The sequence below is a fragment of the Mytilus edulis genome, chromosome 13 (genome assembly GCF_963676685.1).
Source record: "Mytilus edulis chromosome 13, xbMytEdul2.2, whole genome shotgun sequence".
NCBI lineage: Eukaryota > Metazoa > Mollusca > Bivalvia > Mytilida > Mytilidae > Mytilus > Mytilus edulis.
Window position 1 is genome coordinate 11,509,068 of NC_092356.1, and position 72,089 is coordinate 11,581,156.

The 72,089-nt window shown below is 31.9% G+C and overlaps 1 protein-coding gene across 1 annotated transcript; it reads left to right on the forward strand.

Annotated features, from left to right (window-relative positions):
- Nucleotides 1-4,667: 4,667 nt before the first annotated feature.
- On the forward strand, nucleotides 4,668-46,269 carry LOC139500102 (uncharacterized). The gene is made up of 18 exons (XM_071288839.1): nucleotides 4,668-4,771; nucleotides 12,365-13,065; nucleotides 13,475-13,586; nucleotides 14,362-14,463; nucleotides 14,665-14,973; nucleotides 16,370-16,468; nucleotides 17,182-17,274; nucleotides 18,477-18,575; nucleotides 21,012-21,113; nucleotides 21,840-21,956; nucleotides 23,485-23,583; nucleotides 24,915-25,013; nucleotides 25,725-25,820; nucleotides 27,454-27,555; nucleotides 29,701-29,793; nucleotides 29,893-29,958; nucleotides 32,563-33,362; nucleotides 45,724-46,269. Exons 2-18 carry the CDS (start codon nucleotides 12,367-12,369, stop codon nucleotides 46,267-46,269), a joined length of 3,633 nt encoding a protein of 1,210 aa, XP_071144940.1. The 5' UTR covers nucleotides 4,668-4,771; nucleotides 12,365-12,366.
- Nucleotides 46,270-72,089: the final 25,820 nt, after the last annotated feature.

The following is a 72,089-nucleotide window of genomic DNA, read 5'->3' on the forward strand; positions in this document are numbered from 1 at the left end:
ACTGTTGGAAGAATTAACAATCATACTAAATCTCCTTTTTTATGAACTTACACTGATTTTATATACGGTAGGAATATACATGTTTCCATAGCTATACATACAGTTTTAATGTTAAAATTAACCACGAAGCCTATGCTATTAGCTTTTTTCAAATATATTTTGTATTTGTCATTGATACTTTTTATTGGGTAACTATTACATTTCCTTTATAGATGTTATATCAGAGATCTGGGGTGAGAGGAATTATTTATTTAAAATCTTGAATAAACGCCATTCTTACTGTAAATTCAGAAATTAATGCGAGGTTTTTATTATTGCGAAAAATGCGACAGAGTTGTAAACGCAATAATTTAAACTCGCATTTTGAAATGTTTTATATATGAATAAAACAGGATTTTTCTCAAAATCGTAAAAATAAAAATCGCATTTAAGTCTAATATGACAAGATCACAATAATAAATGCACGCAATAATTTCTGAATTTACAGTATACCAAATTGTTGAAACTATCATTAAGGTTCAAGATACATGGTTTTAACTGTGAAAGAAGAAAGCAGAGTTAACATTTTAGCCCTCTTTTTCAGTTATCATGAGGGTGTTATACTTTTTAAGACTTTGTTGAAGTCCCTTTTATTTTTAAAGCTCTAAGCCCAGAATGTTACAAGGATCATAGTATAAAATAGGTGCTGCATGATCAAACAGATGAAAGACTGTTATCATTAAAAAAGCACTATCAAATTACATTAAACTGTACGCTTTTATATTATGTATAAGGCAGAGGTCAACAGGGCTTGCTTTGCTCAAAAGTAATTTTCTTAGGAGAGGTCAAGAGGGCTTGCTCTACATTCTAGCAGTAAAGTAAGGTTTTTAGAATCCAGAAAATAGATCTTTTTTATGTGTCTATAGGTAGAGGTCAACCGAGCTTGCTCTATCACTTTATTAATTTGTTTTGAATAGTAACAACTTATTGTTTTGTTCTTTATACATCAATTTTGCTTATCTTTTATCTGCATGTATAAACATGTATGCATATGTATTTTGTCTTCAATTATTGTTTTTGATTTACATTCTGCATTTCGTACTAAAATACATTACATTAAGGTATTTTAATTTGTTTTAATTTTTTTTCTCAATATAATTTTCCTCGGAATTCTGTATTTTTGTGATTTTGATTTTTTCGAAACACAAATCTGATATACTTAACATATACTTTCACAGCATTTATCTAAGAGAACATCACGGATAATCTGGTATATCGAATTCCTAAATTTACATCTGTTGGTTTTTTTCAAATATTTTCAATTACATTAGTGTCAATAAAAATAACTTTATATTGATGGGTCTTTCAATTGCACCACTTAGACAATTTTTTAATTATCAACAATCTAAGACATTGTTAAACTTATGTGGCGTGAAACAAATGCCACAATTTTTAAAGTAAAAGACACTTTAATCGTGTTATGTTATCAAAACATTTAACTTTCCTACACTTTACACAAATATTCCCCGATTCAACTTTAAAGGCAAATTGAACGAGTATGTCTTGCTCTGTTTAATAAAAAAAAAAGCCAACTTACAAACAAGTACGTTGTCTAAGGAACATTGTCTTTTACTTTGAAAAAAATCATTCTCATTCAAACAAAAATTCCCTGAATTTATGACAAATAAGATGATTGATTTCTTAAATGTCAACATATTTGTTACGTTTGGAAGACGTGTTTTTTAATAAACAATCGGCATTCCCATGGGAATCATTTGTGATCCTCGTCTTACTGACTTGGTGCTCTTTTCATATAAAACTGATTTTATACAGGAGCTTTTGAAATAGAACGAACATGATCTGGCATTATGCCATAATTTCACTTTCCTCTATATAGATGATGTCTTCTCACTAAACAATTCAATGTTTGTTTAATATGTTGAACGCATCTTTCCAATCAAAATTGAAATAAAGTATACACAAGACACAGTTAATAGGTACTTAAATGTTATATAAGTTATGTTTTTACATAGTTTGATTTCTATTACGCAAAGTTACATCAGGATGGTTTATTTGTCAGGTCAAACAAATTTGCCAGAAAGTATGAGGTTGGATGTTTACTCAGGTGTTAACACACATTTCCCTATTACATAACAGATATTACCAAAGAAAAGATACAGTGTAAACAACAGTCAATTAAATTAAGAACAGAACAATATCACATCAAACATAAACAAGTTTACCATAAAAATATTGAAAAAGAATCAGAACACAATGCAAACCTGGAACACATGATAACTAAACATATTCAGGATCTTTTCTGAAAATTTTGTATACACTCTGCATTAAATGCTGCATTTAATACTAAATCTTGATTTACATACACCGGTAGAAATTGGCAATTGGTTGATTGAGAACAAAATCAACATCCAAAAAGATGATTTTAGCTTCCCAATTTTGAACTTTACATTTCTATGTAGCAACAGTCCAGGAGTGGCTGCGTACTAAGCATTTATCTCGTCTCCCTTACATTTCTATATGAATATGATTGGTTAAAAGCAACTGCAAAAAGACTGTGTATATTCCATAATAGGCTAGTTGGGTTCCATATTAGGTTAGTAGGCAGGGCTTATTTCAATTTACGGTAATTACATGTTCAGGTAGTCGGTAAGAGAAATTCGATACATAGTGTGCTAATGAATATACGATATATTGGTGAGTATATTCCATATGGGATGAAAACGAAGCACACTATTTTAATAATAGTATTCCCCAATTCATACACTATTCCCTGGATTGAGTATCTTAATATCACTTCTTTGATAGAGCGTTGCAGCACACAACAAAGCTATGCATCTTAGAGCTTAAAATGCGGAAGTTAAAGCAAGCCTTTGAAATTGTACGAACACCAGCACGAGTTGGTAGAATGACATGGAATAGCTGTTTCATGGATATGCTCTTCAACAAGTTTTAATCAAACACTTTTTGCATAAGGAAATATCTGAATCAAGTCAGGAAGACAGTTGTTTTCCATTTGTTTGATGTTTTGGAGCTTTTGGTTTAGCCATTTGACAAGTAAACTTCCGATTTTAATTTTCCTCGCCATTCGCTTTTTGTTTATTTTACTCTTAACGCCAGGTAAGCTTTTCACATCACTTGGTGTTAAAGTGATGCATATAGATAAAGTTTCTCAAACAACACCTCTTGAATGTTTTATCTAGATCACTGCTTAGATTAAATCCCAAAGATTGTATCTTGTATCTAAAACATCGATCCACAGTCATTATTTTATAGTAGATATTCCGTGAACCTTATTGAAAGTCATCTAATATACTGGTACTTACTTTTGAACAAAATGTTGATCACATATTATTTAGAAATATAAATAATTTAAATATACAGACATATTACAATACTATCAAAATTTAATAATAAAACGTGGTCATAAACGTGACTAGAGAAATCTAATTTTAAATAAAACAAAATCTGTTTAATGTAATTCAAAACCCATTGAACGATTTTAGGTCATTATTTATTTAAAAATATATGCAGCTGTTTATGCTTCATAAGGAATAGTAAATACTTCAGATACATGCAGTCGTCACATGTCTTTTGATATAATTAGCATTTACCGGAACTGTGTGTATGAAAGTTAAACATGTTGAAGACAGAAACATATCAATTATTAGGTTTTCTGAATATTGATATCGTTAAAAACCAGCTGCGAGCCACAGTATAAAACCTTTGACAATTGATCAAAACTAACGAGTTCAAAAATGCTTTATAATATTACAGATGATATTTTTCAACAGAAATATTCAGACAACTAGATGGTTGTTTTTTGCGCATTATGCTAATAGAAACGAGTGTTTTTTATGTCTTACCAGCAAACCGAAAAAATGACTTGATAATTTCTGGTCAGCCTTATCTAAAACGGTTTATATACGAAAATTGCTATGATATGTCCGGGTCAACGGAATTAAGCTCGGGTCAACCTATTTGACGTTACACAGCCGTGATATATATTTTCATAAATATCAAAGTAGAGTGATAAAGACAATGTTGTGTGTGCTGTATTTAGACCGCTCTACCAAGAAAATTTTGTTAGCAAGCACACGTATACAAATTGCGATTTTTATGCAACGCAATCATAGGTTTGAACGTTGTTTTCATTTTAGACTTGTTTATAGTTTTACGTTCCGGCTGGTGTTTTATTTTTATCGGTTTTATATGATCCGTTCATTCTATTTAGACTGTTTACAATTCAATGTCTATCCTGAATCAAGGTAAATTTTATGGACTTCTAAATACCTTTTCGATTCCTAACATCACCGAAGAGAAATTATATATTTGAAATCCGGATATGGTGTACCAATTTTGGCAACTCATGTTTGTGGTTGACCATCTTTTCAATAAGTTTATTGTTTTCTCATTTATTATTAATGACGATACAGAAAATTGTTACATTTGGTAATCGAGCAGTGTTTAAGAACCTCCGTTGTTCGACCTGCTAGTCAAATGTACAGTTTAGATCTTCACACATGTTTGGGAATCCATTTTATCATTATATTTACAGTGGTATCATTATCATACATGCAAAAATCATCAAAAAAACACGTGTTCAATAGTTTAATTTTTCTGCTTTTGTATACACATTTTTACCTGTTCCTTTTCATTTTAAGGTAGGAGGATGATACTACTATTCAATTGAATAGCAAAGACATGTTACTATGTTGACCTAAATGCAAGAATAGTCTTTATAATTTACCTTACACGCTTTCTTAGATCAAAGGTATGTGATTTCTTTTCTTTTTCTATGTCATGAATAAACAAGCAATCAGTTTAATCGTTATACGGAACGTGAACCAAATAATTTCTTCCATAACCTCAATGTAATTTAATCCAAATTATGGGTGTAGATTTTGTATTCTTTTACTTCTGTTACTCTCTCATACTATTAGCCCCTATATGGTTTCTTTGATACTTTTTACAAGGTCATGAACGGCATTTAAGAAAGCAATAGATTATTATAAATTTATAATTAATTTGATTATAAATAGGGTACTTTTATTCACTTCCTGGTTAAAATCAAAAATTAAGTTTGGACCATTTACTCAGACAAACATCCACCCTATACAGTAAAGAACCACTTCAAATTTAGTACAGTAGTTGGAAGTTTAATGAATACCCTTTAAATTTATTTAAGCATCTTTTCATAATTATCATCTCAGTATAATAAAGGCTGGTGGATTTATCAAGGGACTTCATTTTTGGCTCCTGGATTGGAAGCTTACAATTGGTGCAATTGGGATCCTATGTTTATGTCAATGAATGGTTCGTTTAATGTATGTTGAAGGGCATAGTATACAGTTTTGATCCTACGATTATTTATCAACGAAATGTGCTGAATTCGTTTTTTTTTCTAAAGTCTAGTCAAAATAAGTAAGTAAAATATATCTTAATATACTATTTTTAGATGAAAATGATGCCGAAATTTTAGACATATAATACAATTTCCAAGACATTTTTATTCAATGGACAGCCAAAAAGTTTGAAAAGAGTAAAAACTCGGGTGTTACAATTCGTTTCAAATAATTCTTTATCAAATTTCCAAACCTTTAAAGCAAAACTAAAGGCATCTTTATCTCACTTGAAGTTAAACAAAATATGTATCGGGGTAGTTTTGTTTATAAAACATCTACAAGTAAACTTCGTACATAATCAAGCCGAATGTCATTTTCAAAAAAGAACGGTCGATAGATTTGTTTCCAATCTCATGTTTAAATCATTTGATAATTGCTCAATTTGTTGCAATCAATTAAACAAACACCCATATGTAATACTTAGTATTCGTTTTGCTCTATTTCACAAGATAGCTTAGCTCATGTGTTCTGTTTATTTTGATAAACCGCTTAACAAAGGTGTTTCCCCCGTCTTAGCAAATATACGTTAATACGACATTATAATTATTGTAGTGTGTATTGGATTTCATTTTTAAATGCCTTTTTAGATTTAAAGATTAACTTCAAGTGTATTAAGTTTTTTTCTCAATATAAAATCTTGAGATAGGTATCCACAGTATAATAACACCTTGTGTTGATATAATATTCAGTCGAAATCACGCCTAGATTATGTGCATTATGGAAATGTTTAAGAATCGCCCATATCCCTTAGTTTTGAACACTTGAAATAAAAAATTTACACAATAAAATTAAAACATAAACTGTTATCGCAGAGATATGTCTCGCTTTTTTGTAATTTCGATAATGCAAATGTTGAAATTAGAATAGCAACACTTTAACATGTACGTTTTGCAAATATTCAAAGTCAATGAAACATGACTGAAGGTTCATGTCTAAACAATCTTTATGGATATCAGGTGTGCTAATGCTAATACAACTGCATTTCAAATACATGTACCATTGACTTATCATAAGTAGTTCCCTTTAAAAAAAACTAAACACAAACGTATACATGTCGACTAAGCAAAATTTCAAAGTAAATAACCCATAACTGAGGGAGCGGGGTAAAATTATCTCCATGGAAATGAGATGTGCCAATGTTAATACAACTGCATATCAAATACCATTGACCTTCCACTACTGGTTCCCCAGAAACCAACCTAATCACAAACTAATGCTTGATAACTTTATCAAAAGTTTCAAAGTCAATAAATCATCGGTGAGGGGGGGGGGGGGGGGGGGGGGGGCGCCAAATAATCTCTATGGAAATGACATATGCCAATGCTTAGACAACTGCATACCAATTATTATTTACTTATCACTAGTATTTCCCCATAAAATAACATAATCACAAACTAATACATGAAAACTGAGCAAAAGTTTCAAAGTCAAAAGACCATGTCCGAGGAGTTGGGGCCACATGATTTCATTTGAAATTAGATATGCCAATGCTTATACAACTGCATAACAATTATCATTAACTTGCTGAAAGCTTAGCAAAAGTTTCAAAGTCAAGAGACTATAACTGAGGTGGCGGGCCCAATTAAACTTTATAGTAATGAGAAGTGTCAATACTTATACAACTACATACCAAATATCTTTGATGTACCACTTGTAGTTCATGTCAACTACTGTTTATTTAGAGAACTACTATAATTCATCCTTAACCTGGCATGTAATACTTGACCCATTGTTGTACCTGTGTAGTAAAAATTAGGGCATTTATTATTTTGGTTTTTATACGACTTTTAAAAATGCTTAAAGACGTAGAATTTCTCGTTTGGTCTGGTAACTTATTCCACAATTTAATAGACGAAGGAAGGAAATAATCGGAGTGAAGATTATTTCTCGTACGAATTTCCGAAGTATTTTGAGTCTGACGGTTATATAAATTAACTATTTGATTTGGTACCAAGTTTTGTAAATAATCTGGAGTTCCCTTATTTACCATTTTATAATACATAGTGAGCTTGTGTTTTCCCTTCTTTCTGAAAGTGTTTCCCAACCCGTTTCCTCATAAAGCTTCTGTATCGATTCTCATAGCTTCAATTTGAACATTCTGTATCAATTCTCATAGCTTCAATTTGAACATTTTCCACTTTATTAATCAAGTATTGTGTTTGATTATCCCAAATGACATCCCCGTACTCTAATATTGGTCGAAAATATGAAAAATACATTTTTTCTAAAGTGAACCTATTCAGTATAAAACGCATCTTCCTTAGGATATTTATTCTATTATATGCACGTTTACTATATATTCAATATGAATATTCCATAACTCATTATTTGAAAAAATAATACCTAAATGTTTATGAGTAGAAACTTCTTGAAGATCAGTATCATTCATTTTTAAGATCGGATGACTTGGTTTTATTGATTTTCTTTAAACAATCACGGTTTCTGTTTTTTGTCAGTTAAAGTTTACAAGCCACTTAGAGGACCACATATGGATTTTATTTAGATCTCCATTAAGAATTTCAGCAGTATTATCAGGGGTGTCTACTGTCAAATAAATACTAGTGTCGTCTGCAAATAATTTGATAGTAGCTTTAATATCAGTTACTATATCGTTAATAACGATAAGAAAAAGTAGCTGACCAAAAATTGAGCCCTGTGGAACACCTGCATTTATCTGTCTCCATGTTGAATTTCTTCCATTTAAGACCACCCGTTGACTCCTCTCAGATATATAATCGCAAAACCAATTTAGTAAATTTCCAGAAATTCCATATTGTTTAAGTTTTGATAATAGCCCTTTATTCCAAACCCGATCAAAATCTCTTTTGCATTATCTAAAGCCTTACCAAAGTAGTTAGAAATATCAATAAGTTGATTTATGTCAGAGTCGCCTTTTTTAAAACCCGATTGATTAGGGGTGATTATCATATTTTCAATTAGAAAGTTGTGTACATGTTTATAGACACATCGCTCCATGCACTTTCATAATATACTTAACAACGAGATTGGTCTGTAATTTTTTACCTCATTACAATTGTTAAAAAAACATCATACATGTAGGTCAAGGTAGGTCTTCAACAAGGAACCTTGGGTCACACCGAACAACTAGCTATAAAAAGGGCATATACATAACTAGTGTCAAACCATTCAAATGGGAAAACCATCGATCTCATCTACATGTATATGAAATACGAGAGACGAGAAACACTTAAGAACCACATCAATAAACGATAACTATTGAACATCAGATTCCTGACTAAGTCTGCCTCATATTTTGACTTACATCTAGGAAATGACAAAGAGAATCGACTGAAAACAAAACTTTAAGAAATAAGACATGATTTCAGCTTCCCTATTGTGAACTTTCCATTTATGTGTAGCAACATTCCAGCATCGCCTGTAGACGGAATATATTAATCACAGTTAATACTATATTTCAAGGATTTGTATTTCTTATTATGATTTCTTTGAAAGAGGGTTGCAATTACAAGGAAGCTATAAAACCAAGATTTTCAAGTGGTGAAGTTTAAAGCATTCCTTTGTTACTTTAACAGGCGTCATCACGAGTTGGTTGACAGTTATGACTTTGCCGTATCACAGATGAAAGCGGATTATGTTCCATATCATGTAGCTACAACCCTGTCCCCCAAATGAGACCTACCGAATTAGACTTATTACCCGGTGTATACTAAGACAGATAAAAATGATGTCACATGTAAATAAACTCACCATAGATACCAGGATTAAAATTTTTGTATTTGCGCCAGACGCGCGTTTCATCTACAAAAGACTCATTAGTGAAGCTTGAATGATAAAAGACATTCCAACACTTCCTTGGCACCTGAGGTCATTATTGGAATTGATTTTGGTTTTCATCAATGTTTTTAAACACCCACAATTCATTTAGGTATATTGGTACACTTCGATGATAGTACATTTGTACATGTTGAAAAAGTTTAATAGTTAGATTATTCATCTTCCACACACTCCTTATTTGCATTTAACGCTTTTGTATGTGGTGTTGTCAATTTTCTTAGACATATGATCTAGAATGTCTCATTGGTATATTCCGCCATTTTATAGGAAATCACATTTCTATTTTTATTGTGTGATCAAAAGTTAGTTTAACAAGAAACCTTGCTCAATATATCTGTTATCAATGTGCATTATTGTTTAAAAACATGTAAGGTAAGATCATAGGACATTCGAAAGCTGTTATTGTTATTTCTAGGTCAGTACTTAAAAAAAATCGTCGTCCTTTCAGTAGATAAGGATATAGCGTTATGTTTAAACAATACAAGACTTCTATCAAAAGTATTAAAGAACATTTAAATAAAAGAAAACAATTTAGATTATAGTGCCTAACAAGAATTTGTGAGGCTGATCGAACATATTTTGACTTTATTTAATGACTACTTTAATTTGGGATTTATTGTAATTAATGTATTCAAATGAGACTGAAAAATGTTTTTTTTTGTTCAAATAAACAATATTTTACCTGGCAAAGCCGTGCATAAAATGTATGTCGGCATTTCTTTTCGAAAAACCTGTTTAATGAAATAAAACGTTTTAATTGTAAACTTTCTCGTTTTTCTCCGAAGTAGGCTTTTAAAAAATTATTTATCACCTGTGTATTAGGAAAATTTTGTGAAAATAGCTATAGAAGAAGTGGATATTTTTACCTTTCATACCTTTACTTTCATTGACAAAAAATAAAATTGACTCGTCCAGTGTCAAGTTTGAAGGTCATTTAAGTTACTGTACACATTCATGCAAGTTTCAATTTAATCAATAGTCATATTTTTTTGAAAGTTTGAAGTTTAAAACTAATGATAACTTAAACTAATCAAATTGCATAAAATTCAATAACAATGACCGTTCCACACCATAACATATGAAAGGGGTAAATTGGGTAGGGAGAAAATGTCAGATATTTTAGTTCTTATTTAACAATTATGAATACAAATTTGTCAACCAAACTTTTTGCTATAATTTCGTTAGGAAAAAAGAGATGATTTCTCAGTTCCTATCGTTAATTATCCATTTTTAGTTCCCTTGTCACCATCTTATGGTGTTTATATATCTCAACTTGTACGATTCGCTCGTGTATGTAACAATGTTTTCGATTTTATCGAGAGAAATTTATGTATTACTGAAAAATTATTACATCAGGGTTTTCGATATCACAAACTAGTCAAAACATTTACTAAATTTTATCATCGGTATAAGGACATCATTCGTAAATATAGCTCAACATGCAGACTTCTTATACGTTCAGGTATTTCACATCCAATATTATATGGAAATATTCTTTATAAAGCACAAAAATGTCAGTATTCACATCAGAAGCTTACAAAACCTTTGAATAGACTTATTAAAGAAGGGACATAGTTACGATACTGTTGTCAGGTCATTAAAGATTGCATATTTTGGCGTTAATATTGATTCACTTATAGGGTCTTTGCATCGGAACTAAACACATTTATTATTATTAAACCAGTTGTTGGCAGGACACGGGTTATGCTCTTCTCATATATGTTTTGATGGTATGATACTAAACCCCTCACGGGGAGGATAGTGTCTGATATTCATATGATGAAGACATAATTTTTCAACCAGTTTGATTGAAGTTCGGAGCTGGCTTGTCAGTTAATTTCTAGTAGTCTGATGTTATTTATGTATTATTGTCATTTATTTTATTTTATTTGGTTATATCTTCTGACATCGGACTCGGACTTCTCTTGAACTGAATTTTAATGTGCGTATTGTTATGCGTGTACTTTTCTGCATTGGCTAGAGGTATAGGGGGAGGGTTGAAATCTCACAAACATGTTTAACCCCGCCGCTTTTTTTGCGCCTGTCCCAAGTCAGGAGCCTCTGGCTTTTGTTAGTCTTGTATTATTTTAACTTTTAGTTTCTTGTGTACAATTTGGAGTTTAGTATGGTGTTCATTATCACTGAACCAGTATATATTTGTTTAGGGGCCAACTGAGGGACGCCTCCGGGTGCGAGAATTTCTCGTTGCATTGAAGACCTGTTGATGACCTTCTGCTGTTGTCTGCTCTATGGTCGAGTTGTTGTCTCTTTGGCACATTCCCCATTTCCATTCTCAATTTCATTCTCTATTGATATAGTTTTTGGAACTTTCATTTGCGTATTCAAGGCATTAGAAAGTTTGGGCTTCAAAAGTCTACATAATTATTCACTTTATCCAGAAATTCAGCCTTTTCAACATGTAAAGTTTCATAAATAATACATGAATTCAAAGTAACATCATATCTTAAAACACTGCAAAAACAAATCATGCTGATTGGTATAGTGGTATTCTCATAAAGTGCACTGGAATGAACAGTGGCATAGTAAACATTGAATTCCCTCACAAACTTTTATCACACACTATAGACCGTTGGTTATCCTGTTTGAATGGTTTTACACTGGTAGTTTTGGCCCTTTACAGATTGCTGTTCAGTGTAAGCCAAAGCTCAGTGTTGAACACCGTTCTTTGACCTATAATGGTTTAGTCCTTCAAAGTTTGATTTGGATAGGGAGCTGTCTCATTGGCTTTAAACCACATCTTCTTATATCTATATAGATGAGTTTGAAATTCTTTCACATAAACGATTTTTTTGTTTGAAATAATAAAAGTTTTAATTGAATAGTAAACTGTTTTAACTAGTGAGAGTTGGGACTATATTGTACAAAAGAGATGTTTGACTAGGTTCTTAATTATGTTAAGATCTTGCCAATCTTGGTCATATGTGCTTAATGTTTTGATTGCGTGTTTTTTTAATTAAATACTGTGGGCAAGCGTTTGTGTCAATTTCAAATAAATGGAAGAATAGATAAGATCATATTTATTTTAAACATGTATGAATTAATGAATTTGTTCGACTTGTGTGAATATTTTTTTTAAAAGGGAGGTTTTAAGATTGTAGAAAAACATATGTTGCATTTCATTATAGATATGGCACCTCCAGAAAGAACGAATTACTTTAAGCTAGTTGCACTCCTTGTCGATATTGCATGCCATGTTCTCTACAGATATATTAGAGAAAACATACTTGGTACGTCGTTTAGTTTAGAGTCATTTCTAAATCTTGAACAGGAAAAACACAAACTAGTTCACATGTACGAAACGACGAAATGCTGTAAATGTACTTGTTTACCAGAAACGACAAAAGGAAAAACATTATTATCAAGAAAACAGCTGCTGCTTTTGTATAAGTCAGACGAAACTCAACAAATTAAAAAACATAAAAAATATGATGGCAAGAAAGTGACTCAAATATGTATCTGTAAATATACTGCAGTAGAAAACATAGATGTCAAAATTCTTGATATAACACTTGCATACTATATAATAAATAAATGTGGAAAACAGGAATTAGGACTAAATAACTGGACGTTCCAGATAAGGGAAGAGCGAAACAAAATATTTCATATATCGGATATACAGAAAATGACAGATGACAAATTTGAAAGGAAATGGGAAAAATTAAATGGATCCATCATGGGAATAGCTAATCTCATTAACCGTACATTTGCTGAGGAAACTGAGAAACAAATTTTTCAAACTAGAAAGCTTACAGTTATACCTTCTTATATGGATAAATATGAAAAACTTTGTCGGGACTACTGGAAGAATAAATGTGCTGAGTTTGAGGTTAGATTTTATGTGTCCTGTCTTAGTTAGATACAAAGATCAATCTGGATTTATAATCAGTCTGCGATAAGTTGTATATAATCTATTATAAAGTTTATGGTATTTTAGTAACATGTTCAAACTTGATACATATTGCAATAAGCAAACATTCAAAAGAGATTGCCTGCATTAAAACAATATGTTAGTAGCTTTAAAAGTTTACATTTTCTTATAATAGGTCATATTTAATTCTAATCTATCTCTTTTGTTTTAATAACACGTTAAAGCATCAATACATTTTTTTTAAGAAGTTGTAGTAATGTTGCCACTATTTGAATGACTTGAATTAAATTCCCATTCTAAAACGATATCCAAGTTTTTTTTCAATGTGTTATATACAGTTGTGATAAATATATTATATATTTTCAAGAGAGCTCAAGTTGAAGAATTCGAAAAGAAAGCAACGGCTTTTAACATGCAATTTTCGGAGGATTGTAGTGAATCCATGGGAAGTGATTGCCAAAAACAAATTAGGAAAATACGTAAATATATACAATGAAACAGTAGTTAAACTTCTTACGTAAACCACTCGGCCACAAACGACAGGAAACAAGACACAAAAACAATGAAAAATATCAATAAAAAACATTTTACATAAATTATATATAAAACATAAGCATAGGGCTAAAGTTGGTATACTTTCTTAATCTGCACTGGGGTCATATTATTTTATAACATGACGTCAACCGTTACAATAGGATTATAGATGACCCTAAACAGAAATATATCTATGCCAATTCCTAACTCGAGTCAATTTGTTCGCATTTATATATATACATATAATTTTACGTTATTTTGGCCTCTTGTCTGCTTTGACATTTATCGGCCATTTCAGATTGATATTAAAAAAGAGGGACGAAAAATACCAGAGGGACAGTCAAACTCATAAATCTTAAAAAAACCGACAAAGCCATGGCTAAAAATAAAAAAGGCAAATAGACAAACAATAGTACACATGATACAACATAGAAAACTAAAGAATAAGCAACACGAACCCCACCAAAAACTACAGGGTGCGTGGCCGAAGTATAATTCCCATATATAGTTATGAAAATCTTTAAAAAAAGTAAGATTCTAAAAAAAAATACGGAAACAAGAAAGAAATTTTCATGATTTGATCTCGTTTTGCTGTTGGCCAATTTGAGCTATAAAACATATCTGTTGTGTATTCGACTGTTTCAGTACAAAGTCTATGTGTGGCTTGCAATTTTTTTCGTGGTATTATAATTGTATCTGTCTTTTCTTATATTTGGACAGAAAATATTAAAACTAGGATTGACAATATAGATATACTGATCAAAGTTTTTGGAGAGCATGAGTATATGAAAACGTCGAACAATACAGAATCAGTGGGAAATGGTAAAGTATTTCACTGAAAATTACCTGCTTTTATCTAAATTGAAAAATGCGAAGCAAATACTTTAAGCTTGCAATCAGTTTAATGTTTTGATGTCTAATTTGGTGTATAATTTATGTATATAAAAAAAGTTGTTTTCTAAACTGAAATTAATGAATGGGAGTATAATTCATACCAAACCACAGTATACTCTGATTTTTCAGACTGCCAGAGAGTTCATGTACCTGTTTTCTTACAACTTGACGTACCGGCTTTATGGAACAGAACAAACATTTTAGAATATCTCGACGAATTGAGGTTGAACAGAAAGTCTGATATGAATATAAAAATCATGGCAATTTCACCTGACGACCTAAACATTTATTCAGAGATCGCAAAGACAGTTCTTGGACAAATTGATTTACTGCAAAACGAAGTCCAAATGATCATGTCTGAAATGGTTGCAAGAGCGTCAATTGACACAAAGCAAAGTGCTGAAGTTGTTGTTAGTTTAACAGTACCAGATACGACAGGTGGTTATTTTCTTTCTGCTTGACTTTAGCTTTATTAATTCCTGTTAACATCGTCCTACCAGAAAAAAGTCTGAAACGTATTGTTCAATATCATTTACACTTCTTCAAGACCTTAAAAAAACAAGCGATAATGCAATGTTTTATATCAAAAAGAAGGCTATACAAATCCCAAAGATTAACGACTATTTTTCTAACATATCTTTATCGGGTTAACTAAATTCCTAAAACGCTAATCAAATGTACACCAGCCAGTTTGATCTTGATAATCATACAATGATCTGCTAGTGTTCTATTCTTTTTTTTCAAATTATGTCTTAAACGGAACATTTACTGTTGATGTTTGAATCTGTCAACAGAACACATTTACATTTAAAGAATTACAGTTAAAGTCAAACATTGAACAGTATCTTCTAAATTATTAATATAAAGGTCCCCAATAAAGAAATATTGATCAGAATATGTGGACAAATCTTAGCCTAGTCAAGAACACAGTTCGAAAAATATATCGTCGCGAAACTTTGCAGACGTTTAAAATAACATCTAAATTTAGTTTGATTGACTTGTTGTTTGGCGTTAAACTCCACTTTCAATACTATTGTGTTTTTGTGGCATTAAACATATAAAAGGCCTTTTAATGACTGCATTTTTTTTTTCACTATTCGTGACTGCTGTTACTATAACGGGTCTGTATAGCCCCTGTATTGATTTTTTTCTCCAAGAAAGATAAGATGTTGAAATTCTATTGCAATTTTTTGAAGAATTTCTGATCGCAATTTAATCAATTGCATCTGTATAATTATCGCAAAACTTATACTTGTTTTTTCTTAAACAAATATTAATGACTTGTTTTTCAATTTTACTCTCGATTTGTAATAAAACATGAAGTCAGTGTCATTAGAAAAGACAAGTTCATTTTATATCTGAGAAGACTAAGCAAGATTTGTTTTATATGTACACTAAAAGAGAGAGATAGAGATGAACGAATCAAACATTTAGATAAAGCTAGAGAAATGCAACATATCCGATTGTTACATTTTGCAAACGTTTTTCAACTTTTATCTTCTCAGGGAATTAAACAAACGTTCCTTTGTTTTATATTTTGTTTGCTGTCATGTGCTGATTGTTTGTCATAGATTGATACCTCATATCCCCTTTTTTTTAAATTATATAAGTATGTTGATCAATTAAATTGAATTTGTGTGTAATCATTCTTTTTCACAATAAAACTGTGAATCGTGTCCCCAAATGAATTTGATTTAGTGATAAACGGAACACTAATATACAAATTCTATGTGTATCAATCTTCAACTAAAAACTAAAATAAGCATGACAAGTTTCTTTTATTTTAACAATCAACTACTTCATGGCAGCTAATGCTAGTGATTTTTGTGTTTAGAAAATAATTGTTCGATGAAGAATAAGGATACAGAAGAAACGACTGACAATCTTTTATCTATTGCTGTTGATCAGACGAGATCAAACACCGAATTTGATGGTAAGTAGAACACACACACATCTAATTCGTTACAGAATCCCCCAGAGTCATTGTATGAACGTACAACTACTTGTATAGGGTTATACTGGTACATGTATATATATCAGAGTAATACCACAGAAATTTTCTGTATCTATTTATAATATAGCACTGTGTATTCAAAGATATCCGACAGCTGTGTCTAAGTGTAGCTTATTACCAAATACATTCGAGCTATTTACGAAATTGACTTGTAAGTATAACTTTATGTTTGTATGTTGATCATTCGAATTGTATATGAGTGTAATTAATTTTTTTTTCACAATAAAACTGTGAATCGTGCCCCCATTGAATTCTATTTAGTGGTAAACGGAACACTTATAAGCTATTGCTGAACATTGCTGAATGTATCTATAAGTTGAGATTATAAACAAAGCTGCATTTATCTTCAAGCGCATCAACTTTTGAATAATTTTTACTAATGAAATCTCTAAACTAAAATTTAAAAAGAAAAGATAATCTGTATGAATAACTAATATCCAAATGTTATGTGTACCAATCTTCAACTAGAAACTAAAATTAGCATGAAGATTTTCTCTTATTTTAACAATCAACAACTTCATTGCAGCTTATGCTATACAATTTGAGAAACTGAAGTAGGACATAAATAAAATTTAAAAGTATTTGCCTAAACAGTTTTACCTTAGTACGATAGTTATTTTTTTTGTGTTTAGATGAAGTGATGAAGAATAAAGATGCAGAAGAAATGACTGACAATCTTTTATCTATTGATGATTATCAGACGAGATCAAACACCGAATTTGATGGTAAGTAGAACACACACAGCTGATTCGTTACAGAATCCTACACCAATTGAACACAATATTTCCAAAATATGACAGTGAGTCCTACATTTGGTCATTGCATGTACGTACAACTACTTGTATAGGTTTATACTGGTACATGTATTATATCAGAGTAATACCACAGACATTTTCTGTATTAATTGATAATATAGGTTGCACTTTGTAAATACAGCTGTTTCTCAAAACACGCCTCTTTTGGGGAGTAATTGAATATTCATAGAAAATAAATTTTGTTTACATACTGGTTCCCAGTTATGCTCTCTGTGTTCCATATCGCAGAGACAGAACTTGGGAATGTTACCAGTAAATAAACACGTGCATGTTGTTTACATTGAAATCTGTGGTAACCTTTCATTCGAGGTAGGGGTAGTTAAGAAAATTAGTGTAAGTTTAAACTCTGAGAAGTTCAAGGCATATAAACGTTGCAAATATGCCGCACAGCCCTATATTTTGACCTTTGAAAAAAATTGTGGTGCATATGAACTTTCAATTCTAGGATAAGATTTTTTTCAAAACTTCATAGTAAAAGTGGTACAGTTTTAGCCGTAAAAGGAGTTCCTATGGGAAATTGCATTGTCAATATTTACAGAAATGCAACCTCTAGCACTGTGTATTCAAAGATATTCGACAGCTGTGTCTAAGTGTACCTTATTACCAAATACATTCGAGCTATTTTCGAAATTTACTTGTATGTATAAATTTATGTTTGTATGTTTATCAATCGAATTGAATTTGAGTGTAATTATTCTTTCTCACAATAAAACTGTGAATCGTGTCCCCAATGAATTTGATTTAGTGGTAAACGGAACACATATAAGCTATTGTTGAATGTACCAAAAAAATTAAGATGATAAACAAAGCTGTATTTATCTTCATGCGCATTTATTTTATAATAATTTTACTAATGAAATCTCTGAAAAAAACTAAAAATTAACAAGAAACGATAATCTGTATAAATAACTAATATACAAATGTTATGTGTATCAATCTTCATTTAAAAACTAAAATAAGCATAACAAGTTTCTCTTATTTTAACAATACCACTTCATGGCAGCTAATGCTATACAATTTTAGAAGATGAAGTACATGTAGGAAATAAATATAATTTAAAAGTATTTGCCTAAACAGTTTTACCTTAAAACGATAGTGATTTTTGTGTTTAGAAAAAAATAGTTCGATAAAGAATAAGGATGAAGAAGAAACGACTAACAATCTTTTATCTGTTGCTGATGATCAGACGAGATCAAACACCGAATTTGATGGTAAGTAGAACACACACACACAGCTAATTCGTTACAGAATCCTACACCAATTGAACACAATATTTCCAAAATATAACAGTGAGCCCTACATTTGGGTCATTGTTTGTACGTACAACTACTTGTATATGGTTATACTGGTACATGTATTCCTATCAGAGTAATACCACAGACATTTTTTGTATCTATTTATAACATAGCACTGTATATTCAAAATATCCGACAGTTGTGTCTAATTGTAGCTTATTACCAAATACGTTTACTTGTAGGTATAAATAAAGACGTGAAATTTAAGGTGAAATAGGTAGTAAGACAAGTTAGCAATGACTGACTATGTTCGAAAAACTAAGGATTTTCTTAGATTACCTTAGCAGTATTTGGCACAACTTTTTGGAATTTTGGGTCCTCAATGCTCTTCAACTTTGTACTTGTTTGGCTTTATAAATATTTTGATATGAGCGTCACTGATGAGTCTTATGTAGACGAAACACGCGTCTGGCGTACTAAATTATAATCCTGGTACTGTTGATAACTATTTACACCACTTGGTCGATGCCACTACTGGTGGACGTTTCATCCCCGAGGGTATCGCCTGCCCAGTAGTCAACACTCCGGTGTTGACATGAATATCAATAATGTGGTCATTTGTATAAATTTCCTGTTAACAAAACTTTGAATTTTTCGAAAAACTATGGATTTTCTTATCCAAGGCATAAATTACCTTAGCCGTATTTGGCACAACGTTTTGGAATCGTGTGTCCTCAATGCTCTTCAACTTTGTACTTGTTTGGCTTTATAAATATTTTGATATGAGCGTCAATGATGAGTCTTATGAAGAGGAAACGCGCGTCTATCGTACTAAATTGTAATCCTGGTACTTTTGATAACTATTTACACCACTGGGTCGATGCCACTGCTGGTGGTCGTTTCGTCCACTCAGGTATCACCATCCCAGTAGTCAATACTCCGGTGTTGACATGAATATCAATAATGTGGTCATTTTTATAAATTTCCTGTTAACAAAACTTTGAATTTTACGAAAAACTAAGGATTTTCTTATCCAAGGTATAGACTACCTAAGCATTATTTGGCACAACATTTTGGAATATTTTTTTGGTCCTCAATGCTTTTCAACTTTGTTCTTGTTTGGCTTTATAAATATTTTGATATGAACGTCACTGATGAATCTTATGTAGACGAAACGCGCGTCCGGCGTACTAAATTATAATCCTGGTACTTTTGATAACTATGTTAGTATGTTTTTATTAGTTTTTCTGCAGCTATGATACAGAACAAGTTTACTGAAAGAAAATGTTTTAAATAATGATAACGAAACTACTAAGACTACTGACCATGCATTACCGTAAATTGGGAAATTTTGGTGTCGATATTTTCTCTTAAAAGAAAAGTGTTTATTTTGGTGGGTGTAATTTTGGTGCTTTATCCAATTGGTGTGTTTAATTTTGGTTCAATAGACGTCAGTAAGTGCATTCGAAAATGCCGTTATTTAACAGTTTATTGACAACTCATACAAGTCATGATCAATGACCTACGGAAACCAGGAACCCGAGACATCCAAGTTAATGACAAAGTGACAATGACAGGATTAAAAACATAAAAACGACAATTAGTATACATATGCTGTTCGGTGTGAGCCAAGGCTCCGTGTTGACCTATAATTGTTTACTTTTTACAAATTACAATTTGGATAGTGAGATGTCTCATTGGCAGTCATACCACGTCTTATAGAATAGATGAAACAAATGTGAAAGTTGTGTTACGAGTATAATTAATTGTTATTGAGCATAGTTATGTGTAATTTAGGAGCAAACATTTTTTGTTTCCTTATCAGGTTAACTGACAATTTTCTTTAATTTGAGTTCTAGCTATATCATGCATCATGTATTCACCTGTATAGATGTAGATAACTACTAAGTTCTGAATTATATGGAAATGTAAAGCTCGCCGTTTACATTAAAAAATACAATCAATGACCTTTTTAATCTTTGCTTTGATATTTTAACCAAACAGAACTAGTCGCTTTAGTAATAATCACATGACAGACAATTAAAACTTATATCTGAGATGGGCAGACGAGAATCAAAGACTATACCTTTTCTAATGTTAATAATGTTTGTTATGTGAGAGTATTATTTATTTGGCAGTTTGAGACTAACGCTTATTATTGTAAATTGCAGACATTTTCTAATAATGCTAGTGATTATTATTTTCAATCTCTAAAAAACTATTTATTTTATAGAATATAAGTGCTGTATATTTATTTGTAGCAACTTCATTGATCGGATATTGCAAGATCAATACACAAAAAAAAAACAATTTCTGTTAATCATAATGATTAAGCTATAACGATTACAAATATCAGTATATATATTTATCTGTAATTATTTAAGAACGAAATTGAACTTCTTATAATTACAGAAGTGTTACCTACATCTCCAGTAAAAGAGATAGTTAAGGAATGGAACAAACGAGGACACAGTCATGTCGGTCAGTCGAGTATTCCACGACATACACCTGACTGTAAGAACTGTTATTCCATTTACCTCATTGATATCTTTTTTTGTAATTTTCAAAAGTACTTGTAAATAGTTTTATCACTGGATTTTGATTATCTGGTAATAGGAGTTCACGAAAGTTAATTGATGAATTTATCTTTAAATTAAAAGGGATAGAGATTAAATATCCTACCCTATATTCATTCATATATTACTAACAGAGATACACAATTCGTCAAGCGCATTAGTTCTGTAATAGTATTTACTAATGATAGTTTTTAATTTAAAAAAAAAAGTCATGTACATTGTAAGCAGATGTAGTTTTTTATTCGACTGTCGTTTGGGAGGTTTACCTAGCTTTTAAACCAGGGTTGAGACATTTTTTGATATATATATAAGAACATGCATGCACAAGTTAGGAATATGACAGTTGTTATCCATTTGTTTGATGTGTTTGAATTTTTGATTTTACTGTTTGTTTAGGGACTCTTCGTTTTGCATTTTCCTTGAAGTTCGGTATTTATGTGGTTTTACTGTTTATATATTTATTATTCTTAACCTTTATGTGTACTTAATACTCATTTGAGACAAGTGAGAATCGATATAAGCATGGTACGTTGCTCGTATTCCAACAAAGAAACAAGGTTATTGTAGCTTATGCCATACAGTGTGTTAAGATAAATTGAGACACATGCATAATGTTATAAATGTTTGTCTTATAAGTGTAGAGAAATATACATGTTTATTTTAGTGTGTTTAGATGTGGATAGTGCGATGAAGGGCGAGAAGGTAAAACAAACGGTTCACAACCCTTTATCTGTTCATGATCATGATGATGTCCAAATCAAACCAAAAACTAAATGCAATGGTAAGTAAAACCCACAAAAAGTAAGTTTAACAGAATAATTTAGAATGAATTAAACGCAATACTTCGACATGCACTTGCTTGCTTAAATTAACCAACGAGTAATTCAGATTAAAATACATAGAAAGCTTAGTTAGCAATGATTGAAGTTTAATTGATGATTTTTCTCGGATTTCTATTGATTTATTATACAAAACAACCTCAATTAAAGATTTTGTTTCAAATAAAGACGACGAACCTAGAAAATACTCTCATTATGATTGGACAAAAACCAAGACAAATTGACAATTTCATTACACAAAATGCAAAACGATTAAAAGTATGGAGAGATAGTTATAAAGAGAAATATGAAAGAAATATATCATGTCAATTAGCCTAGTATTTTGTTCATAAAAAGAAAAGCATATATTTGTACTTTACCTAAACCTGACGGTAATAATTGATTTTTAAAAATACCTTTGAGATACTCCTTTGTATTCCAAAACAAATTGTAAATCGTTTTTCTACTAGGTTTTTTTATTAATAGGTACTAGAATTTAGAGCATGCATAATTTATAAGGAGATTTTTTTTTCTAAATTGAAAATACAATTTTCGTGTTATGTTCAACGTTCTAAACAAATATCAATGTTTACAAAGACAGGTCATTTAAACAATTCATATATATAGTTAATATATCGATTCTGAACCAAAAAAAAAACCATCAACATGCATGAATGCATGAAAAAAAATTGGGTCAAGTCAAGTCTCGCTTATCAACATGTCATTGTCATCACACATGAACACAATCATATGAGTCACATGGAACCGCTTATTTTTTTAAAGTAGGAGATCAAACTTAGATATTGTTTATGTTGTTGTTATTTCTCATTCAAAAGAGTGTAGTTTACTTATGAAGATGGCATAGAATAAGTATGTATTCTTCAGATTATCGTGATGGTTCGATTGGAATTATTCCTGCATTTAAGTATTATTAGATTTGATTAACCTAAAAATAAGCCACAACATAAGACAGGTAAATTGAAATAGAATGTATTTGCATTCTTAATTCCTAATTATAGAAACGCATTCATATCTTCCAGTCCCCCCTCCACATTAGTAACAATATACCAACTTTATCAGCATATTGGATATACATTTCTCAAATTATTCGGTATTCAAGACCTTGCAGCTGCTACTCAGACTTTGCAAAACGTCACTTGTGTCTGATCAGAACGTTGATAAACCAGTTGTATGTCAAAGTGCGTCTCGTGTTGTTTTTTTTTTATTAACAGAAAGTCGATCAGAAGTAACCAATACCTAGTTGATAAAAAATCCGTATCATCTTAATAACGTGTTAAAGTATCTTTTTATTTGTCTTTTTGAAAATCACTGTTACTGCTTAGTCTATTTTTGAAGATATCAATTTGACGTGGCTCCGGAACTCCTTAATAATCGAATGTTAAGGATTTTTATACATCGAAGAAGGGTGTGGGTAAAAATCATATGATTGAATATCATACATTATTGTGGTAAATTCTGGATTTGTTTTAGAAGGTTACAGCGAGATCGAAAGTGAAGATGAAGCAAAAAACCAAGAGAGTCGTTCAGCTATTCACGATAGCAAGACAAGAGCCAAAACTGAATTTGTTGGTAAGTGAAACAAAAAAACCGATATTTAAAAAAGCACTTAACGCTATCATGCACGTCAAAGCAATTTATGACAAATGTTTTACTTCAAATGAATGATTAAGGACTACATATTTTGCTGTTCTGGAAAATGTTTGTATATTACCATTACATTATGTTCAAATAGCAAGCTTTTTTTAATAGCTTATATTTTTGACGTAACTAGTGTCTTACAAATGTGGCACATATCCTTTTGAACATACCATTTATAGTGAAAAGATAAGAAAAACGTTTGTACATATATATCGGAGTATAGGTTTATTTTGTTGTCTTTTGAAATTATTAACATTTACTTTTGAGGTGTTTTTTTGGTTTATTCTTTTGGCGTCGTACGGTACGATACATCCCGCCATTGTGTTATTATGCTATGGTTTGTTTTGCATTTCTGATTTTGTTTTTTGTTTGTTTTGTAAGTTAAAATGTGTATTTGTTTTATAGTGTTTAAGATATAAACAATGTTGATTGTGTACCCCCTATCTTGACATTTTTACTTATCATGTCTGTTTGTTCTGTACACATGTTGTTGTCAAAATAACGGAATTTTATACGACTGTCATACATGTGATGGGTTTAGTTAAATTTAAAAGCAGGTTTAATCCAATGTTTCCTAATTATGAAAAAGGCATAGAATAAGTGGACATTCTGTAGCTGTTCGTGATTATTCGCTTAGAATTATTCCTGTATTTGAGTATTATTAGTTTTGAATAACCTAAAAATAAGTCAGAACATGAGTCAGGTTTATTTAAATAAAATATATTTGCGGTCTTAATTTCGAATTATAGACACGTGTTCATATCTTCCAGTCCCCCTCCACATTAGTAGCAATTTATCACATTTACATGCATATTGGATATACATTTCCCAAATTATTCGTTGTTAAAAAATTTGCAAAACGTCACTAGTGTTTGAGCAGAACGTCGATGAACCAGTTGTATGTCAAAGAGCGTCTGGAATTTTTTTTCATTAAAACAAAGTTCATCAGAAATTATAATTACCTAGACCTTGTTGATAAATAATTCGTACAACTTCCCAAATAATACACGATTGTCTTGAAATATAGTAACTGGGTATTGACATTGTTAATCATCTTAATAACGTGTTAAAGTATCTTTTTATTTGAATTTTTGAAAATCGCTGTTACTGCTTAGTCTGTTTTTAGAGATATCCATTAGACGTGGCTCAGGAGCTCATAAATAATCTAGTGTTAGGGATTTTTATAAATAGAAGATGTATGGGTAAATAACCAATGCCTTGAATACCATACATTATTGCAGTAAATTCTGGATTTGTTTTAGAAGGTTACAGCGAGAAGGAAAGTGAAGATGAAGCAAAAAACCAAGAGAGTCGTTCAGCTTTTTATGATAACAAGACAAAAACCAAAACTGAATTTGTTGGTAAGTGAAAGCAAGAACCCGATATTTTAATAATGCCATTGTGTTATTTAACTATTGTTTTTGTTTTTGTATTATTTCTTTTCATTTTTTGATCATGTGTTTTTGTATGTTTTGTTTGTTTATATTTTTTGATAGTGACTTTGTACCCCTATTTTGACATTTTTATCTATTATGTCTGTTTGGTCTGTACACACATTTTTGTCAAAATAACGGAATTTTATACGACTGTCATACAAGTGATGGGTTAAGCTAGATATAAAGCAGGTTTAATCCAATATTTTCTACATTAGAAAATGTCTGTAGCAAGTCAGGAATATTACAGTGGTTATCCATTTGTTTAATGTGTTTGAGTTTTTGATTTTGACATTTGATTAGTGACTTTCCGTATGAATTGTCTTCGGAGTTTTTCTAGTTTCATTGTTAAAGTTATGCGAAACAGTACTTGCGTTTTCATGGTTTATTTGTAAAATTAACTGGTTTACGTAGAATAAAACTGCAAACTATCATCGAAAAATCCCTCCCCAACACCTTCATTATTGTTACAAACGAGTATATAAATAAACATATTTTTTTTCTCACCAAACTCAGAACCCTGAACGACCATCATTTCATAGAGCAACACAGTTACTCGATAAGTCATTTATATTTGCATTTCAATAAACTTCGTTTAACACAGAAACGATAACAATAGTTTGTTTTTCTATTTCCAAGAAACTTATAGTTCGATGAATAGTAAAAGTGAAGAAGAGCAAACAAATCTTTCATCCTTATCTGATGACCAGATGACGACACAAACTGAATTGGATGGTAAATAAAGGCAACAGTAGTATACCGCTGTTCGAAATTCATAAATCAATTGAGAAAAAAAAATAATCCGGAAGAGATTCATAAATAACAAATATAATAATATAAAAATATCATACAAAAGTTATGTCCAAAACGCTTAAAACATGTTGAAAGATTTACAATCGGACTTCTCTTTCAATGAATACCTTCCACTCAAAACATGACACGATTACATTTCAGAGGGTAACAAATTGTAAAGTATCTAAGTTATGTCTAAAGTCGACTGTATGCATAGATTAATAAAACAAATATCGATAGATAATGCTTTTTTCAGGGTTATGAAATTTATACATTTACCTTGATTTCAAATCAAGCCTTTGCAATTTTTTTTTATTATTTCAGAAATAACATGTTGAATGAGAGTAAAATAAGTAGATAGCCTTTATAAGGGTGTTGTTACATATGTCCTCCTTGAAAAGGTGTATCAATATGACCACCAACTTACACTTAAAAAATAAAATAAAATATACAAAACCATGGTCAATTTAAAGTTTCGCCTCACTGCAAAAGGTACTTCTGATAAACAATCTCCTCCATCTAAAACGTAACAAAAGTGTTGTATATTTACTCAAAATTGTAAACAGGGTGCTTTCGATATGTATATTGTAAAAACAGGCAAATTTATCAATAATTCAACGTTAGAAAAACAAAATGGTAGGCAAACCATAGTAAATCAAATGAGATGGTTTTTCGACAGCCAAGAGTACAATTCACATTATCGTTCAATGGTTTTAGATACAGTTATAAGCTGCGATTGGAAGGGCAGACTTCCGGTTGAAACCAAAGGAATAAGATCGGTTATTATAGATCCTAGAGCATCCAGTGAAAAAAAATGATTAAAGCCTATTTCAATTTGACATGCTCACTTAAATATATTAACTGGAGATTTAACTTTAAAGAAGGCAAAAAAAGATTAAATAATTTAAATGGTAAAAACGATGACTATATCATATCAAATATCGGAAAGTAATAAGTCTTTAGGTATAGCTTGCTGAAGTAAAGAACATATTCTCAATTTTGGAACATAATTGGGGACAAAATTGTCGTTTTCAAAGTCATGAAAATGTGCATTATCACGTTGAATTATAAAAACAGAGGATACAAAAAATCTAAACACAATGAAAACTTTTTTTCAAAAGGTTATTTAAAATAAAACAGTATACTTTTAAAAGTCATAAATCGATTGGGGAAACACATCGACTATTAGAAGAAAACAACGAATCAACAAAAAACTAAAGTGCAACAAAAATCAAACGACAACGCACCCTACATATAAACGAGCTGTTGGATAACAACTGCTGGCACATTTTCCTGACTTTAAAATAGCAAAACAAAAATGTCTATCTTATATTAGATATTTTGAAAACAATAAATCTCCTGGTATTTTCTATTTGAAGTTTGGGAACATAATTGGACACAACGTTGTCGAAAAAGTAAATTTATATCTGCCCAAACAAAGAAATTAATCCAAACAATTAAAGAAAATGGGCATACTAACGTACATTTATATTAAACAAAACATGTACTATAAAGAATGATAAACATATATTTGTCTTTAGATATTTTAAAGCAAACAGAAAAATTGTATTTTGAGTAAATCATAGTTCAAAGAATAGGAAGAGTCTGGAAAACCAAACTTACATGCATACCCTAACTTTTGCTGATAGCAAGATACGGACGGATACTGAATTAAATGGTAAGGGGAAACAAAGAAAGAAGAAAACAAAGATTCACAAGCAATGATTTAGCTTATCGCAGAATTCAAAAGTGTACTAAAAGGTCGACCAAATTCGTAACTTTAATGATCTAAGGTTAAAAACAAATGTTGTGTCTTTTTTATGAATATATAGAATTAAAGGGAAAATATGCTGTTACATGTACGATTCATGATGATTGAGGCGTTTTTGGACAAAACACACAAATGAATAAATTATATCATTGCTTATATATAAACAATTCATATTTTTCTTGATACAAATAAAAGAGAAATGTAATATTTTATTAAAGTTAAGAAAAAATGTACATCTGACAGTAGTGAAAGTGAAAAAAAAGCACGTTGCTTAACATAATGTGATGATCGGACGAAGAATTATATCCATTTTTTTGTAAACGATATAGAAAAAACATATTAGTGAATGATTGCTGTAGAGAGGATAAATTGAAGTCAAACTTTTTTTTTTTTATTTTTTAAAAAGTTGAATATTTAAAAAAAAAACATTTCTATGTCTGCCATGTTGGATATTACCGGAAGTAGGGATTTCGAGGACATGTGTCATATAAATTATTTCTGTGAAAAACACCAAATTATGGTTACTGCACAATATAATGATAGTAGCAATACGTTTGAACAAATGTCAATTAATCTCCCTAAAAAATAAGCTTTTTTAAGTAAAATGTCCTCCTTATTGAATTTTACAAGAAGTAGGTTTTTTTAAGACATATAATTTATATAACATATCCAAAAGTAAAATATACTAAAGCTTTGTATCAAATATTATGAAAGTAGCATGGTAGTTACACCTGTTCACATACTAGCCTTCAATATTTGGCTGGTTTAAGTTTGATGTCCGCAATTTTTTTTTCCGGGAGTGAGAATTTTTTCAAATGCCTTCCTATTTTAATCAAAGGAGTAATAGTTAAAGAAGGTCTATGCCAAAGTGCATGCTTGTAGCAGGATGTGCACAATTCGTGTTAATTATGCTTGTAGCCGCTGGACTATTAGGGAACCTGAATCAATCATAATTATAATGCAAAATGTGGAAATAGTTATTTGTATACTTGATTCTAAATCTAATCCTTAACCAGTTCCTTTTTTCCCCAAAAAAAAACCATACGAGTTATGAGGGTGAAAAAGAGAAAACAAATCTTTCAGAAAAGCAGACGACAGGAAGACTTCAAATACCGGGATTTATGGTAGTAAATAATTAAAAAGGAATAAGCATAAACAACAGAGCATTTGTAAGGAAATCGAAAGTAAATTGGCATCAAAAGAAAAAGAAATACAAAGAAAAACCAAGAGACCACAAGACAAACTCATGAAAAAAACAGTTTACAAAACACAACATAGAAAAACCGGGGAGTATTATTAGGTACTCCGGAATGGTAATCACATTCTACTACACATGGGAAAGTTACCGTGTGCCTTTTCTTAGTCCAACACTCCTGATAAACTGAATTTGGAAGGTCACATAAGAAAACTAGAAGAACAAGATTGTTGCTAAGACGATTGGATCAGATGTGTCGTAACGGCCAGCCCACTTCGGATAGCAGTCATACAGATTTCGAATTGGCGATGTTAACTGCACTTATTGAAAATCTTAAATGCTGTTGCATAAATAATAAAATTAACGGTAACAATTTTCTTGCACCAGATGCGTATTTCGACAATTCATGTCTCTTCAGTGATGCTCGTGGCCAAAATATAAGGAATCCAAAGCTTATATAAAAGATGAAGAGCTAAAGTCCAAAAGGTCAGTGGGCAGAAACCCTTTATTTGCATTTCTTCACAGCACAAACAGTTAGGAATCTGACAGTACCTCTTTTGTCCTCAAGTTTTTGTTGTTGTTGTTTTAACTCAACCATCATTGTCAATTTCTAGACTTTTAGCCAGAGATGCGAAAAATATATATTTGGTTAGATATGTGAATGAACTTTTTCCAATAAATGTCTCCCACTAAAACCGTTAGACAATATAAATTCAGAGAAAATTGTTAAGCAATTATGTTACTCATCTTGATCAGCACAGAATTATATAAAAAAAAGTTCATCATTACAAGCCTGGGATAGAATTCTATAATTTCTTAAATCAAGCGTACGTAATTGTCTGTTTTGTATGTTTCAGAAAATTGTTCGGAGGATACTGAGAGTGAAAGAGAGCAAACATATATTTCAGCAATAAGTGATAACCAGATGCTGCCTTTTGCTGAGTTAAACGGTGAGCAAAACCTGAAACAACACAGAAAATTAAAAATATAAAAAAATCCTTGAAATTTACTTGAATGTCCCAAATCGTTACAATTTTTTATATTTTCAGAATCGAATACTAGTTTGATGGGTAATAAAATAGCTGATGACAATGTGACAAATACTAAATTCGATGGTAAGTCCAAACAAAACACTAACAGAAAAAAACAACCAACACCTGACAATTGCAATAGCTATATCTTTACATATGTAAAATCATTCGACTTGAAAAGCAAATGGTAAGTTTTATCGACCTAAAGATCGCTTGTATCGGAAGAGCAAATTATAAGATTTATGGAGTTTGCAAAAATGTTTTTTAAACAGATCAGCCCTATTAAAATATTTTTTTTTTCAATGCAAAATAAGTTTTCCATTTTTTGTTACAAAATATTCCTAATGCCTAAGTTGTTGCTAATTAAAACATATAACGGCTTCTTAATCATCAAATAATTGAAATATCAAATTGTCAATATAGTTTTTAATGGTGCTATGTATCTTTAATCAATTATGTATATACGGCAGTATTATCAAATGATATTTCTTTCATAGACATTTACATATGTCCATACCATTAATTGAAAAACTAGTCATTATCGAGATATATGGACTGCCCACATGGGTATTGACTGCGACAGGGATTACGACTGAGCCGTAGCCGAGGACATTATCGCTGTCGCAGTCGTTATCCTTGTACTATGGCGAGTCAATATTCTTACTATAATGACCAGTTCTTTAAAAACTTTTTTTAGATATAGGAAGATGTGGTGTGAGTGCCAATGAGACAACTCTTCATCAAATTAAAATTTATAAAAGTAAACCATTATAGGTCAATGTACGACCTTCAACAAAGACCCTTGGCTCACACCACACAACAAGCTATAAAGGGTCCCAAAGTTACTAGAATAAAATCATTCAAACAGGAAAACCAACGGTCTAATCTATATAAAAATCGAGAAACACGTATACATCACGAGTTGGTTGATCGTTATGGAATAACCGTTTCACAAATGATATCGGATATGTTCCTTACGTCGTTAATACAATCCTTTCCTTTTCATGAATGTGACCTACCAAAGTAGACTATTTACCGGATTTGTAATCACATACGAAACACGACGGGTGTCACATGTGGAGCAGGATCTGCTTCCCTTCCGGAGCACCTGATATCACTTGTAGTTTTTGGTGGGGTTCGTGTTGTTAATTCTTTAGTTTTCTATATTGTGTCATGTATACTAATGTTTTTTTCTGTTTGTCTTTTTCATTTTTAGTCATGGTCATGGCGTTGTCAATTTGTTTTAGATTTATGAGTTTGACTGTCCCTTTGGTATCTTTCGTTCCTCTTTTACATAAACAAACGACAACTACTGTTTTGTTTATTTCGTTGAGAAACATTTTTTTTAATTTTTAATTCAAATTGATCAAAGTTATCGCGACTTAGTGGACGATTTTCATTGGAAAAAGTGAATACCAGTTATAGTGACACTATAACATGTAAACGGCTTTCAACGACCAGGTTTCTGGTACGTTTCAATCTGTTAATTCCGATGTTGTTTATTACTGACGAATATATGTAGGACTCAAATCTATGGTGGGTTCCAAATCTATGGTAGAGTCATAATCTATGGTAAATATGACGTCATTCCATCCCAAATCTATGGCATGTTTTGTTATTTCCTAATCTATGGCAATTTTTGTTATTTCCTAATCTATGGCGGATTTTTGTTATTTCCAAATCTATGACAAACGTTGTGCAAATGGAAAGCACTGCAGTACATATACGACAAATTACTAGTCTTAAACAAGTGGAACTATACGACAACGGGATCATGTCTTTAAACATTTGTGAAATAAACATTGATTTCCACAATGGTCAACCAAATAATTTCGTAAATGATGAATTCAAACCTGAAAGATTGAAATGATGCGCCCCGTAAAAATAAAAAAAATCTGTGCATGGTACCTGTTTACAGGGGCGGAACCAGCCATTCAAATGCATTGATCGTCCAAAAAAGGGGGGTTCCAAACCCCGGACCCCCCCCCCCCCTGGATCCGCCACTGTGTTTAGCCCATTCATTAAACCAACTAGTAAGTCCTTTAGAAAATAAGAAGGAAAGTTTTTATAAATATCAAAAAGAAAAAGAAAATTGAAGTTCAATTTTTCACATAATGTGATTTCATCGTTCATACTATTTTTTTATCTTTTGGTAACTATTTAAATAAAAAAGGTATCTGGTAATTTGATCTTTTACTTTATAAACTTTTCCAGCCGTAAACTATTTATTATAACTCCTTTTTCTAAAATATCCGGTACTGAAAACAGCCGCAGTGTCATTATTCATAGTAAGCTTCGGTAGGTACAGCACATTTTGCCTCTCTTTCGGATAAAAGATGACTACATGGCTTTTTATAAATCATCCTTAAATTGTCGTCGAAAGAAATACCTTCATTTGGAATTGTGTTCAAATCAATGGGTTCCGCCATCGTAAGCGGCGACGTCGATGTAATATGGCGTTATTCAATTGTGACGTTATGAACAATATCTGCCATAGATTTGGAGAAAACAAAAATCTGCCATAGATTTGAGTTGTTTGGCATTTGTAACGTCACATTTGCCATAGATTAGGAAGCTGCCATAGATTTGGAACCCGCCATAGATTTGAGTCCTACATATATAATGTCTTAAGGCCCCCTGTTATCCCAATGTTATCCAATAAGAAATAAATCTGTATATTATTTTCAGCTCCACCGACATTGTCACAAGGTCTTGCATTGGATGGCAAACCGCTTCAAGTTACAGCTTCTATTCTTCGCACTATAGAAATTTACGGAAATTTTGTTAGAAGGCGTATAAGGACAAGTGGAGGCTATATAATATTTCATTGTGCTATCATAGGTAAATTGATTGTTTTCCTTGAAGAAAACAAAGAAAGGTTAATAATCCATTACAGAGAAGGAAAGTACAAAAAAGAAATGAAACTTCCTAAACATTCATGGGGTATATCAGTGATAAACGACACCGAATTTGCTATTGCTGTCAATATCCCAAAATACAGATCTTATATAATGATATACAATATCAAAACAGGTGAAGTTAAGGAAAAAGTTGAAATCATTGGAGAAATCATTGGAATGTCATATCAAGACGATCTAATGTACGTTGTTATTGAAAAGAAGAAGGTCGAGGTAATAAATCCTTCAGGTGAGCTAATCCGAACATTTGCTTGTCCATCGGCATATGTCTGGTGCATTGCAACTGTTACAGACAGACTATTCCTTACTGATCCATCGAAAAATGAACTATACTGTTGTGACTTGTATGGACAATTCATATGGAAGTTTACAAATGATCAAATGCAATTGCCGAGAGGAATAACAACTGATGGTAACGGTAATGTGTATGTGACTTGTCAACATTCCAGCAATGTTATAGTTGTATTACCTGATGGTATTACTCATATAGAACTACTTTCGTGGAAAAATCAAAATATGTTGGTGTATGCTAAAGGCATTCATTACGACAAATTAAACGATTGCCTGTTAGTAAGTAATGCGGTAAATAATAAGGCATATCTTTATGATATAAAACATCTTATGTAAGGTAAACCGAGTGTATAACGTTTGCTTGTAACAATATAGAAAAATAATAATGCATTTCTTTATGATATATATTTTAATCAACCTAAGGATAATACAATATTCAAGCCTGCACTGTCCACAATATAGAATGATAATGCATTTCGTAATGATTTACAACATTATATCAAAAGTTGATTAAGTTTGTAATGTCTGTTTGTTACAATATAGAATGGCAATGCATTTCTTTACGATATGAAACATTCTACGGTCACATTGTGTTTTTGTTACTTGTATTTGTATTATGTGTATCTATCAGCTGGGTAAATCGTCTCCGAACTGATTTCTATAGTTAGTTTAATCGTTGTACTGTTACAATACAGTTCCAGGTTAGGGGAGGGTTTGAATCTTGCTTACATGTTCAACCCGGTCACATTCTGTATGTTTGCGTCTGTCCCAAATCGTGAGAATGTAATTTAGTGGTTATCGTTTCATGCTTTTTTTACAAATGAGTAGGTTTTGGCCTCAAATTCAGGTTCATATGCCGAAAGATTTTGACCCCTTTTTAAACACTTCAGAGTCTATTTCAATTGAATCAATTAGTTTAAGTGAACGATTTTAACTGATTTATTCATTAAAATCGATCCGATTCAAGCTCAAATATGACAAATCTTCCAAATATGTCGAAAAATGGGTTCATTTTTCAGATGTGTTTTGTCAAAATGAAAGTTGCCGCATCCGTGTTCATCCTCAAACTTTATATATTTTATGTATTATCATAAAATACAACTCAAAAATCAAAATTAAGGATGAACACGAATGCAGTCACTTTCGTTTAACACGAAAAACGTCTAAAATTTAACTAAAATGATAGCATTGTGAAGATTTCAGTAATTTAGCATGACAAAATGGTGCTTGTACCCGATAAATGTGCATTGTATTGTCAAAAACACCCCATATTTATGTAGCAGAAGCTTTCTTCTGTCCAATAAATAACTAAAAGTTTACATTTTAACAATTATGTAAAACTGCTATATTTTGTGGTCAAAAAGGGGTCTTACCGAACCTACTCCTTTGTTCGTCGTTCATTGTTAATTATATTAATGAGGAGTTATTTTTCGTTTTACACTTTTAGGGGCCTTTTAAAGATGAGTATGTGGTATGGCCTTTGCTCATTGTTGATGGTCGTATGATGACATGTTGTTTATTTCTGTGTCATTTTGGTCTCTTGTGGAAAGTTGTCTTATTGGCAATAATACTACATGTTCTTTTTATATTAATGATCAATCAGGTTTGTAAAGTCTGCTTGTTACATTATAGAATAGTAGTGCATTTATCCATGATAAAAAGCATTATATCAAATGACAATAGTTTGTTTAGTCTGCACTGTTTACAATATTGAGTAATAGAGTATTTCTATATGGTATAAAACATTGTACCAAAAGGCAATAAAGTGTATAAAATCTGCACTGTTATAATATTGATAAGCAATGAAAATTGCTAACATCAAATATTATATGTGTTAAATTATCTCAAATTTTGTAAGTAGTTAGTTTAAACATATTTATTTATAGTGGATTGAAAAACAAGTTTTGCAACTTATATTAATCACTTTCACTTTCCACTTTGCGGGTGCGAGTGCGGCCTTAGCCTGCTCTTTTCGAAATCTACAAGGGTGTCTTTAACGTGCAAGAGATATGGCTCTCTCTTAACACGGGTCAGTCATTTGTCGCCCCCTTCCGACAGACTATTATCGAGACCATACTCGCAATTGTTGTCAAGGGAGAGCCGAAAATTCAGTTTCTGAAATGTTCATCACAGACGGGAATCGAACCAGAAACCGTTTTGTTAGTATCCGATGCATCTACCACTACACCAAAGCTCGGAGTGGTAAATATGTAAACCGTATTTAAACAAGAATATATGTTAACTGTATATAAGTAATAATTAAGATTATAAATGTCGTTTTACATTTAGGCTGTTGAATGTTACCTTTAATATCACTACACCACAGCTCTGATTGGTAAATATGTAAACCATATTTAAACAAGAATATATGTTAACTGTATATAAGTAATAATTAAGATTATAAATATCGTTTTACATTTAAGCTGTTGAATGTTACCTTTAATATCATTTCTATAAAAATTAAATTTTTGTTAACATGATAATTTCAATTTTTTTAATGTGCTGTGGTTAATCTTTGAGATCATCAATTTGATTTTTCTTATAACGTTTTGTTACGAACTTGGGCGATGAGATTTTTGACGACGACACGAGCGTCTGTCGGACAAAATGATAAACATCCTTCATGAGTTATTTGTCCAATTTATTTTTGGTTATGTTTTTATTTTTAGCCGTTTGTTTTGAAATGTCTATTTCACGATATTCGGGAGAAGTTTTAAGTTTGTCAAGTGATTTTGATAAATTGTGTCTTCGAGGGTACGTTAATGTCGATTTGTTTTGCAATCTGATTAGCACCAATAATTGTGTACTTAAGTTTTGATTGCAAGTTAATATGATGAGGTCTTTTCGCAGAACCTTTAAAACAATTTTAAAATGATATGACCCCTCTATCGGTGCAGCTACTAATGGGTAATAATTCCCTTTTATTAGTTTAAGATATTCCAAGTGTGTTTTCACTACGGTTGGTATTATCTCAATCAAAAATGAAGTCGCTAAGCTAACATTGTAATGGGCTTATTCAATACTACTTTACGACACAGCCGTAGCTATGGTCTTACACATTACCATCGGCCTAATGTCTTTCAAATCTATAACATTCTAGGATCTTTGATGACCTTCTATCAGATCTTCATCATCTGCTAGGGTCACATATCATTAGAACTAATTTGTTTTCACTGCCAGTTTATTTTCAAAAATGATTAAGAGATTTGCAATTGGCAAAGTATGTATAAATGCATTTTCAATATACAGATTGGTCAGTATGCTTTGAGATGTATCTCTGCTCCGTCTTTTTTAAGAATGTAAGATTGAAACCTTTATATAAGGGAGAGAAAAAAGCCTTCTTGTTCAGTTTACCAATAAGTTAATTGATGCAATCAACATCAGCAACGTTCTGTATCATCAGGATAATAATTATCCACTTTATTTTCAAAATCAGTTTGTTCTCATTATATTCTACAAATATACTAAACCATTACACCTGAAGTATTTAGTTATAAGCAAGCATTGCACGACCTTAATTTAGAACAATACCTAGAAACAACCTCTAACATGTAAAAGAGGGACGAAAGATACCAAAGGGACAGTCAAACTCGTAAATCTAAAACAAACTGACAACGCCATGGCTATAAATGAAAAAGAGAAACAGAAAAACAATAGTACACATGACACAACATAGAAAACTAAAGAATAAACAACACGAACCCCACCGAAAACTAGGGGTGATCTCAGGTGCTCAGGTAACTGTTCCCACTCGCCTTATGTTTACAGCATTTCAGGCCATGTTATCAATTGAAAGCTAAATATAATTTAACATGAACATCTAAAAATGTGATTTATCATAGTCCTAAGTCTAGAGAAAGCAAACACATCAATTGAAACCATAACGTATAATTATGGGTTCAATCGAGGACTATGGGGTAAAGCGTTTGATAAACGTGAAGACGTTGACCTGAAAACTTTGTCAGGATGGGTCAACGTAATCAGGTCTCTGATAAAACTTTTCATTCATCATTAGTAAAAACTGTGTGAATGATCGACCAAAGTCCGTTTTGTAGAGAAAAAGAGTCTGTGAAATGTTTATCATCTCTTCACGATAAGTATGTTGTTGTTTTACGGACAAAGCTCAAAATGATATATTCTTTGTATGTTAATCGTACTGATTGTCTTAACAAAGGATAAGACACAAAGAAGCACTAATTTAATCCAACATACAAACCTATATCATTTTACAAGTATGAGATTTTGTCAAAGTCCTCCATTGCCTTAATACAGCTTACATTGAACAGCAAATCGGAGGACTTACCCTGTTTGTATTTGATAAATAAGACAAATAAATTCCGTATAAAGAAGAGAATATTGCCGGTTTATATTCATGTCCGACAAACGAATTTTCCATCAGCTTGACAAAGATTTTAATCGCAGTGAAAGGGGGTCTTGAGGAATACTGTGAAACTCTTTACTCTCGTAGCAGTATAAAACAGAATTTCTAAAAACTCTTAAAAAACTCTGGATATTTTAAATCTCGATAGTTCTCTGATATAAGTTCTATCAAAACTTTTGAATGTTTAACCCTGTAAACCACCATTCCCAATGTGAAATTTAGAAAATCGTCTACAAGAAAAAAATCCTTAATGTATTCAACATACAAATGGTGGCATACGCTATATATTTATGACTTTGGGATACGATGTGGGATATTTTGTTATAAGAGAAAAAAATAGAAATATTAATATCCTCAAAAATTCGAAATAAACGAATAAACCAATTCGGCTTCCTCTGTCTCACGTTTAGTCTATACTTTGAATTTGACACAGTCATCTCAGTCCCATAATATATGACAAACGATGAGATTGAAAATGGGAATTGGGAATTTATCAAAGAGATAACAACCCGACCAAAAAACAGACAACAGCCGAAAGCCACCAATGGATCTTCAACGCAGCGACATAATCCCGCACCAGGATGTGGTCCTAAGCTGGCCCCCCAATAACATTGTCTATTAGTTAAGTGAAATTGGACGTCACACTAAATTCCAAAACATATAAATGATCTAAAATTAAAAAAACAAACATGACTAAAAAAGGCCAGATGCTCCTGACTTGAGACAGGCACAAAAATTCGGCGGAGTTAAACATGCTTGTTGAGATCGCAAACGTCCCTCTATACCTTTAGCCGATGTAGAATAAAATAACACATATCAATACGTACAGTAAAACTCAGTTCAAAAGAAGTCCGAGGCTGATGTCAGATAAAGGGCAACAGTGGTATACTGCTGTTCAAAACTCATAGATCCATCGACAAAAACTAAAATCGGGGAAACAAACGAAAACCGAGGGAAACGTATTAAATATAAGAGGAGAACAACAACACAACACTAAAATGTAATACACACAGAAACATTTTTAGTATCAAACAAAAGAAATTTAGCAAAATGACAATATTTAACTATTATATTTTGAAATTAGCAAATTTACCCCGCTTCAGAAGCAATATACAAAATTCACCTGCATATGGGATATACATTATCTAACGCATTCGGTATTAAAGAGTTAGCAGCTGATACACCAGACTTTGTAAAACGTCACCGTTGTATGAGAAGAAATTTGTGTATCATCTTAATAAAGTGTTATAATATTCGTTGTTTGTCTTTGTAAACTATTACTTTTACTGTCTACTTTTGGTAATAATCATTTGACGTGGCTCGGTAATTATACATCCAGTTATTGTGTTATAGTGCTATAGTAAACTTTTGTACTCTTGTCTTTCGTATTTCACAAAGTGCTTTGTCTATATGTCTTTTTGTTTTTCTACGTTGATAGATTTGTTTGTGTTTATAGTTATTAAGATTATAACAGAATGTGAACTGCTGTACCCCGACTTTTGACATTTTTACCTATTATGTCTGTTTGTTTTGTTTTCACTTCGTTGCCAATATAATGGAATTTTATGTTGCGACTGTTATACAAGCCAGAGGTCAAGCTAGATATAAAAACCAGGCTGAATCCACCATTGTCTACATAGGAAAGTGCCTGTATCAAGTCAGGAATATAGCAGTATTTGTATCCATTCGTTTGATGAGTCTGAGCTTTTGCCATTTGCTTCGGGACTTTCCGTTAAGAGCAATTTTTTTTTATTTTACTTTTTGCATTAGATAAAAATAAAGACAGAACCACTTGTGATACATGTATGAACACAAATCAGTATCTTACGTCATTCGAAACTCTCCGGTTCAACTATGAAATTCAAAAGAACACCATATTTGACGATTAATATACAGTAATGTACCAAGTGCAAAATGAACATCTGTTAAAAATACAAGGACAATTATAGATAAATAACGAGCTTTTTTTCATTTATTGTATATCTAGCTTGTAGTTAATCTTCGATATCATGTATTATACATGATAACCAATTACACTACATGGTTATACTTTATCTTTTATAAAAAACGTCAATAAGTACACTGTTTGAATACTCACATCCTGTTTGACTACACGTCCAACGAGAAAAGAATTATTAAAGTATCTGAAGTGTAAGTAAATTATACTGTGATAATAAGTATACGCCCATTGCGTATAAATTAGTATCCATTTTGATTGATTTTTTTTCCGAAGAAAAATACTTCCGATTGGTTACATTAAATCACAAATCACAATGTTCGTGATGTTCTTGTTTCATTGACGGACATTACAGCAGGAACGTGTTGTCGTAAGTGTATATTAATTAGTTAAAAAGCTAGGTGAGGTCGGCCTCCGGGTGCAGGATTTTCTTGCTGTGTTGAAGACACATTGGTGGCTGATTTTCTACATTAGAAATTGCCTGTTCTAAGTCAGGAATATGACAGTTGTTATCCATTCGTTTGATGCGTTTGGACTTTTAATTTTGCCTTTTGATTTTGGACTTTCCTTTTTGAATTTTCCTCGGAGTTCAGTATTTTTGTGTTTTTACTTTTTTTTGTTTACTCTTATGTCGGGTTGTTGCATATGCATAAATATGTAAAGATATACTAAGTTAATTGTTGAAATTATTTTTATTTTGAATTAACGACCACATGAGGTACTTGTACATAATACAAAACTTAAACAAGTGTCAAAATAAATTTTTAACGCCACCACTCCCCTTACCTCCTTAGGCAATGTAGACATTAACTGTTACCCTTGCCGATCCCTCTGTTGGTCATTCCATCCGTCTCATTTTAGTTCCCGGACACCTACCTAAGCTTGCATCATATATATATGTAAGACTCAGATCGACGTCCGGTCTCTAATCGACGTCCGTTCCTCAAATCGACGTCCAAATCTGACGTCACAATAAAATATCCTTCCAAATCGACGGCCAATTTTGTGCCTATCTAATCAACGTATACTTTTTTGCTTCTCTAATCGGCGTCCAATTTTTAGCTTCTCTAATCAACGTCCGTTTTGGACACAGAATACCAAATTAACCAGAACCGACAGTAGCCGAAATCTTTAGGCCTTAAAACAAATTATGTGTGACAAATAGGATTTTTAAAGATTTATAACATACTAAACAAAATATGTAAACAGGTGGTGATATCATTTTTTTTCTTCTAATTTTAGAGATTACATGAAAAGGAGATGTGGTATGACATGAATAATGTAAAAAATTAAAATTATAAAATATACAACTTAATTTATTAAAAAAACAACCCTGGAAAACAAATATGACAGACATAAACCATCGAAAACCACTGAACTATAGGCCCATACAGAATATAACGGGGTTAAACATGTGTGTAAGCACTCAACCTATAACAGTTGTGTAACAGCACAACATAAAACAGTGCAAAATTATTGCGTATATGTTTCACTCCAGGTGTATAACTCAGAAATTTGTTGTAAAATATTTTACAGAGTCCATATTATAATACTCTAAAAATAATGTTGGACGTCAATTTGAGAATGTGACGTCAGATTTGGACGTCGATTTGAGAAACGGCCGTCGATTTGAGGAACGGACGTCGATTAGAGACTGGACGTCAATCTGAGTCTAACATATATTTTCATAAAAATCATACACAATGCTACGAAATATATCTAGGAGACAGAATTCGACTTTGGGCAGCCAATAACTAACCGTTTTAGAGTTATAACCCTTATAATAGTTATCAAAAGTACCAGGATTATAATTTTATACGCCAGACGCGCGTTTCGTCTACATAACACTCATCAGTGACGCTCAGATCAAAATAGTTAAAAAGCCAAATAAATACAAAGTTGAAGAGCATTGAGGATCCAAAATTCCAAAACGTTGTGCCAAATACAGCTAAGGTTATCTACTCCTGGGGTAAGAAAAACCTTAGTTTTTCGAAAAATTCAAAGTTTTGTAAACAGAAAATTTATAAAAAGGACCATATAATTGATATTCATGTCAACACCGAAGTGCTGACTACTGGGCTGGTGATACCCTCGGGGACGAAACGTCCACCAGCAGTTGCATCGACCCAGTGGTGTAAATAGTTATCAAAAGTACCAGGATTATAATTATAAAATTTCTGCACTCTAAGATCCAAATTATATGAAACTTACAGACAATTCTACAAAACACTGAGTTTGACATTTGGGGTTGTGAGTCACTTACCGTTCCGGAGTTATGCACATTTTTTTACTTGACAACTTACATTCTTTGAAGCTTTTGTAGGGGCATTCGTGTCTTCAGACACATTTCTTCATTAGTTTGTATTTCATTAATATTATGATACGAGCTTTTGAATACAAGTTTATCTTTACAGTATGTGATGTTTATGACATTACATGTGACATAGGTGTCCAGATAACATTACAGGTTCATTTTCATACACACAATATATTCAAAATCTAATTGCCCAGTTTTGCATTTTTAGGGCCTTAAAATGGTGCTTATCACCCCTTTCCTCCACCTTTTCTATATTAAAAAGGTAGACAAAACAAGCTCCATCAAATTTAGTATAGATAATTTGTATAATCACTAAAAACAGGATCGTGTTGATCCTCTATCATAACGACTATATTCATGTACAGTAGAAGAATCAACATTTGTGTTTTCAACACTGATATCACGGTTGGCGGAGAGAGGCAAACATGAAATGCTGGATAGCATCGAAGGATCACATTGGTATATCAGTTATGAATTTTCTTTTCTAAAAAAACATGTTATTCAATTCATTATATAAAAATGTTCATTAAACAAACACTTTTCATGATGTTTTTCGAAATTTAAAAAGAAAATCGTCTGAAATGGGTTTTATGTAATGAAACGTTGCAGCGGTATTTTGAATTCCTAATGGTTAAGAATACCAGCTGCAGAAAAGATATACCGTATGCTTGAAAATTACACTGATATTAACGACGATGTGAAATCACTTTTGTAGTCGCGACGTTCGAACTTCAAAGGACAGGACAAACAAATTAAAGATAACATGCTAATGATATTGTACAAACGATATATACAGGCAATAGTAGTACCGCTGTTCAAAACTCATAAATTCATGGACAAAAAACAAAATCGGGGTAACAAACTAAAACCGAGGGAAACGCATTAAATATAAGAGGAGAACAACGACATAACACCGAAACGTAACACACACAGAAACGGACCAAGCATCAGACAAGACACCACGAGAATAACAAAAATAACATGAAATCTAAATACATGAATTTGGGATAGACAAGTACCGTCCAACGTCTTATCTCAATATCTCAAAAATAATATCTCTATGATTGCCATCACAGAAATTTTCAGTGAGGCTCAAATCGAAATATGAAAAACATAAAAGCATTGTAAAACAAATATTCTCACCAGTATACGGTTACTGTTATCCTTGCCTTCTTTAGAAAAAGATAATGGATAAAATAGTGTGAAACAATTGAATAATACTTACTGGACAATTACTGCAAATTGTATTTATCGTTCGTGTATGACAGACGATATACATTTGTACAACATTGGGATCAATCACGTTTATTCACATTTAAATATCCCTCTATATTTGATCAAAGATTAAGCCTAATAACATTCAAATAAGTTATGTCTTTCGTGGTCTTAAGACAAAGATCAAATTGTAACTAAATCAAAGAACGACCATGTGAGAAAGAAAAACATACAATTGTACAAAATAAAAAAAGTTAACATTAGTACTCAAACAACATATCAAAAAATGAACTCTAACAGCATATTAATTTTTAATGTATATTTTTATCCGATTGTAATTTTATGTATTTGATCATGTTGTTGACCCTTAAACTGATAAACATACACATTTATAGATAAACGGATGACGTACAAATTGTAAATATGTAAAGTTTCGTGTGTTCTTCCTTCCGATGTAAGCAAACGGTAATATGTAAATCACATTTTACGTAGCGGATCTTGCCGGCTTTTACTTTGCATTTCCAATAAAAAAAAAATGGCGATTTTTTTTATGAAATGAAAAAATTGAAAACAATTCAGCAGTTCAGCGTCTCTGTTTACTACAGGATACAAGACAAATACAATCCTTACATCATTGAAAATATAGAACTAAGCTGTAAGCGCTTCAGACAAAATTTTTTGCTAATAAAAAAATAAAGCAGTTTTATATTAATTGTAAAATTATAGTAATTAGTTAATTAAGTGCTTGACGTCTCAATTATAGTGTATGTGGCACAGTCCAGTTTAATTTTCATACTAAAGTTTACACCAGATATTATTGAATTATATTATAGAAAAAGAAGAATATGCATCGTAATCCGTATTGCAAAATGAAAAAAAAAAACCTTTATCGATTTTCTTTTATCGAGACTATGCAACCGTAAACATGTAATCATCAAAAATGTATTGAAGTAGAAACGTTAACAAAATGTGATACAATTTATTGTACTATCAAAACGCTGCTTACGGAGCTGATCATATCATCTGAGACTGTCAGCAGAAGTATTGCACGAGATGATGATACCATCGGGCATAATGTTCAACCAGCACATTAACCAGGGTTGATTCAGAACCAGTGAATAACAATACCACTTCATTATTTGCTCATTCGAAATGCTAGTTAATTTCATGTTGGTTTAGGTTATATTTTTAAAAACTAAATCTATTGAATATATGTGATGTAGGCAATCTGGTAATATATATATATATTATAAAACAGTAAGAAAAAACGTAGAGACGATATTTAGATGTATTTTTACGTCGGCTTCACGTTAGTACGCGGTCACATTAAAACCAATGTTTGTGTTGCTAGATGTTTAAATCATAGTCATGTAGAAAACATTTTTTGTTTTTTTCCTTTGCTCCTGTTGTTTTGCTTTATTTTCAAATATAAGGAAGTCATAAGAAACCTCAAATTAAGAAAAAAATATGCATATGTTTTTTATAACTAAATGAATAGTTTTCATTATACAACTTATGTACATATACTTTTTCCTGAGAAAAATTCTTTAATTTGTCCACAATTAGAAGAATTTCACTTGTTCTTAATTTCTTGCTTCCAGGAAGTAATTCGCCGACATATTTTCCGTATGGATTGTGACCCGAGCTGAACCCTCGTAAAAATCCGGTGAACGCTATACGCATGGATCTGTCATTGAAATAAACAAATATCTGATTATACATGTTAAACACGTGCTCAATACCCATGCTTTTTGTGAGTTGTTTACTATAAGGTGACAATCGGTAAAACTCGGCTTCAAAACTCGGCATTTAATGAACAGCCATATTTGTTAAAATATAACAAACAGAAAGAGAAAAAAATGACGATTATATGATATATTCGCGAAAATAATGATAAAATCGTGCACAGAGGACTATGTTATGATATATACATGCATTGGTTCAAGAATTGGATAAACATTATTTTTCACCACTCACTCGTTTCATATGACTTTAAATATTTCATTTCAGACATTAAAGATAAGATAAAGATAGTTCCAACTTTTATGTACTTGTTTGGCTTTATAAATATTTTGATATGAGCGTCACTGATGAGTCTTATGTAGACGAAACGCGCGTCTTGCGTACTAAATTATAACCCTGGAACCTTTGATAACTATTTACACCACTGGTTCGATGCCACTGCTGGTGGACGTTTCGTCCCCGACGGTATTACCAGCCCAGTAGTCAACACTTGGGTGTTGACACGAATATCAATAATGTGGTCACTTTTATAAGTTTCCAGTTTACAAAACTGAATTTTTGCGAAAAACTAAGGATTTTCTTATCCCAGGCATAGATTACCTTAGCCGTACTTGACACAACTTTTTTGTAATTTTAAATCTTTTATGCTCTTCAACTTTGTACTTGTTTGGCTTTATCAATATTTTAAAATGAGCGTCACTAATGAGTCTTATGTAGACGAAACATTAACGTGAGTATGGCGTACTAAATTATAAGCCAGGTAACTTTTATAATTATTATGGATTTAATTGCTAATGGTTTTTATTAAAATAATTTTTAGACACTCTTGAAAGTGAAGATCAAATATTGTCAAATTCAACTTTTTACAAAATAGACTTTAACAGCTTCTTTCCTAGTCAATATATACTAGGAAGATATACAAAATAAATTAAAAACATACCAAAAGAAATAATAATCCTGCAATCAAGCATACATTATATTTACAATAAAAAAAACATGAACTAAACATTTCTTGTAACTGTTTTAGAGGACGGCACATATGGCACCATTAGATAGAAACAATTACTTTAAATTAGTGGCCCTCATTATTGATGTAGCTTGCCAGGTCATATGGAAGTACATAAGAGAAAAGATTCAAGGACCTGATAGTTTTGGAACATTCCTAAAAAAGGAAAAACATAAGTTGGTGCATATGTTTGAAACATTCGAATGCTGTGAATGTAGTGTTGGCAAGATAAGTGGACATAAACTTATTTCAAAAAAGCAGTTACTAATATTATATGAACAAAATGACAATAACATAATTCATAGTCACACAAAATACATCAGCAGAAAATTGACACAGATTTGTATTTGTAAATATTCTGCAAGATCAAACATAGATGTCAAAGTCATTGATATCACACTTGCCAATTATATCATTCAAACGTGTGGAAAACACGAATTAGGATTAGATAGTTGGATGATTAAAATTAAAGACGTGCGAAATGAAATATTCCATTTATCAGACACACAAGAAATAACAGATGACAAATTCAACAGAAAATGGATACAATTACAAGGATCAATTTAAGGCATAGCTGAATTGATAGATAGTGCATATGCTGTGGAAACCGAAAGAAAAATATTGCTTTAATTCCTCATTACATGTTAAAGTATGAAGTACTGTGCCGTTATTATTGGAGACATAAATGCGCTGAATTTGAGGTAAGACCCCAATTGTCATATGACGATGATGCAAAACAATTAAATGATTATTTTTTCTTTATTGTTTAATTAACCTTCAGTATAAACTTTAAAAACGAATTCACCAAATATTTAAGGAAATATCTAAAGAGATACAATTTAAATCGACACGTTGAACTTGGCTTTTTTGTAAATACAATTGCATGAACTTTTACATCCTTTTTTTACAGAAAAATAAAATATTCGGGAATAATAAGACAACGAGAATAACCATACTACAATGTACAAAGCTGCTTCAATGTGGCATATATCGTTCTCCGTGAGAAGTTCTATTGTTTCTGCTAAAAGAAATTTAAACATGCAACATATCCGAGGCAGTAATCCATCAATGGGAGCTGTAAGTCTTTGAATCAATGCCTTTTTGCTCAAAATGCAATTCGTTTGACAGTCTTTACGTTCCCTTTCTAATTCCCGTAAGACGTTTAATGTACATCGTAATGGTTATTCCGGTATATCTAAGAAGAACATATATTCCCGAGTAGATACAGTAAAGAAAGTTCAAGCAAAATAAAAAGCTCAATCAAGCGAAAAATAGTCGTATCTTCAATTTCATAAAATACGTTAAATAAGCCTGCTATTCGGTCGGCTGAATAAATTACAAACAGCCGAATATGTTGAAATCATGGTCCATCATTTTGTCGAAAAAAATTGAAACAACAGGAAAATATTGCAACGGTTTATATAAATTCTGCTTTCGTTGAATATGATACGTTATGATATGGAACTATTTTTTTTTCCTAGGTAAAAAAGTCGTACACATAGCAAATACACTAGTTTCTATTTAAAGAGTAAACCATTTGCGCGACTAAATTTCCTTTATGAATATTTTAAATAATATTTGCAAGCACCACTAAACAGTTAAGTCACAAAAACAAGAACATTACTTTTGCAAAAATGTGTAACCAGCATTCAACACAAAAAAACACAAAAAAACATTCACCTTTCAAAAAAATGAGAAAGAAAACATGTAAATTCTTACTTCATTCTGCCAAATTTCACATTTACTTGATAATATGATTGTCACTGTTATCAGAATCGGTTGAGGTTGAGTTTCAAATACATCTATAAATCTGTTAAATGTGAGAATAGATATCCATCTATATCTGATGATATAGAAAATTAAAGTAAAATGAATTAATAAAGTAAATTGTACAAGCATTCTTAAATGTTATTAAAATATTTATAATCAAAAGTAAATTGTAGTCTATTGTATTCCTTTTTACGAAGAGAGCACAGATTGAAGAAATCGAATTGAAAGCAAAGACTCTTCACGCAACATTTCCCCATTCCTACAGTAAATCAATGCAAGAGACTTGCCAGAAAACCATGAAAGAAATAAGTAAATATGGAAAATTATTTGATTACGAGTTTGTGTAATTCAGAAAGTATCTTATATCATTCTTAATGAATTGGTTGCAATTACTCAAATGACGATTCTTCAATCATTATATTGATCACATTACAAAATTCTGTTGGTTGACTTATAACATGTTATGAAAGAATCACTCTGATTCAAACAAAAAATTCTCTGAAACCGATATTATCAAGATGCTTGATTTCTTGATTGACAACATATTTGTTACGTTCGGAGGACGTGTTTTTCAACAGACTGTCGGCATCCCAATGGGAACAAACTGTGCCCCTCTACTTGCTGACTTGTTTCTTTATTATTATGAGGCTGACTTCATGCAGGAACTTCTGAGGAAGAAAGATAAGAAGTCAGCAATATCCTTTAACTCTACTTTCCGCTATATAGATGACGTTCTTTCACTAAACAATTCAAAATTTGGTGACTATGTGGAACGCATCTATCCCATCGAATTTGAGATAAAGGATACTACAGATACAGTTAAGTCAGCTTCATATCTTGATTTACATCCAGAAATTGACAATGAGGGTCGGTTGAAGACAAAACTTTACGACAAAAGAGATGATTTCAGCTTTCCAATTGTGAACTTTCCATTTCTAAGTAGCAACATTCCAGCAGCACCTGCATACGGGGTATATATCTCTCAATTGATACGATATTCCCGTGCTTGCATTTCCTATCATGATTTTCTTGATAGAGGGTTACTGCTCACAAGGAAGCTATTAAATCAAGAGTTCCAAATGGTGAAGTTGAAATCATCCCTTCGTAAATTTTACGGACGCCATCACGAATTGGTTGACCGTTATGGAATAACCATTTCACAAATGACATCGGATATGTCCCTCACGTCGTAACTACAATCCCCTTCCCTTTCATGAATTTGACCTACCGAATTAGACTATTTACCGGATTTGTAATCACATAAGCAACACGACGGGTGCCGCATGTGGAGCAGGATCTGCTTACCCTTCCGGAGCACCTAAGATCACCCCTACTTTTTGGTGGGGTTCGTGTTGTTTATTCTTTAGTTTTCTATGTTGTGTCATGTGTACTATTGTTTTTCTGTTTGTCTTTTTCATTTTTAGCCATGGCGTTGTCAGTTTGTTTTAGATTTATGAGTTTGACTGTCCCTTTGGTATCTTTCGTCCCTCTTTTATGTTTTATTGTAGTAACATATTATAGAAATGACTGTAATATTTGTTAATTATGAAGAAATAACATTAAAAAGTGGTGCACACTGTAACACTAAATAACACGAGAATTGGTTTATTTAGAAGTGTGAACATCAGTTTGAAGGTTATTTTTGAATAGACAAAAAAAAATATTACAGTCATTCCTTATAATTTCATTTTTAAGGAGTAAATTATAAAAAACAAGGTTGGCGACGTCACAGTCATTTAACAAAATCATATCTAAGAGCTGATAGACTAAACACTTAAAGCATATCAGAAGACGTGAAACATCCGACATTAAGTTATTGATTAATGAAGTAAATTCACGTATATTAACAACTTTACACATCTATGATTTGGAGTTAGAAACAATCAAATTAATTAGTCATAAGTTCATTTTAATTTCCAGAGGTCGTGTTTTGACATAGGACTAATAGTTTGAGATATAAAAAGCATTTCAAATTCTTTTGTTCAACTTGGAACCATAATTTTTGTTAGAGTCGACCACGATTTGGATTACATTTATTAATATTTATATTGTTTTGAAATTTGTTTGGGGGTAGAGGGTGTAATTTGAGTATAATTTACACTTGACTTTTACTACTTAGTCAGGATTTATAAGAGACATCATATTTTACTGACGTTCCAAAAACTAAACTTCCTCCAAATTAAAGTCAATGTTAGAGTCATATATTTCCAGCTATGGAGTTTTTGACATTTTAGAACATACAATAGGATACCAACTAAACTTTGTAATAATACAGACAAACATATCTCATAGTTGGAGTCAATTTAAGAAGAACATTCTACCAATAGTGTTAAGAGGGTCCTAGACTGTCTACACTATGTAACAAACTGTTTTTAAATATTTTAGGTAGTAATATTTTATTCTGATTATGACTCCATCTGCCATTGGTCACGTTTTGAAATGAAAACATAATAGAAATGTGAAAAGTGTATACTAATAACTATTATTTTGTATTTTACTCACTACAGCTGTAATTGTTGTATCGAAATGTACACCTAAATTATTATTATAAATACATTCCATTTTGTATCTTTCTTTCATTTGGACAGACAACATAAAACTAATTATAGACGAGATTAATATACTGATCAAAGTTTTCGGAATAGACGAAAATACTCAAACATGGACGGAAACCAGATTAGATAAAGAAGGTATTTTTTTTACAGAATTGATAATTATTTGTTGCAAATGATAAACAAAATAGAATATATAATATATAACATCATTGAACATGTGCGTACGAGCATTCGGTAAACTTGGTTTGAATACAAAATTTGATATTTGGACAGGCGACATTAAACTTATTTTAGACGAGATTAATGTACTGATCAAAGCTTTCGGAAAAGACGAAAATACTCGAACTTGGAAGGAAACCAGATTTTATAAGAGAGAGAATGTTTCTTATTTACATAATTGAATATTGATTGATGCAAAGAGCAAAACAAAATAGAATATATAATATATAATATGTGCGTGCGAACATTCGGTAAACTTGGATTCAATATAAAATTTGATAAGAGTTGCAATATAATCTATAATTTAAAACCAATTGTTCAGAGAACAATTGAAGGTCTTTCCACTAGTAAAGATCTATTTTGATATTGATATCGGAAAAATCAGTTAATAATGTTAGTTCCTTTGGCTTTATGATGTATTTATATGAATTTAAAGCAAAGGTCAAAATCTAGAACGTCCTATTAACCTATGACCTTGACCTCAATTTCAAGGTCATAAACCAAGGACCTCAAATCAAAAGACTATAGGTCTTATTCATAGTTGGTTAATGAGTTATTTCAGCATACGCTTATTTTTAAATACAAGAGGGGAGAAAACACCCTTTTACGTTCAACGTACCCTTGCAATCAACATTTACGTGTCACGACATGTCGCAACAAACAATTTAGTTAAAATAATTTGTCGTTATTTTATTCAAAATCAAAAGTTCCTAGGTCTCTAGCACTTATGGTTTACAAGATAGAAATGCATATCACTTATATCAAATGCATAAGGGGAAATAACTCTCATATGGAGCGTTCATATCGCTTCGGTCAAAATAGGACAAATCATGCGAAGGATATAACGAGCAATTTTGTAAAATAAATTTGTCGTAATCTTTTACGGTTGCGAAGGAGTTGTGCTAATAAGGAAAACAGTGTTTGGGGAGATAACTCATACAAAGAAAAGTATTCGGTTACGCAGGGTAAATTTCAAAAGCGCATAAACTGTTCGATATCATATACGAAATATCTAAGCGACATGTTGCGAAACAAATATTTATCGCAAGAACCAAATTAGGCGGAAGAAAAAAAAAATATATAAATCAATTACTTTTAAAAAGCAATTGTAGGGGGTCTTTCCCCCTTTGAAATTGATTGAATGGGGGGAGGGGGTGTTTGTTTGTTTGTTTGTATGTTTGTTTGTTTCTCTATTGGGTCTATATGATTGTCACCGGAGAAGTTTCATGTTTGGTTTGGAAAGTTTTTATTTTATTTTAGGTACAGCGCGCGCGCCAGATTGAGGAGACATCACGTGACTTGGGTTTATAATAACGAAAACTTAGTCTTTTTATTTCTTTTTAGGTGGGGACTTTGAACAGACAACATGTTTAGAGATGGAATGTACACAATGTAATTTCTTTTGTCATTGTAGGAAATTGACATCTTGATGACAGTTCACGGGCAGTGCATGTTTTGGATTTAATTGAGCCGGTGTAACTTTAAAACACATTTATTGATTATTTTCTGATATTGTACATTTTTCAGCTCCTGTTTGTAACACAGATTAGTATTTCAATCTCGGAGCGGACATTTGACCTTGTGACCTTTGTCAAGGTCATTGTTTCACAATGTCATTGCAAATGACCCTATGGGTCAAGGTCATTTTGTTTAAGAGTTTTACCTAATGATGGCTTTATATAAACCATTTACAAAAATGATCTATGGGGATTATGTGCCTTACACAATGGTAAAACCAATACAGCCAAAATGTAACAAAGTTGACCCTTGAGGTACCAAACATTTTTCACTATGTAAATTTTCTGTATCTATAACCATTCCAAAGTTATAGGGAAATCAAAGACCAATAAAAATCTCAAATACGACCTTGACCTTTGACCTTGACCTAATTTTCTAAGTGAGGAATCAGGGGTCTCAAATTAAAACATTCCAGGGTTATACGGTTAACGGTTTATGAGTTAAAAAAACATACCGACAAATTTATTCTGTAAAGGTAGATAACTCCTATAAAATTTCATCGAATCGCTTCGATCCAAATTACCCAAAATTTCCTGAGGATGTAACGAACAATTTGTAAAAAGAATTTTGTCGTAATATTTTACGGTTGCGAAGGAGTTGCGCTCACAAGGAAACAGTGTTTGGGGAGATAACTCCTACAAAGAAAAGTATTCAGTTACGCAGGGTAAGTTTCAAAAGCGCATAAACTGTTCGATATCATATACCAAATATCTAAGCGACATATTGCGAAACAAACATTTATCGCAAGAACAAAATTAGGCGGAAGAAAAAAAAATAATCAGAAGAAATACAATAGGTCTTTCCACAGAAAAGTGGAAAAACCTAATAATCAGTACCGATCAAAATAATGAAAACTATTTTTATTTAGATGTTCCTGACCTACAGAGAGTTCATGTGCCTGCTTTCGTTCAACTCGATTTTCTGCTACTTGGAATAAATCAGAAGTGTTTGAATATCTTGACGAAATGAGACTGAACGGAACGTCGGACACAAATATACGAATAATTGCAATTTCACCTGATGACATGAACATGTATACAGAGATAGCCAAGACAGTCCTACACAATGTAGATTTGATACAAGTAGAATTATGTCCAGATTATTAAAAAATGCTTCAATTGATTCAAAACAAAGTGCTGACGTGGGTGTGAATTTGACAATTCCAGAAATCAGAGGTATTTTGTTCTTTTATCGTAGAAGTGAATAGTAATCAAAAGTACCTAGCCGATATTAACATTCATTTATTCACCATAAATACACAATTCAAACAAAAATGTTAAAACCACAAATATTTTAACGAAACGAACCTAGTGAACTTACCAAGAAGCGGTTTATACACGAATCGTCATATTGAAGTACAAGTATAGCAGAGGAGCGAAAGGTACCAGAGGGACCTCATATATCGAAAATACACTGTCAACGCAATGCAAAAAAAAAGACAAATAAACACACAATAGTACACAAAACACAACATAGAAAACTTCAGACTCAGCAACACAAAAAAATATAAAATATTTAGTTTATACTAGGAATTTCGGCCAATAAAAAAATACATGAAACACAGTTCCTTATGCAGAAGAAACTGATATTTAGGACTTTATCACTTTATTCCTCATGAGAGAACAAGATTTTATTTTGGAAAAAAAATATTTTCCATGAAAATTGGAACTACAGGCCGCTTTTTAAATTTTTTAGAAGAAAATAGTCAGAAAACAAATGAAGATGAAGAAGACGAAGCTTACTATCGTTCTGCTATGCATGACGGCGAGATGGGAATGGTATCAACATGTGAAGGTATTTTAAACGAACAGATAAAAAAGTACCATGATTCAATATAAACATGAAAAATAAATACATCGCCTCCTAATAGGCGTTATACAACCAAATTATTTTTCGCCACACCCGGTTTCATTCGAAACATAGACAAAACACTTGAATTTAACAGTATTATGAAAAAAGTATAACATCAAAAATTGCGAAAATAACTCCGTGTTCCATAAAAGAAAACAAATTTCGTGCCATATACATACATTTTGGGTGTTTCAAAGCACAATTCCTATTTTGTTTGATGCTTTTTATTTTTAAATATATTTCAAATTTGAGCTGACATGATTACTGAGGCTTCTAAACAGGTAAAAAAGGGATATGGTCATATCTATAGATTAACTGTTTCCAAAACTTTTGAATTTTTGAAATACTTAGGCTTTGCTACCTCAGGAATAGATTACCGTGGGTGCAGTTGTCAAAACTTTAAGGAGTTTTGGTCCTCAATGCTCTTCAACTTCGTACTTTACTTGGCCTTGTTAACTTTTCTGGATTCGAGCGTCACTTATGAGTCTTTTGTAGACGAAACGCGCGTCTAGCGTAAATGCAAAATTTGATACCGGTATCTATTGTGAGTTTATTTATCATGTTTATATGCTATGAAATTATTTGTGACGTTGTTTCTGTATTACCGTACAAGATAAAACTCTACCTCTGATCTATTTCAAATATATTATTTTCGGTAACAGAATATCGACAATTATGATTACTACTTTGATATCATTTTGTTACCAAATGATGGAAACATTCTGTAACTTTAAAATTGAGAATGGAAATGGGGAATGTGTAACTTTTGTTTTAATTGTATTAATCATGCACTGGAACTTCATGGCTATAATTTGTCTTTGAAAGACAAAGATGTATTCATACATATGCAGACTGGTGTTATATCTCAATTCAACATTCGAAATTACTGCTAAATAGAAATATTTGAATAGACAGAAGTATTTTTAATTTTTCTATGTGTTTACAAAATCTTTTCTTCCAACATCACCACCATTTAATGGCGTTTCGTTTGACGGGACCATCAGTTTACTGTGTAAATCAGAATTGTTGGTAATTGGTTCAGAAAGCTTCTTAGACCAAAAAAAGAAAATTTAACAATAAATGATTGTGCAATCATTGGTGAATCGGTTGTTTTACTTGATGACTACAACACAAGACTAATAATCTAAAATAAATACGGAACTAACAAGCGAGACATCAAACTGTCTAGTAAGCCATGGTGTATAGCACTGATAAACAACTCCGAAAAATGAATCTATTGAATATTGTGTCCGATGATTTTTCTATCAATGACTTCACAGTTTATAGTATATGTAATACTGTTCTGCACAACTGTAAGATAAACAAAGTTATTTTTGAAAAACTAAGAAATTTAAAGTCGCGTTCGATACAAAACATTTGAATATTAAATAAAAAGTAGTTGTACCCAATTGCACTGATTTTTTTTCTACCATTCTGAATTTAACTCGATATTACTCGAATCTAGTCTGAACCATACTACGTCCTTAACTTGCATTTACTATTTGCCAAAGGACGTTGAGTACCCAAAAATCAATCAATCGATCGATCTTAACTATACTGAACAGTCTGGATTTGTAATAGATCTGTACTCGAATAGTTTCTAACCATTTTCAAGAGTTTGATTTATACTCGACCAAGTCTGAACAAAAAGATATACGAGACGCTAGTCGTATTATATTATATTATATTGACAACAAAGTGTGAATAAAACAAACAGACATAATAGATGCAATGTAAAAGTTATATGTACAGCAGTCAGTATTCAGATAAATGAGACCATGACCACTCATTGAAAGCATTCTAAAGGACACGATAAACACAGGTTTGACGTTTACAATATTACAATTAACTGATTTCTCCACAGAAAATGTAACAACTGATTACTATTTCTTTGCATATCTATATAGATGGTAGAGTGCGTGACATCTGTGTTTTAAATATATATTTGCACATCGTGTACTGTTGCTTTATTTACGCTCATTGTCTAGTCTTCAATGGTATAGTATAAGGTATTCTTGACTTTTTTGCTTACGCTTGGTCTATATTCCATGTTGTGCTTCTTTGTAAAATATTTGTTTCTTTTATGATTAAAATTATAACACAACGTTGACTGCTGCAACCCAATTTTTTGATATTTTTACCTATTATATAGACAAAAGGAAGATGTGGTATGAGGGCCAATGAGACAACTCTCCATCCAAATAATCATTTATAAAAGTAAACCATTATAGGGCAATGTACGGCCTTCAACACGGGGCCTTAGCTTACATCGAACAACAAGCAAGTATAAAGAGCCCTACAATTACTAGTGTAAAACCATTTAAACGGGCAAATCAATCTATATAAAAAAGCAAGAAACGAGAAACACGAATAATTACATAAACAAACGACAACTACTGTACATCAGATTGACTTAGAACAGGTGCAAACATTCACAGCGGGATTACACGTTTTTATGGTAACAAACCTTCTCCCTTTTTCGGAAACATTAATATTACATCACAACATAGAAAAACACACAATAAGATATCAATGGGAAGGCTCAAAACAGTAAGAAAAAAAGCTATTCGGTTTATTCACACATTGTTGTCAATATAATGCAATTTGATGCACCTGTCATACAAGTGATAGATTTAACTAGCTTTAAAACCAGATCCACCATTTTCTACATAAGAAAATGTCTTTTTCAAGTCAGGAATATGACAATTGTTATCCATTCGTTTGATGTGTTTGAGCTTTTGATTTTGCAATTTGATTATGGACTTTCCTTTTTTTTTTTATTTCTTAGAAGTTCAGTACTTTTGTGATATTCCTTTTTTCAATTTATACATTTTGTATTTTATAGTTTTATAGTCCTTTTTATGTCATAATGCTACATAACTTTTATTTGTAACAGTGAATCTTGGCGCCTGTTAAAACGTTTAACCCCCTGTATTTGTTTGCACCTGTCCTAAGTCAGGACAGTGTCGTTCAGGTGTTGTCGTTTGATGATAGGGTTTATAAATGTTTCTCGATTCTCTTTTTTTATATATATAGTTTAGACCGTTGGTTTTCCTGTTTGAATGGTTTTACCTTAGTAATTTTTGGACCTGTCTTAGCTTACTGTTCGGTGTGAGCCAATGATCAATGTGGAATGTGGAAGGCCGTATATACTTTGACCTATAATTGTTTACTTTTTACACCCTATGACCTGGATGCAGAATTGTCTCATTGGCACTCATACTACATCTATTTATTAATTTTCATAACATAAAAACAGTTACGATGGAAAAATGATATATAATATCGGAGATTTCAGAAATGCCACTTACATTATACAATGAAAATACATAATAGGCCATGGCTTAAATATTAATCCTTAAGATTTTTTTTATTATCATGAAACTACAAAACACTATTTGGATCATCTTGATTTATACAACGTAATAACCGTTAAAGCTTCGTAACCATAATTACTAAGTGGAATTACAGGAAAATAAGGTTTCAAAATTGTTCGATGAATTGTTTAAATGAATTTAATGATTATTTTAATAAACAATAGTGGTGCCAATTGGAGTGCAACCAATTCGCATTTCGGCAATTAATGTCTCTTCAAATATAGTCGACGCCAACAAAGTTGATTGAAAGTCAAAAACCACAGGATGAAATGACGATTTACGATGAAAGATAATATCATGGGTTTGAGTGGAAAATTCTTACCGTTAGGATGAACACATAACTATAAAAAATAGGTGGGATGATAAACACTCTAAAGTTTTCACTGTTAGATGTGTTGTTAATAATAATAATAATGAAAATTTATAAAGCGCCCTATATAAAAAATAAAAATTACTCTAAGGCGCTGTACATACACATGGTAATTAAAACATATCAATGACAATAACATAAAACATAAAGAATACATCGTGTCAGATTCAAATACTGAAATAAAAAATGCCTACCATGAAAAAAAATGTCAATACGAAATACATGTTAAAACAAAGAATAAAAAAATAACAATATAGGATAAAAGCATGCAGAACAAGCAAAAACTCTAAAACGAAATACAAAGAGTAAAAAAAAAGCCCGTAAAAAAGAAAAGAATTCAATCTAATTAAAAGCAATACGATAAAAATTAGTTTTTAACTGTATTTTGAAACACTCTAGGGACTTGCATTGTCTTAAACTGTTCGGGAGATTGTTCCATAGAGATGCCGCTACCCAATCAAATTGTCTTTCACCGTACGTCTTCGTTCTCACTTTTGGAACGGTGAGTAGTTTTGTGGAACTTGAACGCAAAGATCGGTTTGGCACGTGTAGATTGACTAGTTCCCGGATGTAAGCAGGGCCAATGTCATTCAAAGCGCAGTACACATAAGTCATTTTTTTGTATTGTAGTCTATATTGGACGGGTAACCAATGTAAATCAGCAAGTATCGGTGTAATATGTTCATGTTTGCTTGTCCTGGTGATAAGACGAGCTGCTGTATTTTGTACTTTTTGTAATCTGTTCAATGTAGTCTTGTTGATACCGTTCAGCAGAATATTCCCATAATCAAGTCTGGATGTTACTAGACTGTTCACAAGTGTTTTGCAAGCATTTGTTGTTATGAAGTTGCGAATGCGTCCAATATTACGGATGTGAAAATGACAGGATGTTACTATGGCAGAAACTTGCCGTTTCATCGTTAGGTGTTGATCAAAATATACACCTAGGTTTTTCACGTAGGATACACTACTTATAACAGTATTACCGACTTTGAGTTGGAGATTTGGTACACTAGCCTTCAGATGTTTCGGTGTGAATATGATAAGTTCGGTTTTATCTTGATTCAGTTTTAACATATTTGTTGACATCCATGAACTAATGTCGGAAAGACATAGTTCAAGTTTCGAAAAATGGTTTTCCCAGTTGTCTAGTGGCTTGATGGCCATGTAAACTTGTGTGTCGTCCGCATAGCAGTGATATGTCATGCCATGGCGACGGCATATTTCACCTATTGGCTTAGAGAAAAGACAGTACAGTTTCGGGCCTAGCACGGAACCTTGTGGAACACCGAATGTTAGATGACATTTCTTCGATGTAGTTGTTCCAATCACCACACGCTGATGTCTATTCGTCAAATACGATTTAATCCATTCGAGAGCGCAACCAGTAATGCCATATGAAAATGACAGACGCTCTAGAAGAATTTAGTGATCTATAACATCGAATGCAGCGAAAAGGTCCAATAGCACCAATACTACTGATGACTGTTTATCTAAAGCTGCATTGATAACATGATGTACTCTCGCTAATGCAGTTTCAGTTGAATGGCGTGGTCTGTATGCTGACTGAAGTGGATCACACAATGAGTTCGAGTCCAAATGAACATCTATTCTCTTGTCAACTACCTTTTCTAGAGTTTTCGAAATAAAGGGTAAATTGGACACTGGTCTGTAATTTTTGTAAATGTCGGAATCAAGTCCAGGTTTTTGCAGAAGAGGTCTCACAAGAGCCTGTTTAAAGTCTGACGGCACGATGTTCTCATCAAATGATGCATTGACGATTTCTGAAATAAGTGGCACGACAACATCGGAACACTGTTTCAAGAGGTTCGACGGAATAAGATCAAGCTCGCAGGACTTATTCGGGGCTTTTTGAATTATAGTTCGTATCTCATATCATCATTGGTTGTGTGTTTGAATGACAACAAAGGTGTACCAGTGAATTCAACATCAGCCTGTAGAAATGCAATGTTATCACCATTCACTACGTTTTGGTCTCTTAGTCCATCTCTTATTGTTACAACCTTATTGACGAAAAAAATCAGCAAATGAGTTTGACAGTTCTAAATCAGAGGATGAACTTGGCAACGGGGTTTGTTGTTGTTTACCCATGAGATGTTTTGTTAGTTTAAATACTGTTTGTGGTCGTTTCCACAATTCTCAATTTTAGAGGAGTAATATGTTTCCTTAGCGATATACAACAGTTTACCAAAAGTTCTACACTTTTCTTTAAAAATTTGACGATGGACTTCCAATTTCGAATCCCGCCATTTTCTCTCCGCTTTTCGCTTATCTCTTTTGGCATTATTAAGATCGTCTGAATACCATTCTGTATTAGGTCTTAAAACAACTGATTTGATCGTGACTGGTGCGTGTTTATCAAAGATATTGGATAAATTACCGCGATAATGTTCCACTTGTTGCTCTACGGAACTATCTATTCCAGTACATGAAAAACAATCTACAATGTTATTTTTAAATGCAGTCATGTCGATCTCTTTACACTTTCTCAAAGAAATATCCTTGCGTATACTCTTTGGTTTCTGGCATGTTAGCGTTGCATGAACAGAAAAATGGTCACACGCTAGGTTACCTTGTGCATCGCTGATGTTAGGACGCTGAACGTTTGGAACTCCGTTTAATATCTGACTGTCTTTGTTCGTAATAATAAGGTCTAAGATATGCCCACGTTCGTGTGTGGCATCATTGACATGTTGTGTAAGGTTACGATCCTTAAGGCTCTGATGGAAACGTAATGCGTCTGGATCGCTGAGATTATCTAGGTGGAAATTGAAATCTCCGGTGAAAAGAACGTTATGCGCAGGTACAAGAATAGTATTTTGATCAAGGTATGATTCCCATTCCTCAAAGAAAACAGTATTGCGAAACCATTAGATTTGGATGGTGGGGGTCTGTATATTACACACAGACGAATATTGAGATATCCAGAATGTACAGAGAACTGCATATGCTCAAAGTGAGTAAAATGTTTTTCATGGACGTTCAATCGTTTTATGCCAATACCCCCTTTGAACAAAAGTGCTATTCCACCGCCTCGACGATTACTACGACTGTGATGAATTATGCTGTACCCAGATGGTACTAGGTGTTGAATAACACCTTCATCAACGTCAGATCCAAGCCACAATTCCGTGATAGCCAGAATATCTAAATCATGAGAAGTCACAAAATCACAAATGGCAAGAGCCTTGTTTTTGACAGATCTGCAGTTTAGAGTGTAATTTGTTGTATAATTTGTACACTGTCTTCACTCAAATGTACAAAAACCTTCTTTACAGTTGAAACATTTTATTATTATTTAGACAACTGGTAAGAAAACTGGCAGCAAATCTTTGATTATTTATGTTACATTTATCAACACTTGTGCTTCCAAGTAATTACGTGCTAAACCCTAGTGTAAAGATATGAATTTATTGCTTACTTCAATTTATAAAAGAACGTGTGATATGATTGCCAATAACACAACTCTCCACAAGAAACCAAACAACAGATAAACTAAGAAGTATTGCATGGCATTCAACAATGACTATATGATTAACTTAAGATGTTGCAAATAAGTTTATAACTTTAACATCAATGAAGGCTGGATTTGTCACATTTCCATCTCCTCTGGTGGTTTATTGGCCACTATATAACATTGCAGTACCTAACTCACTTATCCAGACGTTTTCTTTATTTTTGTATTATATTGTATAATAAGTTTTCGATATTTGGATGAAATATTGGTGTTAAAAAATAACGACTTCAGTATGTACACTAAAGAGATAAATCCTTTTGAACTAACTTTAAATAAAGCTAATACTAATAAACTAAAAAGATAAATCACAAAAATACTGAACTCAGAGGAAAATCAATTTGGAAAGTCCATAATCACATGGCAAAATCAAAAAACAAAACGCATCAAAAACGAATGGACAAGAACTGTCATATTCCTGACTTGGTACAGGCATTTTCAAATGTAGACAATGGTGGATTAAACCTGGTTCTATAGCGCTAACCCTCTCACTTTAATAACAGTCTCATCAAATTCCGCTACATTTACATGATGCGTTAAATAAACAGTCACAATTAATAAAATAGTCAAAATATGGGTACATCAGTAATCATCGTATAACAATTTTAAAAGGAACAATTTAACAGGACACAAAAACATTCTACTATCTACGAACACATGGATTGATTTGAGTGTCTGACGTCAGAAAAATTATATACGTCACATAAATTTGTCGTTCAATGTGTATACAAACAATTTTAAAATTTACATAGGCAATGTACGCATACAGGGTTAAAACATAAAAAGTATGTAAGAATGAATTATAGAAATAGACCGAGATTCAAACTAGTCCAAAAGTTATACATAGAATTTATGAACAATGAACACTGTCCTTTCCTGGATCTTTATACCTATTTCATTGACGGGAAGCTTAATACGAAATTTTATGATAAAAGAGATGATTTTTCATTTCCTATGGTTAATTATCCAATTTTAGATTGCGGCGTTCCTTTGTCACCATCTTATTGTGTTTACATATCTCAATTTGTACTTTTCGCTCGTGTATGTAAAAGGTAAAAGATTTAAGAATCGATGAATTATTTAAAAAAATATTAATTCATTTCGATATCACAAACTAGGCAAAACATTTACAAAACTTTATAATTGATACAAGAACATCATTCGTAAATATAAATCAATTTGCAAACATCTTATACGTCCAGGTATATCACATTCAATTTTTTAATGTAATATTCTTTACAAAGCACAAAAATGTCGGCTTTCACCTCAAGAGCTAACAAAACCTTTAAACAGACTTTTTAAGACTTATTAAGAAAGGATATAGTAACGATACTGTTGTCAGGTCATTAAAGATGGCGAATGTGGCTTTAACATTGATTCACTAATAGGATCTTTGCATCGGAAATAAACACATTTATTATGAAACCAGTTGTTGCCATGAGACGAGTTATTTTCTTTTCATATATCTAATTAAGGTATGATACTTAACCTCTAACGAGAGAGATTGTGCTTGATATTTATATGGTGGAGACATAATATTTCAATCAGTTTAATTGAGCTCTGCACTGACATGTCAGTAACTACTAGTGGTCCTTTGTTAATTTATAAAATTGAGAATGGAAATGGGGAATGTGTAGAAGAATACATAATTTATGTATTGTTGTCATTATGTTTAAATTTTTTTGTTACTTATTCTGACATCGGACTGACTCGGACTTTCTTGAAACTGAGTCTTTTACTGTACGTATTTGTTTGTGTTTCTTTTTTCTACATAGGCTAGAGGTATGGGGTGGGTTGGAATCTAAACAAACATGTTTTACACAGCCGCATTGATGCACCTGTCCTGAGTCAGTAGTCTTTGGCATTTGTTGGTCTTGTATGATTTCCAATTATAGTTTCTTTTAACTTCTGGACAATTATAAATCTCGGTCTATTTCTGAAATTAATTCCAACATAACTTTTGATTTTTAACCCTGTTTACCACCATTCCTTATGTAAAATTGTATTTTTTAAAATAAATATTGAACGGCAAAATTTCTTCCTATGTGACGTTAACATGTTTTGACGTCAAACAGCGAAGCAATGAATGTGTATTTTAAATTGATAGAATCTTTTGTGCTTTTTTGTAAATGATTGTTTGTTTTGAGATTGTAACACATTGATGACTGCTGTACCTATATTTTGACTATTTTTTATTTGTTTTGTCTGTTTTGTTCACGCATCGTTGTAAATATAACGGAGTTTGATGGAAATGTCATATAAGTGAGAGGTTTAGTGCTATAAAACCAAGTTTTCAAAATTTGAAAATGCCTTCAACATGTCAGGTTTATGACACTTGTTATTCATTCTTTTGAAATTTGTTTCAAAATTTGATTAGGTACTTTCCGATTAAATTTTCCTCGGAAGTTCAGTATTTTTGTGAAATTACTTTTTACATATTTTGGAGTTTAGTATGTCGTCTATTATCAGTTAATTAGTACTCATTTTTGTTTAAGGGACAACTGAAGCACGGCTCGTAATGCGGGATTTTATGGCTGTATGAAACACCCGTGGTGGCCTTCGGCTGTTATCTTCTCTTTGGTCGGGTTTGTGTTTCGTTGACACGTTCTTAATTTCCATTCTCAATTTCATAAGGTGTAATACCACCAAATCATGGTACGTCACATTCGGTTGCATACGAAAGTAGGCCTAAAAAAATATTCACTTGAATTTGACAGTTGTAGAAAATTAACCCTGGTTTTCAATGCACTTAAATTTTTCTGAGTCGTAAATATGTATGTTGGATGTCTGAAAGCATCCTTCTTTTTTTATTTGATGGTCTTATAAAATATTTTGGATCGTTAAGGTTACATAGTTATCAAAGCAGGTAACCAGAAAATAACAGTGTAAAACTTGGGTTGTTTACTTCCGGTGATGGTTACTTTCTTACATGCAATGAAATGTAGTGTGAAATTTTCACTGTATCCCTGGAAAGGATTTACCTTTATACATGCAAAGTATTTCTTTGGTTGAAATAAAGGTAAATACTGTACAATTTTTTTAAAAGTGCCAATTTAACAAAGACTAATAAGGAAAAATAAATGGTGGTATTACACCTCTTTAGGGAAACTACATGTGCACTCGTGACCTAATTGTACTTTCATTTTTAAAAGTTATTAATAAACCAGTTCATACATTGTAAACATGGACTATTCAGAATGGATTTAGACACAGAAAGCACGTTTGAGGTAAAATTGCCTTAAAATGGGGGTTTACGGGTGTTTTCTAAGTCAAATGGGTGGACAGACGAAGCTGTATTTAGTTTAATGTGTTAAATTTTAAATTACCGTTAAAGTTTTGTTTATACAACATGTGAATTTTCATTTCGGTGTTTATCATGTTCTGAAGAGCATTCTGTTGCAAAATCTTATATGTGAATAGGTCTGCAGATGACACTTGTTTTTTTTTTTTTTTTTGGCTGCAAAAGTTTACAATTTGCCATTGTGCCGTCTACATTTTGCACAGTCAATAAATCATCTAAACACTTATGTGCCCTGGATTTACACATATCAGGATCCAAACTCACATACTTTAACATTATAATTCTTACCAATTTTTTTTTATAGCAGTCCAAAGGACATAACCCTTTTTAAAATCATTTTGAGGTATTTTTGTATTACTCTTTCTGCCAATTTTTTAATGTTAAATACAAGAAAGTGGACTTTTTGTGTAAATCTATTAGAAATATACTGTTATGAGTAAATAAAAAAGACTTTGATACCAGTAACAATAAATGATTGACTGAAAGGGAACCGTTATTTGTCACACTAGGGGAACAGACCAAATACTCAAGTTACACATAAGGGCTTATACAAACTTCCGTGTAGACTGTTAACATTTAAAGAGACAGTTCTTTCAGCTAAAACACTTTAATTATTGATTTAACATAACATTTACTTCATTTTTGTGGGAAAATAATTACATTTGTTTTATTTTTTAGACAAAAGATATCAAGTTTTGATGAAAAAGGAAGAAAGGAGGAAGAATGGACCAAAACAGACCAAAACAAATCTTCAAATGAACTCTAAAAGGTGCAATAAAATTGTGTTTGGCTTTATGACTATTTTGATATGAGCGTCACTGATGAGTCTTAGGTAGACATTACGCGCGTCTGGCGTACTAAATTATAATCCTGATACCTTTGATAACTATTTATCATCTTAAAGTTGTATTTTGTATTCTATTTAATTGTTTGAATGCATAGATCGTGAGTTTATGATCAGATATTAGTCAACACTGCATTTTAGAATGATACACTGAAATTAGGATTTTTCGAAGAAATTAGACTGAAATTGCCGTAGAATGTGGTCTTACATTATAACGATTTTCTCTGAAACTATAGCTCTGACTGAGACAAAACTTGACAGTTATGCTTGAAATAACTTACAATTGGACGGGAAAAAATTACATTAATATGTGTTATTTAGGTGTTCTTTATGTGTAATACCACCAAATCTTGGTACGTCACATCCGGTTGCATACGAAAGTAGGCCTAAAAAAACATTCCCTTGAATTTGACAGTTGTAGAAAATTAACCCTGCATTTAAATGAACTTAATATTGTCTTAGTCGTAAATATGTATGTTGGATGTCCGAAAGCATCATTCTTTTTTTTTTTTGATGGGTCTTTTTTGGAACGTTAAGGTTACATAGTTAACAAAGCAGGTAATCAGTAAATAACAGTGTAGAAATTGGGTTGTTTACTTCCGGTGATGGTTACTTTCTTATATACAATGAAATGTAGTGTGAAATTTATACTGTATTCCTGGAAAAGATTAAACTTTATACATGTAAAGTGTTTCTTTGGTTGAAATAAAGGTAAATACTGTACAATTTTTTTTAAAGTGCCCATTTAACAGAGACTAATAGGGAAAAATCAATGGTGGTATTACACCTATAAGTCTACTCAGTTTTGTGTAACTGCAAAGTTACGTAATGATTCATTGAGTTATAACAGCAGTTCATTAACACCAAGTCAGGTTTACATGAAACACAATATAGTTATCAGCCTTATCTTTTTTGGAATACTCCTTCTTTTTATTTTGCGGTTTTTTATAGATTAATACTGTGCACAACCAAAATTTCATTGAGAATAGCATGTTCAGGAGTAGAAAAATATATTAGTAACATTAGCTAAACGAGATTGAAGATGATACAAAGAGGTATTCAATCTCATAATTTGAAGAACAAATAACAACGCCGTGTCAACAAACAAAAAACGACGACACAGCAAAAACGTCTACAAAATAAAACATATAAACAACGAGTTTCACCGAAACCTGTGTTAATATCAGATACGTCTGTAATGAGAAGCAGATTTTGCTCCGTATGTTGCTTCCTAGATTGATTATCTTTATTAAGAAAAATATAACGCTATGACTAAAAGCAGTTTTATTCATCAAAAAGCATACATTCAGAAAATTGTAAACTAAAGACAATACAGCTTCTATTAGGCGAATCTTAAACTGAAAAAAAAATTGCACACAACGCCCAACACCCATGAATATAAAAAGCAAAACATAAACATTATTTAACCGACCACAATAGTTCTGATTATACATAAAAAATTATGCGGTGTACTACTAAAGATGTAAGATTAATATAAGACAGCACAACATTTGCAAAACTGCGGTTAAAAAACTACCAACTTTCAAGAGCCTTTGTCGCTCACCTGTATCTAATGTGATTTTGAAAATCATACCAAATAAGGTTAAACTAATAAGAAACAGTATTAGATACCTCAATTATCATTGACCCCAAGTTTTGTTTCAATTGGCCCAGTAGTTAAATTAAAAGCAGGTTATACCATTGTAGTCTTACAATAGTAATTGTAGACCCCTTATCGTTATTGAAATTAGTTTTCAAGTATTGACCATCTGATTGTTTTTACAATTTTCCAATGGACTTCTATAATAAACCCCTGTGTTCCACTTTTAGCCATGACGGTCATCTTGCTTATTTTGCAGGGCCGTTTCGTTCATTTTCAAATAGATACACTAAGGAAGATTTAGGCTATATCATATTTAATTTGGCCCAGAAGATTCAGAGGAGATGATTTACAAAAATTACCAAAATTTGCTAAAAATTGTGACAAATTGATTTTAAAGGCCTTAACTCCTTTTAATCTCGTGTTGACTTATTTGTAGATCTTTTAAATTGGTTGAACTATTTTTGCTGTTTACTGTTTATCCATATCATTACGCTTTTTAAGATAAGAACCAAAAACTGCAAAATTTCCTTAATATTATCAATTTAGGGCTACAATCCAACAACGGATGCGTCTAAACATTTCAAGGCAAAAAGATCTTGACCTGATTAACAAAACCTGCATTTTTCCCCATGTTCTATTTTTAGCTAAAGCGGCCATCTTCATTGATGATGTGGATAATCAGATTATGTTTTTAAACATGAAACCCCAGGGATGGTTTAGTCCAAGTTTGGTTTTATTTGGCCCAGTAGTTTAACACAAGAAGGTTTTTGTAAAAGTTAACGGACGACAACGACGCACGACAGACGCCAAGTGATTTTTAGACCCTTTGAGGCAAGCCGAGCTAAATATATCTTTTGATTAAGTAATTATTAAATTGTGTTTACTAGAGTTAAGAAAAAAAGCCGGAGAATACATGTACTATTTGCGGAGAAAAGAAAAATGATAAGTCGATAATATTACCATGATTAAAAAAAAAACACTCTACAAAATAGAAACTTTAAACTGAGCAACAATCATCAAGACAAAAAATGTTCATTTGAATTATTTCGCATTTTGATTTTGGCTTTTGATAACGGACTTTATGTTTTGAATTTGTTTTTTGAGTTCGGTATTTTATTATTTTGCTTTTGGTTTGATCTCTGGTGCTTGGTATGGGAAGCAGTCATGCTTCATTTTGTCTACAATGGCGTTGCTTGTAGAAATAGTTTTCTTTTGAACGCATTGAAAGATGAAAATAGAAAATTACCGTACTCCATACCGTCGACAAAATCATGATTACATGCAAAACAAAATTAAACGGAATTGCTTTAAGTATATCATACAAAATCCCTATTTATTTTATTTAAATTGAACAGCACCGGTTCAACAATAAATTTTTAATACGTTATTTACCTCGTGATATTCTAGATGTAACTTAAGGTATGAATAAATGTATTGCTCCTTAGGTATCCAGTATTTCAAGTTCGAATATTTGGAATTGTAATAATTTCCGTTATCAGATCTTTATCATCTAAAGTTCAGCCATATTTATGGTTATATCCGATTTGTTTATTCTTTGCCTGCAAATTAATTGCAATAAAGAACTCAGCAACTCTTTGTTAATTTGTTAACATAAATTATTTAAAAAAAGAAAACATATACATGTTTTAAAATTAAAAAGTCACTTGATCATTACTGAATTAGTCTTCTTTGCACACGGTTATGTTGGCGATCAGAGATCTGCGTCAGTATATCAGTGTTAACTTTGCCTCTCTCACAAAAAAACCAACACATTCACATCTATGCATATAGATATTCACAGTCTTTGTATTTTTTGACATAACTTAAAAGATGTTATAATTAGCCTGCCGAAAATCAATTACGATTATAGATTTTTCCAAAACAAGTTCAGTACCTCCGGACCATTATTTTGATGACCTAAATCACATTTAAGGTCTTGAATTGATCAGAACAATCACTTGAATGATACGCAGCGGGAGAATAACAAAATATTCTACATGAATGAAATTAATCAGAGGGGCATTCACAAAAACCACATATATATTATATATGTATATATGTCTTACTAATCAGTAAGTATTGCTCTGCATTCATTTATTCATATACTTGTTCATGCAATATGCAAGATTGAACAAACCATACCACTACAAGATATCCTGTGTTCTCATTATTTGAAATTGATTACCTTACATCATAATGAATCGTTTTTCGACATTAGTTGGATTATGAAGTAAAACAGGCTTATCAAACCGTACGCCTTAAGTATGCACCAACATATCCTAATAGTTTTTAAACGAAAAGCATCTGAGAATGGAATACAAACAGGTAAAGTGTACTTAACTTCAGTGTTAATCATACCTTTTAACAAAATATGATATTTATTTTCCTATTGATAATGTTGCTTGTTTCATCAAATGTGGAGTAAATTACTGATTATATTGCTTAAATATATCCTATAAGAAAAATGTCTTGGTCAAAGTAGATACGTCCTCAGACATTTGACATTTGCCATCATGTGGTCTATAATCTGGATTTTCATTTAAATTTCGTCTTACTTCCTCAAGCATCTTCATGACGTCAATTTTTTTGTACTTGTTCTCGAATACGTCTAGCAATACACGTATGAACCACGAACCAATCCATTGATTCTTCTCATGTGGAACTTTCCTGTATGCTACATAACCTAAAAATAGTTATCTCTTCTATCAAATAAATTTAAATATTTTCGCCAGACGCGCTTTTCGTCTACAAAAGACTTATCAGTGACGCTCGAATCAAAAATGTATAAAAGGCCAAAAAGTACGAAGTTGAAGAATATTGAGGGTCAAAAGTTCCTAAAAGTTTTATCAAATACAACTAAGGTAATCTATTCCTGAGGTAGAAAAGCCTTAGTGTTAACAGTTAATTTTTAATTATGAACATATCAATGATAACTCAAGTGAACACAGAAATACTGACTACAAGACTGGTGAAACCCTCGGGGAAATAAATCTCCACCAGCAGTGGCATGGACCCATAGGTTGCAAATAATCTCATCATAGATATCAGGAATAAAATTTAATATTTACGCCAGACGTGTTTTTTGTCTAGAAAAGATTCATCAGTGACGCTCGAATCAAAAATGGTTTAAAAGGTTAAAAAAGTACGAAGTTGAAAAGTATTGATGGTCAAAAGTTTCTAAAAGTTTTTCCAAATACAACTCAGGTAATCTATTCCTGTGGTAGAAAAGCCTTAGTGTTAAAAGTTAATTTTTAATTATGAACATATCAATGATAACGCAAGTGAACACAGAAATGCTGACTTCTGGGCTGGTGAAACCCTCGGGGAAATAAATCTCCACCAGCAGTCGCATCGACCAAGTGGTTGCAAATAAACTCATCATAGATATCAGGAATAAAATTAATATTTACGCCAGACGTGCTTTTTGTCTACAAAAGACTCATCAGTGACGCTCGAATCAAAAATGTTCTTAAAGGTCAAAAACAGTACGAAGTTGAAGAGCATTGAGGGTCAAAAGTTCCTAAACGTGTTGCCAAATACAGCTCAGCTAATGTAATCGATTCCTGTGGTAGAAAAGTTTTAGTTTTTCAAAAATTCAAAGTTTTGTTAACAGTTAATTATAAACTGAAATATACTAAAAGATATCTAGTAAAGAAAAACATTGAATGCAACTGGTGATTATACTAAAACGAAGTCCAGATTTTTTACATTCAATGATCGTCAAAAAATTCACAAGAAATAACAGTCGTATAAGTTGGTACGACAGACGAGTGTTTCGCCTTTATCAGACTCAACAGTGACGCTCGAATAAGTAAATCAGGAATACTACAACAACAAAAAACACTTAAAATAAACTAACGAGGATAGTGGGAAATTGATGCAGAGCTTATTTTCATATGAAACTCATTTACCTTGTATATTTAAACACGTCGTAGAATTGCCCTATTTGTAGTTGGTGAATTGGCTCTCCATTTTCCCTATCAGGACGCTGCAGCTACGATTATAATCGTCACGTGTTAACAAAGTTACTCTTTAACCATATATGACACTATAGGTATTTAATACCGGCAACGGGATAAAACTCGAAGTTACAACAATTTATCAATATGCAAATGTTTTCTCAGAAAATGCAAAGCAAGTCAAAATCAAAACCTGAAGGACTCTTAAAGAAGTGAATCGACATGATAAGTGTCAGCTGTTATTCATTTATTTGCCGTTATACAAAAGGGGTTAGACAAAAAACAAAAACAAGTATCCCCTCTACTTTGGCGGGAAGAATATTCACATTGGTGTCCGACAAATCTAATTTAGATCTAAATGCTGAAAATGTAGGAAGAATTTGTATGCAGAGGAATCTCAAGAGAGTTTTATTATTTTTGGGATGATTTTAACTAAGACTACAACAACCGCAATAAAGTCAATGTGTCATACTATTTGTCTCAACAGTAAACCATTAAAACCCGATAGCGATTATAATAATACAGCATAAAGAAACAATAAAACTAACTAATCAACGCATTAGGGTATACAAGGGTACACAAAGGGACACACAATCGTCAAAATGGCAAACGACAAAACAGCACTGAAAAAAATGCATGGGTGCAAATAAACTCATCATAGATACAAGGACTTAATTTTGTATATACGCCGCACGCGCGTTTCGTCTACAAAAGACTCATCAGTGACGCTCGAATCCAAACAATTTAAAAAGGCCAAACAAAGTACGAAGTTGAAGAGCTGAGGACCAACATTTCTAAAAGTTTTGCCAAATACAGCTAATGTAATTAATCCTGAGGTGGAAAAGTCTTAGTATTATAAAAATTCATAATTTTGTTAACAGTTGATTTATAAATTTAACCATATCAATGATAACTCATGTCAGGACGAAAGTGCTGACTACTGGGCTGGTGATACTCTCGAGGAAATAAATCTCCACCAGCAGTGGCATCGACCCAGTGGTAGTAAATAAAATTATACCATGATCAATAACATGTAAATTGTAGATATAACTGCGGAACATGTATACATAAAAAAGTGGTAAAAACTTACCAATACATAATTATATATGATATTTTTTAATTATTTTCGTGTATATGATAAATCCTAACGTGTGACTGTACCGGATGCCAAGAAAACTGCATTGATCAGAATAATGTTTTTATAATAAAGATGGTAGTCCATAAACAAAAAAGTTGATCATTGCAATTGAGATAATACCCCTTGGTACACGTAATACTGCCAACTGTAAGACACCATTGTCAGACGTTTTCTTATATACACATGGAAAAAAGTATTGCAACACCTTGATTTTTTAAACCTTAAAAGCTCAGCCTTTAGTAATTGGTAAAGCCTCCATTTAAAACAGATAACCGTCTATTAAAGTCTTCTGATTCCTGCAACCATTCTACGAATGTGTTGCTGAGGTAACCGCAACCTTTCCTTCT

What these genes read in the sequence shown, in the direction of transcription:
- LOC139500102 (XM_071288839.1), top strand. Translation starts at nt 12,367, where the DNA reads ATGGCACCTCCAGAAAGAACGAATTACTTTAAGCTAGTTGCACTCCTT. An exon ending in GACACAAACTGAATTGGATG is followed by an intron (nt 25,821 to 27,453) that starts GTAAATAAAGGC and finishes TTGTATTTTGAG; the next exon opens with TAAATCATAGTTCAAAGAAT. An exon ending in GACGGATACTGAATTAAATG is followed by an intron (nt 27,556 to 29,700) that starts GTAAGGGGAAAC and finishes TGTATGTTTCAG; the next exon opens with AAAATTGTTCGGAGGATACT.